The sequence below is a fragment of the Eutrigla gurnardus genome (assembly GCF_963514095.1).
Source record: "Eutrigla gurnardus genome assembly, chromosome: 23".
NCBI classification, from domain to species: Eukaryota; Metazoa; Chordata; class Actinopteri; order Perciformes; family Triglidae; genus Eutrigla; species Eutrigla gurnardus.
The window spans coordinates 13,646,582-13,718,670 of NC_139934.1; the positions used below are offsets into that span (position 1 = coordinate 13,646,582).

The 72,089-nt window shown below is 40.9% G+C and overlaps 1 protein-coding gene across 1 annotated transcript; it reads right to left on the reverse strand.

Annotated features, from left to right (window-relative positions):
- Window positions 1-31,851: 31,851 nt before the first annotated feature.
- Window positions 31,852-58,707, reverse strand: ache (acetylcholinesterase (Yt blood group)). The gene is made up of 9 exons (XM_084003820.1): window positions 58,537-58,707; window positions 41,563-42,088; window positions 40,445-40,668; window positions 40,090-40,350; window positions 39,763-39,985; window positions 39,213-39,446; window positions 38,350-38,542; window positions 37,399-37,577; window positions 31,852-36,596 (listed from the first exon to the last, which is right to left on the reverse strand). The coding sequence occupies exons 2-9, from the start codon at window positions 41,993-41,995 to the stop codon at window positions 36,475-36,477; spliced, it is 1,869 nt and encodes a 622-aa protein (XP_083859946.1). The 5' UTR covers window positions 41,996-42,088; window positions 58,537-58,707; the 3' UTR covers window positions 31,852-36,474.
- Window positions 58,708-72,089: the final 13,382 nt, after the last annotated feature.

Below are 72,089 nucleotides of genomic sequence, written 5' to 3' on the forward strand. Positions count from 1 at the left end.
TCACGAGTTGGGAGTGAGAATATATTGCAAAGTGACACCACAGGGGTGCTGTCCGATCATCTATAGCCTAAGTGACAAGTTGCAAGTAAGAAAGTGGTGCAGTAATACAATAACACCACATCTCCCCTTTCTAGAATCAGTGGGTAGACTACTATTGATTCCCCAGACCTAAGAGGATTATTCTGCCTCTATAGCTGGAAGAACTGTTTTTATCAATGTGTATCTAATAAAAAGAGCAATAGGGGACAGCTGTAAGTTAATAATGGATGCTAAGGCGGTGCTGCCCAATCCTCTATATGTCGTGAGCTAGGAGTGAGAATATGTTGTAAAGTGACACCAAAGGAAGACTGACCAAACATCTATAGCATAAGTGACAAGTTGGGAGTAAGAATGTGGTGCAGTAATACAATTACACCCCATGTACCCTTTCTAGAATCAATGGGTAGACTGCCATTGATTCCCCAGACCTTAGAGGATTATTCTGCCTTTATAGCTGGAAGGTCTGTTCCTATCAGTGTGACTCTAATAAACAGTGAAATAGGGGTAGCAGTGCGTTGCAAAATCACACCAAGGGGGTGCAGGCCGGAAGCCCATATGTGACGAGTTGGGACTGAGAAGGGGTTGGAAAAATACAACAACATCACATCTCCCCTTTCTAGAATCAATGGGTAGACTGCCATTGATTCCCCAGACCTAAGAGGATTTTTCTGCCTCTATAGCTGGAAGAACAGTTTTTATCAATGTGTATCTAATAAAAAGAGCAATAGGGGACAGCTGTAAGTTAATAATGGATGCTAAGGCGGTGCTGCCCAATCCTCTATATGTCATGAGCTAGGAGTGAGAATATGTTGTAAAGTGACACCAAAGGAAGACTGACCAAACATCTATAGCATAAGTGACAAGTTGGGAGTAAGAATGTGGTGCAGTAATACAATTACACCCCATGTACCCTTTCTAGAATCAATGGGTAGACTGCCATTGATTCCCCAGACCTTAGAGGATTATTCTGCCTTTATAGCTGGAAGGTCTGTTCCTATCAGTGTGACTCTAATAAACAGTGAAATAGGGGTAGCAGTGCGTTGCAAAATCACACCAAGGGGGTGCAGGCCGGAAGCCCATATGTGACGAGTTGGGACTGAGAAGGGGTTGGAAAAATACAACAACATCACATCTCCCCTTTCTAGAATCAATGGGTAGACTGCCATTGATTCCCCAGACCTAAGAGGATTTTTCTGCCTCTATAGCTGGAAGAACAGTTTTTATCAATGTGTATCTAATAAAAAGAGCAATAGGGGACAGCTGTAAGTTAATAATGGATGCTAAGGCGGTGCTGCCCAATCCTCTATATGTCATGAGCTAGGAGTGAGAATATGTTGTAAAGTGACACCAAAGGAAGACTGACCAAACATCTATAGCATAAGTGACAAGTTGGGAGTAAGAATGTGGTGCAGTAATACAATTACACCCCATGTACCCTTTCTAGAATCAATGGGTAGACTGCCATTGATTCCCCAGACCTAAGAGGATTATTCTGCCTCTATATCTGGAAGGTCTGTTCCTATCAGTGTGACTCTAATAAAAGGAGCAATAGGTTGAAGCAGTGCATTGCAAAATCACACCGAGGGGGTGCAGGCCGGAAGCCCATATGTGACGAGTTTGGACTGAGAATGGGTTGGAAAAATACAAAAACATCACATCTCCCCTTTCTAGAATCAATGGGTAGACTGCCATTGATTCCCCAGACCTTAGAGGATTATTCAGCCTCTATAGCTGGAAGGTCTGTTCCTATCAGTGTGACTCTAATAAACAGTGAAATAGGGGTAGCAGTGCGTTGCAAAATCACACCAAGGGGGTGCAGGCCGAAAGCCCATATGTGACGAGTTGGGACTGAGAAGGGGTTGGAAAAATACAACAACATCACATCTCCCCTTTCTAGAACCAATGGGTAGACTGCCATTGATTCCCCAGACCTAAGAGGATTATTCTGCCTCTATAGCTGGAAGGTCTGTTCCTATCAGTGTGACTCTAATAAAAGGAGCAATAGGTTGAAGCAGTGCATTGCAAAATCACACCAAGGGGGTGCAGGCCGGAAGCCCATATGTGACGAGTTGGGACTTAGAAGGGGTTGGAAAAATACAACAACATCACATCTCCCCTTTCTAGAATCAATGGGTAGACTGCCATTGATTCCCCAGACCTTAGAGGATTATTCTGCCTCTATAGCTGGAAGGTCTGTTCCTATCAGTGTGGCTCAATAATAAGTTCAACAGGGCATAGAAGTTAAATAAAACGTGGCACCAAGGAGTTGCTGGCCGGACATCCAAATGTGACGGCATGGGAGTGATAACGTATTATTATAATCCAATAAAATCTGGTTCCAGACGGGGCTCCGATCTTCCTCCGGGGCGGGTCACTCCTCTTCTTCCTCGATTTTCAATGGGGTCTTCTGAACCATTCTTAGTCTGGCCCCTCACCTGAGACCAATTTGCCATGGGAAAACCTAACAGGAGCACTAAGCTCCAGACACCACAGCCCTCAGGGTCATAGGGACACACAAACCTCTCCACCACGGTAAGGTGATGGTTCACGGAGAGGAGCATCCATTCATCCATTCATCCATTGTCTACCGCTTATCCTGTTTTCAGGGTCGCGGGGGGGCTGGAGCCGATCCCAGCTGTCATTGGGCGAAGGCATGGTACACCCAGGACAGGTTGCCAGTCCATCGCAGGGCCAACATGTAGAAACAAACAACAATTCACTCTCACATTCACACCTACGGGCAATTTAGAGTCATCAATTAACCTATCTCCATCTTGCATATCTTTGGACTGTGGGAGGAAGCCGGAGAACCCGGAGAGAACCCACGCTCACACGGGGAGAACATGCAAACTCCACACAGAAGGAACCCGGGCCCGATCCAGGAATCGAACCCGGGACCCTAATGCTGTGAGGCGACAGTGCTACCCACTACACCACCGTGCAGCCCCAGAGAGGAGGATGTAACGTCTATATGTCACGAGTTGGGAGTGAGAATATATTGCAAAGTGACACCACAGGGGTGCTGTCCGATCATCTATAGCCTAAGTGACAAGTTGCAAGTTAGAAAGTGGTGCAGTAATACAATAACACCACATCTCCCCTTTCTACAATCAGTGGGTAGACTACTATTGATTCCCCAGACCTAAGAGGATTATTCTGCCTCTATAGCTGGAAGAACAGTTTTTATCAATGTGTATCTAATAAAAAGAGCAATAGGGGACAGCTGTAAGTTAATAATGGATGCTAAGGCGGTGCTGCCCAATCCTCTATATGTCATGAGCTAGGAGTGAGAATATGTTGTAAAGTGACACCAAAGGAAGACTGACCAAACATCTATAGCATAAGTGACAAGTTGGGAGTAAGAATGTGGTGCAGTAATACAACTACACCCCATGTACCCTTTCTAGAATCAATGGGTAGACTGCCATTGATTCCCCAGACCTTAGAGGATTATTCTGCCTTTATAGCTGGAAGGTCTGTTCCTATCAGTGTGACTCTAATAAACAGTGAAATAGGGGTAGCAGTGCGTTGCAAAATCACACCAAGGGGGTGCAGGCCGGAAGCCCATATGTGACGAGTTGGGACTGAGAAGGGGTTGGAAAAATACAACAACATCACATCTCCCCTTTCTAGAATCAGTGGGTAGACTACTATTGATTCCCCAGACCTAAGAGGATTATTCTGCCTCTATAGCTGGAAGAACTGTTTTTATCAATGTGTATCTAATAAAAAGAGCAATAGGGGACAGCTGTAAGTTAATAATGGATGCTAAGGCGGTGCTGCCCAATCCTCTATATGTCATGAGCTAGGAGTGAGAATATGTTGTAAAGTGACACCAAAGGAAGACTGACCAAACATCTATAGCATAAGTGACAAGATGGGTGTAAGAATGTGGTGCAGTAATACAATTACACCCCATGTACCCTTTCTAGAATCAATGGGTAGACTGCCATTGATTCCCCAGACCTTAGAGGATTATTCTGCCTCTATAGCTGGAAGGTCTGTTTCTATCAGTGTGACTCTAATAAACAGTGAAATAGGGGTAGCAGTGCATTGCAAAATCACACCAAGGGGGTGCAGGCCGGAAGCCCATATGTGACGAGTTGGGACTGAGAAGGGGTTGGAAAAATACGACAACATCACATCTCCCCTTTCTAGAATCAATGGGTAGACTGCCATTGATTCCCCAGACCTTAGAGGATTATTCAGCCTCTATAGCTGGAAGGTCTGTTCCTATCAGTGTGGCTCAATAATAAGTACAACAGGGCATAGAAGTTAACTAAAACGTGGCACCAAGGGGTTGCTGGCCAGACATCCAAATGTGACGGCATGGGAGTGATAACGTATTATTATAATACAATAAAACCTGGTTCCAGACGGGGCTCTGATCTTCCTCCGGGGCGGGTCACTCCTCTTTTTCCTCGATTTTCAATGGGGTCTTCTGAACCATTCTTAGTCTGGCCCCTCACCTGAGACCAATTTGCCATGGGAAAACCTAACAGGAGCACTAAGCTCCAGACACCACAGCCCTCAGGGTCATAGGGACACACAAACCTCTCCACCACGGTAAGGTGATGGTTCACGGAGAGGAGCATCCATTCATCCATTGTCTACCGCTTATCCTGTTTTCAGGGTCGCGGGGGGGCTGGAGCCGATCCCAGCTGTCATTGGGCGAAGGCAGGGTACACCCTGGACAGGTCGCCAGTCCATCGCAGGGCCAACATGTAGAGACAAACAACCATTCACTCTCAAATTCACACCTACGGGCAATTTAGAGTCATCAATTAACCTATCTCCATCCTGCATATCTTTGGACTGTGGGAGGAAGCCGGAGAACCCGGAGAGAACCCACGCTCACATGGGGAGAACATGCAAACTCCACACAGAAGGAACCCGGGCCCGATCCAGGAATCGAACCCGAAAATGCTGGCCGTATAGTGGCCGACATGAGCTGCCCTCTCCCATCTCCGCCCAGCACAGTGTAGACTTGCTCCGCAAGATCCGCGGCCACAAAAATCCTCACTGCGTGCTCCCGCAACGTTCTTCTTCGTGTACTACGCGCTTGATGTTGTACTGATGACCGTCCGCCTCGTTGAACCACCACAATGTCTGTGAGCCACTAAGACTGTGTATTCTTAAGTTTTATACCTAATTGAGAGGCTTAACTATAGTTTCTGTTGTTTTTGTGTTAGTCTACATCTAATTTATTCTAATTGTTCTGCAGTCTGTCTTGTCTGACACTAATCTTATTTGTCTCACTCTTTCTGTTAAATTAAATAGTTTCCTGCAACATATACTAGCCTGTCTCTGGTGTCATGCTTTATGGTTTGTGCAGTCTGCATTGCACAGAACAGCTGTTGTAGTATGACAATGCGGAGACCCTTGGTGTATGTAGTGATTATGGAGTCTCTGCACTGTATAACAGTGGAGCTATTGATTAATATAGCAAGGTATTAATGATTAAAGTGATGCTTCGTAGTTAAATGCACACTAGGTAATTTCCACCATGACATCCAGCCAAACACCCCCTCGGAAGCATTTTTAGCGATGGTCAGCATTGGTCAAGATAAGGCGATCAGCCGAATGGCTTAGTAATAGCGCGATTGTGCATAGTATATATCTTGTAAATTTCCCCACTAATAATGCATGGAATGTTACCAAACTTCTGCAGTAGTACACATAGGGTCTGTACTCACAAAACCAGGCATTTTAAAGTTTGTAAGTGCATCAGGAGTTTATTCAAAAGAACACTAGCCTGATAGCTTCTACTGCTAAAGCTACCGCTGTTGCGTAGACGGCACTTCCGTGTTAACCCAGCTTCTTCTTCTTCGTTGGAGTTGACGAGTTTCACACGAGAGCATGAAAAAGTTTTGCTTAATTTTTTTTATAAATGCTTCTATTATCAGTTCGACAAGTGTTGACATGATAATACAAGCATTTATAAAAAATCAGCGAAACTTTTTCATACTCTGGCGTGAAACTCGTGTCACGGAAACAGCTGGGTAAACGCCAACTGCCATTGAACACCAACGAAGAAGAAGAAAAAGCTGGGTAAACACGGAAGTGCCGTCCACGCAACAGCAGAAGCTTTTGCAGTAGAAACTATCAGGCAAATGTTCATTTAAATAAACTCCTGATGTACTTACAAACTTTAAAATGCCTCGTTTTGTGAGTACGAACCCTATGTGTACTACTGCAGAAGTTTGGTAACATTCCATGCATTATTAGTGGGGAAATTTACGAGATATACACTATGCATCACTGCGCTATTACTAAGCCATTCGGCTGATCTCCCTATCTTGACAAATGCTGACTATCGCTAAAAATGCTTCCGAGGTGGTATTTGGCTGGATGTCTTGGTGGAAATTACCTAGGGTGCATTTTACTCCGATCCATCACTTTAATACCATAAAAAAATCACCAAAATTATAAAAAGGCACATTTTATCAAAACAGCTGTTGTAGTATGACAATGAGGAGACCATTGGTGTATGTAGTGATTTTGGAGTCTCGTTACTGTATAACAGTGGAGCTATTGATTAATATAGCAAAGTATTAATGATTAAAACCATTAAAAAATCAATCACCAAAATTATAAAAAGGCAAATTTTTTATCAAAACAGCTGTTGTAATATGACAAGGAGGAGACCCTTGGTGTATGTAGTGATTTTGGAGTCTCTGCACTGTATAACAGTGGAGCTATTGATAAATATAGCAAGATATTAATGATTAAAAATTCACCAAAATGATAAAAAGGTACATTTTATCAAAACAGCTGTTGTAGTATGACAATGAGGAGACCCTTGGTGTGTTTAGTGATTTTGGAGTCTCTGCACTATATAACAGTGGAGCTATTGATTAATATAGCAAGGTATTAATGATTAAAGTGATGCTTCGTAGTTAAATGCACCCTAGGTAATTTCCACCATGACATCCAGCCAAACACCCCCTCGGAAGCATTTTTAGCGATGGTCAGCATTGGTCAAGATAAGGCGATCAGCCGAATGGCTTAGTTATAGCGCGATTGTGCATAGTATATATCTTGTAAATTTCCCCACTAATAATGCATGGAATGTTACCAAACTTCTGCAGTAGTACACATAGGGTCTGTACTCACAAAACCAGGCATTTTAAAGTTTGTAAGTGCATCAGGAGTTTATTCAAAAGAACACTAGCCTGATAGCTTCTACTGCTAAAGCTACCGCTGTTGCGTAGATGGCACTTCCGTGTTTACCCAGCTTCTTCTTCTTCTTCGTTGTTGTTGACGAGTTTCACGCGAGAGCATGAAAAAGTTTTGCTTCATTTTTTTTATAAATGCTTCTATTATCAGCTCGACAAGTGTTGACATGATAATACAAGCATTTATAAAAAATCAGCTAAACTTTTTCATACTCTGGCGTGAAACTCGTGTCATGGAAACAGCTGGGTAAACGCCAACTGCCATTGAACACCAACGAAGAAGAAGAAAAAGCTGGGTAAACACGGAAGTGCCGTTCACGCAACAGCAGAAGCTTTTGCAGTAGAAACTATCAGGCAAATGTTCATTTAAATAAACTCCTGATGTACTTACAAACTTTAAAATGCCTCGTTTTGTGAGTACGAACCCTATGTGTACTACTGCAGAAGTTTGGTAACATTCCATGCATTATTAGTGGGGGAATTTACGAGATATACACTATGCATCATTGCGCTATTACTAAGCCATTCGGCTGATCTCCCTATCTTGACAAATGCAGACTATCGCTAAAAATGCTTCCGAGGGGATATTTGGCTGGATGTCTTGGTGGAAATTACCTAGGGTGCATTTTACTCCGATCCATCACTTTAATACCATAAAAAAATCACCAAAATTATAAAAAGGCACATTTTATCAAAACAGCTGTTGTAGTATGACAATGAGGAGACCATTGGTGTATGTAGTGATTTTGGAGTCTCGTTACTGTATAACAGTGGAGCTATTGATTAATATAGCAAAGTATTAATGATTAAAACCATTAAAAAATCAATCACCAAAATTATAAAAAGGCAAATTTTTTATCAAAACAGCTGTTGTAATATGACAAGGAGGAGACCCTTGGTGTATGTAGTGATTTTGGAGTCTCTGCACTGTATAACAGTGGAGCTATTGATAAATATAGCAAGATATTAATGATTAAAAATTCACCAAAATGATAAAAAGGTACATTTTATCAAAACAGCTGTTGTAGTATGACAATGAGGAGACCCTTGGTGTGTTTAGTGATTTTGGAGTCTCTGCACTATATAACAGTGGAGCTATTGATTAATATAGCAAGGTATTAATGATTAAAGTGATGCTTCGTAGTTAAATGCACCCTAGGTAATTTCCACCATGACATCCAGCCAAACACCCCCTCGGAAGCATTTTTAGCGATGGTCAGCATTGGTCAAGATAAGGCGATCAGCCGAATGGCTTAGTTATAGCGCGATTGTGCATAGTATATATCTTGTAAATTTCCCCACTAATAATGCATGGAATGTTACCAAACTTCTGCAGTAGTACACATAGGGTCTGTACTCACAAAACCAGGCATTTTAAAGTTTGTAAGTGCATCAGGAGTTTATTCAAAAGAACACTAGCCTGATAGCTTCTACTGCTAAAGCTACCGCTGTTGCGTAGATGGCACTTCCGTGTTTACCCAGCTTCTTCTTCTTCTTCGTTGTTGTTGACGAGTTTCACGCGAGAGCATGAAAAAGTTTTGCTTCATTTTTTTTATAAATGCTTCTATTATCAGCTCGACAAGTGTTGACATGATAATACAAGCATTTATAAAAAATCAGCTAAACTTTTTCATACTCTGGCGTGAAACTCGTGTCATGGAAACAGCTGGGTAAACGCCAACTGCCATTGAACACCAACGAAGAAGAAGAAAAAGCTGGGTAAACACGGAAGTGCCGTTCACGCAACAGCAGAAGCTTTTGCAGTAGAAACTATCAGGCAAATGTTCATTTAAATAAACTCCTGATGTACTTACAAACTTTAAAATGCCTCGTTTTGTGAGTACGAACCCTATGTGTACTACTGCAGAAGTTTGGTAACATTCCATGCATTATTAGTGGGGGAATTTACGAGATATACACTATGCATCATTGCGCTATTACTAAGCCATTCGGCTGATCTCCCTATCTTGACAAATGCAGACTATCGCTAAAAATGCTTCCGAGGGGATATTTGGCTGGATGTCTTGGTGGAAATTACCTAGGGTGCATTTTACTCCGATCCATCACTTTAATACCATAAAAAAATCACCAAAATTATAAAAAGGCACATTTTATCAAAACAGCTGTTGTAGTATGACAATGAGGAGACCATTGGTGTATGTAGTGATTTTGGAGTCTCGTTACTGTATAACAGTGGAGCTATTGATTAATATAGCAAAGTATTAATGATTAAAACCATTAAAAAATCAATCACCAAAATTATAAAAAGGCAAATTTTTTATCAAAACAGCTGTTGTAATATGACAAGGAGGAGACCCTTGGTGTATGTAGTGATTTTGGAGTCTCTGCACTGTATAACAGTGGAGCTATTGATAAATATAGCAAGATATTAATGATTAAAAATTCACCAAAATGATAAAAAGGTACATTTTATCAAAACAGCTGTTGTAGTATGACAATGAGGAGACCCTTGGTGTGTTTAGTGATTTTGGAGTCTCTGCACTATATAACAGTGGAGCTATTGATTAATATAGCAAGGTATTAATGATTAAAGTGATGCTTCGTAGTTAAATGCACCCTAGGTAATTTCCACCATGACATCCAGCCAAACACCCCCTCGGAAGCATTTTTAGCGATGGTCAGCATTGGTCAAGATAAGGCGATCAGCCGAATGGCTTAGTTATAGCGCGATTGTGCATAGTATATATCTTGTAAATTTCCCCACTAATAATGCATGGAATGTTACCAAACTTCTGCAGTAGTACACATAGGGTCTGTACTCACAAAACCAGGCATTTTAAAGTTTGTAAGTGCATCAGGAGTTTATTCAAAAGAACACTAGCCTGATAGCTTCTACTGCTAAAGCTACTGCTGTTGCGTAGATGGCACTTCCGTGTTTACCCAGCTTCTTCTTCTTCTTCGTTGTTGTTGACGAGTTTCACGCGAGAGCATGAAAAAGTTTTGCTTAATTTTTTTTATAAATGCTTCTATTATCAGCTCGACAAGTGTTGACATGATAATACAAGCATTTATAAAAAATCAGCTAAACTTTTTCATACTCTGGCGTGAAACTCGTGTCATGGAAACAGCTGGGTAAACGCCAACTGCCATTGAACACCAACGAAGAAGAAGAAAAAGCTGGGTAAACACGGAAGTGCCGTTCACGCAACAGCAGAAGCTTTTGCAGTAGAAACTATCAGGCAAATGTTCATTTAAATAAACTCCTGATGTACTTACAAACTTTAAAATGCCTCGTTTTGTGAGTACGAACCCTATGTGTACTACTGCAGAAGTTTGGTAACATTCCATGCATTATTAGTGGGGGAATTTACGAGATATACACTATGCATCATTGCGCTATTACTAAGCCATTCGGCTGATCTCCCTATCTTGACAAATGCAGACTATCGCTAAAAATGCTTCCGAGGGGATATTTGGCTGGATGTCTTGGTGGAAATTACCTAGGGTGCATTCTACTCCGATCCATCACTTTAATACCATAAAAAAATCACCAAAATTAAAAAAAGGCACATTTGATCAAAACAGCTGTTGTAGTATGACAATGAGGAGACCATTGGTGTATGTAGTGATTTTGGAGTCTCGTTACTGTATAACCGTGGAGCTATTGATTAATATAGCAAAGTATTAATGATTAAAACCATTAAAAAATCCATCCATCCATCCATTGTCTACCGCTTATCCTGTATTCAGGGTCACGGGGGGGCTGGAGCCGATCCCAGCTGTCATTGGGCGAAGGCAGGGTACACCCTGGACAGGACGCCAGTCTATCACAGGGCCGACATGTAGAGACAAACAACCATTCACGCTCACATTCACACCTACGGGCAATTTAGAGTCACCAATTAACCTGTCCCCATCCTGCATGTCTTTTTTTGGACTGTGGGAGGAAGCCGGAGAACCCGGAGAGAACCCACGCTTACACGGGGAGAACATGCAAACTCCACACAGAAGGAACCCGGGGCCGACCCGGGAATCGAACCCGGGACCCTCTTGCTGTGAGGCGAGAGTGCTACCCACTACACCACCGTGCAGCCCACCCATTAAAAAATCAATCACCAAAATTATAAAAAGGCACATTTTTATCAAAACAGCTGTTGTAATATGACAATGAGGAGACCCTTGGTGTATGTAGTGATTTTGGAATCTCTGCACTGTATAACAGTGGAGCTATTGATTAATATAGCAAAGTATTAATGATTAAAACCATTAAAAAATCAATCACCAAAATTATAAAAAGGCACATTTTTTATCAAAACAGCTGTTGTAATATGACAAGGAGGAGACCTTTGGTGTATGTAGTGATTTTGGAGTCTCTGCACTGTATAACAGTGGAGCTATTGATTAATATAGCAAGGTATTAATGATTAAAGTGATGGTTCGGAGTAAAATGCACCCTAGGTAATTTCCACCATGACATCCAGCCAAACACCCCCTCGGAAGCATTTTTAGCGATGGTCAGCATTGGTCAAGATAAGGCGATCAGCCGAATGGCTTAGTAATAGCGCGATTGTGCATAGTATATATCTTGTAAATTTCCCCACTAATAATACATGGAATGTTACCAAACTTCTGCAGTAGTACACATAGGGTCTGTACTCACAAAACCAGGCATTTTAAAGTTTGTAAGTACATCAGGAGTTTATTCAAAAGAACACTAGCCTGATAGCTTCTACTGCTAAAGTTACCGCTGTTGCGTAGACGGCACTTCCGTGTTTACCCAGCTTCTTCTTCTTCTTCGTTGTTGTTGACGAGTTTCACGCGAGAGCATGAAAAAGTTTCGCTTAATTTTTTTTATAAATGCTTCTATTATCAGCTCGACAAGTGTTGAAAAGATAATACAAGCATTTATAAAAAATCAGCGAAACTTTTTCATACTCTGGCGTGAAACTCGTGTCACGGAAACAGCTGGGTAAACGCCAACTGCCATTGAACACCAACGAAGAAGAAGAAAAAGCTGGGTAAACACGGAAGTGCCGTCCACGCAACAGCAGAAGCTTTTGCAGTAGAAACTATCAGGCAAATGTTCATTTAAATAAACTCCTGATGTACTTACAAACTTTAAAATGCCTCGTTTTGTGAGTACGAACCCTATGTGTACTACTGCAGAAGTTTGGTAACATTCCATGCATTATTAGTGGGGAAATGTAAGAGATATACACTATGCATCATTGCGCTATTACTAAGCCATTCGGCTGATCTCCCTATCTTGACAAATGCTGACTATCACTAAAAATGCTTCCGAGGGGGTATTTGGCTGGATGTCTTGGTGGAAATTACCTAGGGTGCATTTTACTCCGATCCATCACTTTAATACCATAAAAAAATCACCAAAATTATAAAAAGGCACATTTTATCAAAACAGCTGTTGTAGTATGACAATGAGGAGACCATTGGTGTATGTAGTGATTTTGGAGTCTCGTTACTGTATAACAGTAGAGCTATTGATTAATATAGCAAAGTATTAATGATTAAAACCATTAAAAAATCAATCACCAAAATTATAAAAAGGCACATTTTTATCAAAACAGCTGTTGTAATATGACAATGAGGAGACCATTGGTGTATGTAGTGATTTTGGAGTCTCGTTACTGTATAACAGTGGAGCTATTGATTAATATAGCAACATATTAATGATAAATACCATTAAAGAATTCACCAAAATTATAATAAAGGCACATTTTCATCAAAACAGCTGTTGTAGTATGACAAGGAGGAGACCCTTGGAGAATGTAGTGATTTTGGAGTCTCGTTACTGTATAACAGTGGAGCTATTGATTCATATAGCAAAGTATTAATGATAAATACCATTAAAGAATTCACCAAAATTATAATAAAGGCACATTTTCATCAAATCAGCTGTTGTAGTATGACAAGGAGGAGACCCTTGGTGTATGTAATGATTTTGGAGTCTCTGCACTGTATAACAGTGGAGCTATTGATAAATATAGCAAGATATTAATGATTAAAAATTCACCAAAATTATAAAAAGGCAAATTTGATCAAAACAGCTGTTGTAGTATGACAATGAGGAGACCCTTGGTGTATGTAGTGATTTTGGAGTCTCTGCACTGTATAACTGTGGAGCTATTGATTAATATAGCAAGGTATTAATGATTAAAGTGATGGATCGGAGTAAAATGCACCCTAGGTAATTTCCACCATGACATCCAGCCAAACACCCCCTCGGAAGCATTTTAAGCGATAGTCAGCATTGGTCGAGATAAGGCGATCAGCCGAATGGCTTAGTTATAGCGCGATTGTGCATAGTATATATCTTGTAAATTTCCCCCTTAATAATGAATGGAATGTTACCAAACTTCTGCAGTAGTACACATAGGGTCTGTAATCACAAAACCAGGCATTTTAAAGTTTGTAAGTGCATCAGGAGTTTATTTAAAAGAACACTAGCCTGATAGCTTCTACTGCTAAAGCTACCGCTGTTGCGTATGCACTTCCGTGTTTACCCAGCTTCTTCTTCTTCTTCGTTGTTGTTGACGAGTTTCATGCGAGAGCATGAAAAAGTTTTGCTTAATTTTTTTTATAAATGCTTCTATTATCAGCTCGAGTGTGATGTGTTGACATGATAATACAGGCATTTATAAAAAATCAGCAAAACTTTTTCATACTCTGGCGTGAAACTCGTGTCACGGAAACAGCTGGGTAAATGCCGACTGCCATTGAACACCAACAAAGAAGAAGAAAAAGCTGGGTAAACACGGAAGTGCCGTCCACGCAACAGCGGTAGCTTTAGCAGTAGAAGCTATCAGGCAAATGTTCATTTAAATAAACTCCTGATGTAGTTACAAACTTTAAAATGCCTCGTTTTGTGAGTATGGACCCTATGTGTAGGCTACTGCAGAAGTTTGGTAACATTCCATGCATTATTAGTGGGGAAATTTACGAGATATACACTATGCATCATCGCGCTATTACTAAGCCATTCGGCTGATCTCCCTATCTTGACAAATGCTGACTATCGCTAAAAATGCTTCCGAGGGGGTATTTGGCTGGATGTCTTGGTGGAAATGACCTAGGGTGCATTTTACTCCGATCCATCACTTTAATACCATAAAAAAATCACCAAAATTATAAAAAGGCACATTTTATCAAAACAGCTGTTGTAGTATGACAATGAGGAGACCATTGGTGTATGTAGTGATTTTGGAGTCTCGTTACTGTATAACAGTGGAGCTATTGATTAATATAGCAAGGTATTAATGATTAATACCATTAAAAATTCACCAAAATTATAAAAAGGCTCATTTTATCAAAACAGCTGTTGTATTATGACAAGTGGGAGACCCTTGGTGTGTGTAGTGATTTTGGAGTCTCTGTAGTCCTGCCTTAGAAGATTATTCTGCCTGCTTGTTAACCGTTAGAAGAAGGAGATTTGAGTTTTCCGTACAAGAAAGAGAGTGAACTTACACTTTATGTCAGTTACAATGGTAACTGAAGAGAATATGTGAACCTGACCTGTCCTTTCCTTGTCAACGTGGTCGATTTTGAAGCCTAACATCTTTTCCTGCATCGCTGGATTGCCCGTGCTCCACTGCTTCCTTCCTCTCTTCTCTATCTTGCTCTAAACTACACTTATGTCAGGATAAGCATCAAAGCATCAAAGCAGTGACGTGACGCGTGACGTCACGATGTCACTGCTTTGATGTCACTTTAGCCCCGCCGAACACAAACAGCAGCGCAGCGTCCCGTCTGTTGCTAGACGCCTTGTATTAGCAGTGGACAGATAGAAAAACAGGAGAGAGAGGGGGTATGATATAGCACAAAACCTCATTTAAAACTAATTGAATAGCCCTGCCTTAGAAGATTATTCTGCCTCTATAGCTGTGAGGTCTGTTCCTATCAGTGTGGCTCAAATAAACAGTACAATAGGGGTAGCAGTGTGTTGCAAAGTGACATCTAGGGGAGAAGATTATTCTGCCTCTATAGTTGGAAGTCTGCAGGTTTCGTTAAAACTCTGTGCTTGTTAACCGTTAGGTTAGAAGAAGGATAATTTGAGTTTTCCGTACAAGGAAGAGAGTAAACTTACACTTTATGTCAGTTACAATGATAACTGAACAGAATATGTGAACCTGACCTATCTTTTCCTTGTCAACGTGGTCGATATTGAAGTCTTGCGTCTTTTCCTGCATCGCTGGATTGCCCGTGCTCCTCTGCTCCCTTCCTCTCTTCTCTTTCTTGCTCTAAACTACAGTTGTGTCAGGATATATATAGGCTAAGCATCAAAGCACGCGTCACGTCACTGCTTTGATGTCACGTGAGCCCCGCCGAACACAAACAGCAGCGCGTTGCTAGGCAACGGCGTCACCGACTCGCCACAGCTGATAAACCATCGAGCGATCGCCGCCCTCGGTTATAGGAAGCTATGCTGCTCCATTCAGACACAATGAGCCACTATCCGGTGTGCTAATTAGCATCCATTCCCAAGACAGGAAACCAGGTTCACAGATCTTGTTTTGTTTAGGTTCACACGGGGCTGGAGATATCTTTATATCACTCCATAAAGCAGAAAATACTGTCAACAATAATAATAAAAAATATCATACACGTTATAAATCCGGCCTAGAGAATCAGAATCAGAAAGGAGTTTATTGCCACACATCCAATGAATGTGTGCACAATATTCACAATGAATAAACAATAAAGGAAAGTACTGCAGTCAAGAATATACTTTTTTTTAATTACCATAAATGAAAAAGCTATATGTAGCCATATAGGCTATACACTGTAACATAATAATATTTACAATTTTATATCAGTAGCAGCAGCATACCAGATGGTGATGGAGGAGGTGAGGATGGACGCATGTCAGAGGGGTAGTCAGAAGTGTACCATCATTGCCTTTGACAGGTTGACCTTCTTCAGCAGCCACAGGATGTACAGCCTCTGCTGTGCCTTCTTGGTGATGCAGTTGATGCTCTGCTTCCACTTGAGGTCCTGGCTGATGACTCTCCCCAGTTATTTCACTTGATTTGACAACCTCATGTAGAAATATCCACTATGCCGTTTGCAATGTGAAAATTAAAACAACTATTTTACGTGAATTTTAAAATGTTATCTTTTTCCTGCTTCGTTTTTGAATCGGTTTTCATCTACACTGCCACCTTGATCAACCAAGTGCTTCATAAAGTAAAACTATTTTTTGAATGATATAACATGATTGGTAATGAATTACCAATTAAATAGCTTTAAACAAAGGGTGAACACTGACAGCAGCTACAGGCTACATTTCCAATAATTGATCTTATAAGCTTATTTTAGAAATATGCACAACGTCAGCAAAATGTACACTAAAATGAGTGTCGCTTCAGTGGTGCACAGAACAAGTCGCGGATAGTGAACCCGGGAACCTGGAGGTCTAGTTGACAATCCGGCCTCAATATAAAGGAAAAAACATGACTACTCAAAGTTCTGCTTGGACGTTTTATTCTTGTATATATTGACTGTGAAGAGTACAGATGTGGTGTTTATGGCTTGGTGGCGCCTTATCCAAGAAACATATAATTTGTTCTCAACAAAGGGAGAGAGAGATGTTGTAGCAGGCCGTGGTATCGGTGAGGAGAGTCAATATGAAGCATTTAAACATCATTCTGCCATTCATCTTCCCCAAACAAAGATCTGACAATCTCTCATATGTATATATTTCATCTTTTAATCTTTACAACAATCAAGTTTCTGTCTCCTCTTTGATTAATAATGCATATATCAAAATATAAATTAGTCCCAAGAGGTTTTTTTTATTATTAAAAAACAGCACAAAAAACGTGGGAAAGAAGAAGATAAAGTATCATAAAAAGGGAGGAAAAACATTTAACAATAATGCATTGATTGGATACAAAGTCAGTTCCAATAAGACTCCATTCAGAAAACAAGCATTTTAAAAGTTGTTTTGCTTGTTGTTTTGCAGACAGACCGAACAAAGCATGACTTCAGATTTTTTACAAATCACCATCATTGTGTTGTTTTTTTCAACATCCTTTTCAATCCGTTTACTGTAATCAAATCACAGCTAATTGGTTTATTTTGGGTTCATCTAGCTGTGGCTAACCATCCGACGTGTGTATTGCTACAGCTTGGTAAAATACACAGAGCCTTGTCGTTGGCGTATATGTGGACATGGATTTTCCATGTAGACCCCAAACCCCCTGGTGCATCTGAAACAAGTAAACCCAAATGATAGCAGGGACAAAATTTGCTTCACGTTTGGTGTGACCATGACAGAAAGGAAAAGTCCTCTGTTTCACTGTATATTGTTCCATTTTGTGCCCACCCACTTTTTAGCAGTCCAATCAAATGCAAAGGATTTGACTTATGATTGAATTTAAATCCCTTTTGTAACTTGAATATTCAGTTGAAACACTCAGAAAACAGAAGATAAAGATGCTCCAACCTTCATTTTACTGGGACTGTCAATCAAGTCTGGGTGAATTATTCTGGAAGTGTACCAACCGTAGTCATCGTCGTCGCCGCTCCGTGGTTCAGTGGTTGTGCTGCAGCCCATTTCAGACGCGTGGAGATGAGAGGGCTGCAGGTCCAGAGCCCAGCCGTTGGTACCTGCTGCTCTGGCATCAATAAACAGGTTTAAAAAGGACAAAATGGCCGAGTATCTCCACGGCCTGTAGTTAAAGAGCCCGATGCCACTCTCACGTCTGTCTTTCTCCCGCTGCCTTTCCCTCCGATGTTGGTCCCTCAGCGTCTTCCACTTCCTTCTGCATTCAGCCTCTAATGAATACATTAGATTCACTTACATCCAAAGCTTGATACATCTTCTTCCTCTCTGTGTAGCTCCATGGAAAGTCACATCTGCATCTTCATCTACACATTTGAAGCAAAGAGGTGAAAGAATATGACCAACATTTAGACTCGAGCTGCAACTAATGATTATTTTCATTGTCCATTAATCTGTCCATTGTTTACAGGATCAATAGATTTCTAGTTTGGTTTAAAAAAATGTCAGAAAATTGTCGACGTCCTCAAATGTCTTTGTCTGCAACTCAAAGATATTCAGCTTAGCCTACTGCCAAGGATGAGGAAAGCAAGCGGGATGTGTTCACATTTAAAAAAGAATCAGAGGATTTTGACTTTTGTTCTGAAGAAAATACTCAAACTCATTGATTATCAAAATAGTTGGCGTATAATTGATTAATAAATATCACCCTCTTATTTCTCACAGACACAGATGAGGCTTTTAAGGTATTTTGGTCATTAATATTTTCAATAGTTCTGCATCTTTAAAATTCCTTTGAGCAAACAAACAAATAAATAATCTGATAGCTTTAGATGATTCAGATTTTATATATAAAACATTATGTAACATGTTTTAAAAGTTCATCATGTGTTTTGTACGTAAAATAGAACTCAACTGTATAAAAATAGTTTTAATCTGCTGAACGTGACCGGCGACAGCAGAAAAATCACTTTAATTACATTAAATCATAGTAAAACACTCACAGGGGTCAATTTACAGCGTTGTAAGCACATTCTGCTGATCAGAAACAGACAGGCTTAATTACTCATTAAAAGGAACATCGACCCGGGAATCGAACCCGGACACAATACTGGACACTCTACCACTCGTCGCTCATGCTTCAGATGTGTTGTCCAACGTCAGGATTCGATCAAAGTGCTGTTTCTGCCTTTTGACATTATCCCCGTCAGGGTCAGCAGTTCTCCTCTATTGCTGAGCACTGTCTGAAGCCACATTTACACTTAGCCGAGTATTTACAGAAGATGATATTTCCCCCCCTCCATTTTCAATAATAATGTTGTACACACCAGATTGTTTTCAAAAAAGTTTTCGTTGACATGAACCCGCATAAATATGCCGTTGAGCGCCATCATAACCATACCAGACCTATAGGTGGCAGTGTAACAAAAGGATAAAGCCGTGCAGGCCAATCAAAACACTCAGAATCAACAACAACAACAACAACAATTGATGTGAGTGACTTGCTGAGGGCTTTTGCACAAAAGCAGAATTTAAATATCCAGGATAAATGATTACAATGGGTTTGACTTTCCCGGTGAGAGTAGCCGGGCTTCATCGGTTGCACAGAGGCAGGATGAACAGCATCATCTAAGTCAAGCCAGGTGCAACTAATCAATCCCAATATCCATAAAGACGACGCCTGCAGCATTCTTCTCACAAACTGAGCACATGTTTTTGATTGAGGCGTATGAGCGACGACATGATTTGAAAGAGGGCAGCAGGGCAACGTCATCCTGTGTCTCTGGTGTCGTTATCTCTCTGGCTCGGTGTGAAACAGTTGAATCGTGGATTAAGCAGATGGTTTTGTGTCATTACGTCAGCAACAGAAAACACCATGGAACGGACTAAAATCAGCAGCAACCAAGAATAATGTTTCCGCCCGGTTTTGAACCGGGTACACGCGCGCAGGTGCTGTGTATACTAGTCCTTAACTCTCTTAACTTTTCCCATTCATTCTCTATGGTAGTTCTTATCACTACCGATGTAATATACTTTTGGCCACAAGCGGGATTGTGGGGTCACTGTTTTGCCCTTTGGATACAAGTACTTTTGACATTTGACAGTAAAGACGCTCTTAATGTCATATCAGCCTGAAATTTGATTACTTTTGTCAAATTTGACCTGTGTCTATTGAATGGACTATTGTGGGTCAAATCAAGGAATGCGGTAGAGGGCGCTATGTTTTTTTGGAAAGACTGACCGACCGACCGAGACTCTTGTGACATATATCGTCGTTAGCCTCGATAGCCTATTTGTTTACCTTCCGGCTTTCTCCTAGTCACAGTGAACGATGGAGACCGATACAGAGAGACTGCTGGCATTGGAAATATCATAGACATAGACATAGAAATTATCGAAGCTGAGGAAGAAATACTTCTATTGCAAATAAGGGCTCGACAAAGACGACAAAGGAGACAACAGCGGAGGTGGTGTGTACGTCCTTTAAACGTACCGAGGCCGAGGACAGGCGAATATGTGTCTCTTGTCCGACCAATGCGAGATCTGGACCCAGAGACACACTTCAAATATTTCCGAATATTGGCGGAAAGGTTTGACGACCTACTTCGGCGTATGCAGCCCTTCATACACCATCAGAGCACACACAACATGCCCGTCGATGCCGCTGAAAGACTGGCCGTGACGCTGAGGATTTTGGCTTCGGGTGGAAGCCAATAGGCTGTAGCGGCAAGCTACAAACTGGCTTCCTGCACAGTGTCCGGCATTCTGTCCGAGGTGTGCAAAGCGTTGTAGGAGGCATTGGTGACGTTGGCGCCTCCGGACTCCGAACTAATTGCCGAACTACTTCGAACTACTTGCCATTAACATAAATGCCTGTCAATAAATGACAATGAAGTGATAATGGCAAATGGCTGCAAAATGTGAATATTTAGGTAGGCTGTGATTGTGCTAAAGCTTCAGTCTTTTTTATGTCTTCTTGTAATAACATGTACAGTTTGTCCATGGACCCAGACCTAAACTGTGGTGCCACCCTCCGCAGCATGTGCACCAAGATCAGACCGAACCGTGAGAGCTCGTCCGAGGATGCTGCCACCCTTTCCTCCAGTTCAGCTCTTCTTGTTTTTAGCTGCTCCAGGTCAGCCAACCGCTGGTTGATGTAGTCATCATTGTGCTCCTTCCTCTTCCTCTTTTGGCCCACCCGGGGCAGTGGAGACTGACCTGGGGAGCCTAGGGAGTTACATGTAACTTTTGCCTTTCTCTCTCATTGTATGTATACAATGTGCTACAAAAACAGAAGATAGGCTAGTGCTAGGTGGTCGTCATCGTTGTCCATTCTGGTCATTACATACGGATTACTAGCGAGTAAAAAAACAGCCATGAAGGCACACGTTACATATATTTTGTTCACACTCATCGTGAACACAATAGGATAGGGTTTGATGAGACTGCTAGTGTGCTAGCAAGCCCAAACAAAGGCACGTATGGTCACATAATAATGCTTTTGATTACATACGGACTACTAGCGAGTAAAAAAAAACAGTTTACAACCATGAAGGCAAAAGTGTGTTGTTGCCAATCAGTCGAAGCATTTATCACACCGTGAATACAATAGGCTATGTTTTGCACTCTGACGAGACTGCTAGTGTGCTAGCTAGCCCAAACAAAGGTTGACCAGACAGATATTTACCTTGGCAGGAAAATTCGATGAGGTGGCTCAACCAGGAGAGCATATGGTAAATGAGAGGGACTTTCTTGCCCCCTGCATCGCCGCTGCATGTGGACATCTGTTTTCGAACCGGTCCCTCACATTCTTCCACTTCAGTTTGCATTCCTCCACCGACCACCCGAGGTTCTGAGAGATCTGCTCCCACGAGCTGTCGGACATTTGGTGGTCCTTGTAATTTCTTGCAGACACTTCGTACAGGTTCGTGTGCTTACGAACCTCCTCTGCCAGACGCTTTTCCAGGTTGTTCATTTTCACTCGACCAACTAAACAAAACTGACTCGCAGACTTTTAAAAATGGCTGTGTTTATGAGTGGAAACCGGAAAAGCGGTCTCCAGGGGATATAGTTAGCAGACCAATCACAGCCAATGCCGCTGCGTTGGTGTTGCGTTGCCTCGACGCACGTCTAGGATTTTTGGGAGGTGCATGTCAGGCCCTTGCGTTGGACGTAAGGGGGGTCCGCAAGGACGTAAGGGGTCCGTAAGCCCCCTTTCGTTGTGTCAACGCGTAAGCATAACTTTGGCTTAAGTCAAGCCAGATGCAACTAATCAACTTACCTAAGATCGATCACAACGTAACATCATCTGGTTCATTAAGCAACAGTACTTCGTTTTAACGGAGGAGCTTGACCTACCCATAAGCCTCCATCAAAAAGCATGTGCTCAGTTTGTGAGAAGAACGCTGCATGCAACGTCTTCATGGAGAATTTGGGATCGCATCAATGAATCAGTGATCGATCTTCGGAAAGATGATTAGTCGCACCTGGCTTAACTTTGTCGCTGCTGTTCATCCTGGTTTTTGTCTTTGTGCAACCGATTAAGCCAGGCTGCTCTCACTGGGATAGGTTGAACACAGCATAAGCGTTTATCATGGATATTTAAATTCTGCTTTTGTAACAGGCCTCTGGAAGTTAATAACGTCGCTGATCTCCTTTAGGCATGCGTGAGTTTGATATTGCAGGGTGAGCGTGAATAAACAACAATGTTTCCGCACGCTCTCGAACCGGGGACCTATTGCGTGTTAGGCGAACATGATAACCACTACACTACGGAAACTGATGATGGACATGTCCACGCATGTTCAATGGATACAAAATAATCCGCTCAATTTCTGATTTATCTTGTTCACACCACGCCAGACAGATAACATACGACAACACCAAAGACACAAGAGGATGAAATCATGAAAAAAGCGACATAGCATAACTAATAATTTAGTTAACATTGGAGATTCATGAAAACGTTGAAAACAGAAAATGCTTAGCATCTATAGCCCCTTTTAGACAGACAATTCCAATGTAATGGCGGAAAGGCGAGTCAAAATGTGTCAAAATGTTTGTTTGCGGCGTAACACTGCAGCTGTGTATGTGTTAGCACCCCGGCAAACGAGTGAGACGTCCCACAGCCAATATGCCCTGGATATTTAAATTCTGCTTTTGTGCAAAAGCCCTCAGGAGGTCGCTCACGTCAATCGTTGTTGTTGATTCTGAGGATTTTGATTGGCCTGCAGGTTTGGTATGGTTATGATGGCGCTCAACGGCATATTTATGCGGCTATGTGTAAATGTGGTTTCGGACTGTGTTCAGCAAGGGAGAACTGCTGACCCTGATGGGGGATAATGTCAAAAGGCAGGATGATCACTTTGAGGGGATCCTGACGTTGGACAACACAGCTGAAGCAAGAGCAAGGAGTGCTAGAGTGTCCAAAGAAAAACAAGTGTTTCCGCCCGGTCTCGAACCGGGGACCTTGCTACCGGGGGCCGTTGGATACTAGTCCTTAACTCTCTCAACGTTTCCCATTCATTCTCTATGGTAGTTCTTAACACCGATGTAATATACTTTTGGTCACAAGCGGGATTGTGGGGGCGCTGTTTTGCCCTTTCGACACAAGTAAGAGACCCCATTTTCCTCTTTGAGTGACAGCCGTCTCGTCATCTTCTTGTCATCGGACATCGGCAGAGTAGCACACAGGAAACAGTTAGCCTAGCGATCTGGACATCTACCGCGTTTTTTCACAGTAAATACTCTAATTCTATCACTCGTTGCACATGTTAACGAAATGTCATTTGAGTTTTAGATGTCTGTTATCTTTGTGACAGTAGAATCTTGCTTCCTTTTAATGCAATCATCAGTTGTCATTGTGAATATTTAGCAACTGTCCCCTATGTCGGACATCAGTGTACATTTTGGATGACAGGACATTGAATTACTATACTGAAAGGTGAAAAACTGAGCACTGTCTGTCTGTCTGTCTGTCTGTCTGTCTGTCTGTCTGTCTATCTATCTATCTATTCATCTGTCTGTCTGTAATATCAAATGCTGTTCACTGTTAACATAAAGATAAATAACTTATTAACATGTATAATTAAATATAAAAAGTCTGTATATAATATGCATTGTGTTTTGCTGTGCAAAGTAGATTATGAAGAAGACCACCAACTTCTTCCCAGGAAAGATGGCAGTGTCGTTCAGGAAGGGTCCATCAGGTCATCTGCGCCAGGACCCTTCTGATGAGGCCATGGTGATTAAAAAAAATCCTTCACTTCCTTGTGAGGACCAATGCTCTCACTGTGGTCCTTCAGCGTGGAGCACACAAAGAATTGTTGGGTTATTTTTTCAACCCAACAGCTGAGTTGAGACTGTTGGTTAGTTTAATTGGGTTGTTTTCATTAAGTTGGGTAATCTAAGAACCCAATTTGCTGGGTTATTGTCGTTGGCAGTTGAGTTATTAGCTGTTGGGTTGTAATTTCCATTATACTATGTTGGGTCATTTCGGACTACCCAACATGTTGGGTTGACGTTCGCGCATGCACGACCAACAGTAACGTTAACCCCATAGTCCCGGCAATTTTTCCATGAACAGACATACTGAGAGACTCAGCTCTATACAAAGCAAGGTTTGTTACGTGTGCACTATTGTTTCACCACATTGTTTAATTTATATGAATAATATGTATATAAAGCTTATTGTAGTAACCGTGTATGTTGGTCATACGAATGGTTCAACGTAATATGAGCATGTGTAGCAGTGATTGTGAGCTCTCGGTCATTTGTAGTTAACATTAGCGATAGCTTGTTGTGGGTAACGTATGTTAACAGTTATGCACACCCACAGTGGGCCAACGTAAACGTATATGGTTTTAATACACGGAAGCCTTTGCGGCCAGGGCTTTAGGGAATATGAGGTTTAGATGTGAGTTAATGACGCAACAATGAGCAACGTTACTATGTATTGGTAAGTCCAGCTGTTAGCTAACGTTATTAGCATGCACAAACTCAATTTCCTTAAACGTAGCACGTTAGCATGTTAGCTGGGTCGCTATGTAGCAGTTTCGAAGTAACTCAAGTATTTTGTTTTAAAGTTAAAGTTAGGAGGACAACGTGAGGTTTTTCATCAATTTGGCTTCCATGTATGGCTTCCAACAACGTAGTAGGAGAGTGTTGTAAACCCGAGTGAAGGAAAAATATATTATGAGTCCAATTGACCGCGGTGGGGGATCGATTTTGGTTTTGGCTACCCCGCTACATGCTAGCAAGCCTCAGCTAGCCAGCCAGTCCGCGCTGTATTAGCCAGCTTGAGTTTGCGGGGGAACCGGTAACTTTCTTATTTGCTCAAGTCCAAGTTTAAAACCATAGAGAAGTTAATTGTTACAACAGTGACAATACCTTTGATTTAACGTTACTGAATGAGTTATTTATGATACGTTTGTTTTATTTTAATTCTTTGTGTTGGTTTTGCAGTTTGATTCTCCCACCTCATGGACGAGTTTGTGAGATCCAAATTGATTTTGAAATTTCTCCTGTAGATATAGTTCCTACAATTGTTTTTAGATATTGTTTTTAGATAGTTTTAATGTTATTTGTTCTGAAAATATTAAGTCACTGTTCCCTTTTTTTTAAATACAATTACAGAAAGTTTGTTAATTAAAATATTTTTGTATTCTGTAAATTTTAAATTTTGATAAATAATTATTCTTAAAAAAATGTTTCAAAATAGTTCATATGTTTAGTTTCTAAAAGTTTGTGTAAATCACTGTTCCCTATTTTTGATAGGAAGTTTGTTAATTAAAATATTTTTGTATTCTGTAAATTTTAAATTTGGATAAATAATTGTTATAAAAAACATGTTTCAAAATAGTTCATGTTTAGTTTCTAAAAGTTTGTGTAAATCACTGTTCCCTATTTTTGATAAAAAGTTTGTTACTTAAAATATTTTGTATTCTGTGAATTTTAAATTTTAATAAATATTTTTTCTTAATTCTTTGTGTCAGAATATATTTAATCAATAAATAATGACCATAACAATATTATATAATTATAATAAAATATTAATAATTAGAAATCAGCAACCCAACTGATTGAGTAGAAAGCAGTATAGTCAAATTGAGCCTATGGTTGGGTCATATGCACAACCCAACTGGATTGTATAAACAACCCAACTGTTGGTTTAAGGAAACCAACCCAACTTGTAGGGTCAAAATAACCCAGCATGTGTTCTGTCCAATATTTAACCAAGTGTTGGGTTAAAAAATAACCCACATTGGGTTGTTTTTAACCCAACATTTTTAAGTGTGAGGGGATGTGTAGGACCGACTGGAGGTGATGGGGGAGTATGTGCTTCAGTTTGGTAAATATAAGGGGAAACTGTTCAGGTGGCTCCTAAATAATTATGTCGGCTACACCATCTACCTGATGACAAAGGTAGAGCAGGAGGAGAGAGACGGGACCTTCAACCCCCAAGGACACAGCAAGGACAGCCTGCTGTCTTTTATGGACTATGCCAGGAGCTTACAGGAAATTGCGGACCTGAAGGAGTACCTGCTATCCAGAAAGCCTGCACCACCAGTGGCATCAGAGGGTGACAATATTGTCGGTTTTGGAGCCAGGGCCAAGGACACCTGGAGGCAGATCAGGGAGAGCAGGTCTGATGGTTATGCGGCCTTCGTCTTAGGAGTGAAGTGCATCAAAAACAGCAAGATGCACAACCTGCAGCAGTACATCCTCAAGCAGCAGAGGGCCAAGTCCTGTCCCCCACCTACAGAAGTGTCCACTACATCAGCTGTCTCTGTGCCAACATCCAGAACTCTAGGTCAGTTCACCAAAATATGCAAATACTGATTTCATGTGAACATTTAATGTCCAGACATCTAATGTTGTTTCATCTCCTAGTGATGGACGAGGACGAGGAGCTAGAGAGAGGGATGTTAAATCTGTCCCCATCTAAATTTGAAACTGAACCAAGTGAGTGGATCTAATTTAACAAGCAGAGTTTCTTTAAACTCCTAGTGTAATGTGTAAAAAGTAGGGCTGTCAAAGTTAACGCGTTAATAACGCGTTAACGCAACATCCTCTTAACGCCGTTAATTTTTTTAACGCGCGATTAACGCTCGGTATTTAAAAAAAAAAAAAGCGCATTGTATGATTTGTGGCCGTCGGTGGCACCTGTAGTCTTGATCCAGAGGGAAGGTGCGTGTCCACAGGCAGCGGCGTTTCCCCGCGTCCCATTCATGGGCTGCGTTTCAATAACAGTTTGAGTCGCCCTCGCTCACTTGCCCTAAGCACTTGCCCTCGGGGGAATCCCCGCCGCCATCTTAAGGGCTGTTCCATTTCCCTGAACAGCTGAAGTGAACTCCGTGAGATCGACCCTTGAGGGCTGAGTGATCGAGTGAACAACGATGGCCACTTCAGAGCTGTATATCACCCACAATGCATTGCAGTGGTGCACGAAAAATATGTCCATGCGGTGGCGATAATGAACCTCAAACACCATTGTCTGCTGTCTATTCACCACCAAGGAAGAAGAAGAAAGTAGAATTCAATTTAATTCATTTTCTTAAATTGTGCAATTAGACTGTCTGTTGCAGAGTTATGGCAGAGCCCAACGTTTACAAGTGTAAGTATATAAGCCGACGTATTGCCATCAAGCGCAGAATACGTCTTCGTCTCAATGAAATGAGTCTCCGCATATTCTGTGTAATTTGGAATAGGCAGTATAGCGCTATTCCAACAACGTGTGGTTGATTCATGATTATCTGGGCTGTTAGTGAACGAGGGCAGGTGTGTTCCATTTACCCCTTTCACTCCCCCTCCGCCCTCTTTCCCTCCGCCCTCCAAGTGGCCTCCGTGTGACGTCATAGCAAGGGCTTAGGGCAAGTGAGCGAGGGCGACTCAAACCGTTATTGAAACGCAGCCATTGTCTATGTGAAAAGCCGTGCAATGCATTCTGGTAGCGTCGCGGCGAATGTCGAGAGACGGCGCGCGAGTTGGCCGCTCCTCATTTGCCTAAAGTATAAGTCGAATCTACTTTATGCTAATCAGAGGCGCTGGGCTCGACTCGCCGCCTCGGGAACGCTCGCGAAAATGTGTTGTTTAAACGAGAGCGCCTGTCAATCATCCTCTAGTGGCAGCCCACCAAGCGTGCAATATTGGGAAGCTGCGCGTCCACACGCGTTTAAAATCGCCCCTGTGGACACGTACCTTGAAGGTGCGTGTCCACAGGGGCGATTTGTGAACGGCAAATTCACCTTCAAAAGACTGCCAGATGGTTCAGTCGATAAGACCAAAGTCATCTGCTCGTACTGTGGGTATGAAATGAGCTACCATAGAAGTACGTCCAGTCTGAGATATCACTTGCAAGCCAATGCACTTATATCCTAACTGTACTTATCTCCTGTTACACTATCTCCTGTGACATGTTCACTTTCATTGTTTGTGATATATTCTTATAACCCTGTTTTGATCCCATGTTTTGGTAAGGGGATATTTGTAGTGTTAAATACACATTTTCATAAATCAAGTATATTTGCCCTTATGTTGTTAAAAGTATAAAGAATATGAAAAAAATACATTAAGGTACATTAAGAAGAAAAAAAGGTGCCAAAAAAATGCGATTGATTTGCGATTAATCGCGAGTTAACTATGGACAAAATGCGATTAATCGCGATTAAAAAAATCAATCTTTTGACAGCCCTAGTAAAAAGCTAATGTCACCTGTTCTTTCAGGGCCACCAGCAGCAGTCCTCAGAGCCCCGGCTGTGTCTTCACTAGGGGTGTCATGATACCAAAAATTCAGTAGTCGGTACCAATACCAGTAAAATTACACGATTCTCGATGCCAATTTCGATACCACGGTAAAAAAATGATTTTCCAAGATTCCATGAACTTGAAACATGAATTTCTTTATTAAAAATATCAAAATGTCATAAGACATACAAAACTCAGTGCAAGAGCACAGAACAACACAATAAAGTGCAATGTAGCGCAACAACTATTGTCCATAGACACATTCCAAACTTCCAGAACTTTCACCATTCAAAGGTGCTGTGCAGAAACAAAACAGTGAATCTAACAGTACAGCCATTCAGTTAACAAGCTGCACATGCAATTGTTCACAGCATTTTACACCTTTTCTGTGCTAGTTCGAGGTTTTTGGAGAGGAAAACTAACATGTCAACATAACAAATGTGCCCACCCTCCCGAACATCATGTAACGTTAACGTGTATTTCAGTATGGCAGATAAAAAATATGAATCAGAACTCACCGTGAATTCTTTGAATAAATCCGGATGACGGTCTTTCAGGTGCTTCGCCAAATTTGACGTATTTCCTCCTTTGGTCTGAAGACCACGGTAGCACCGTTTGCATATCGGCTTCTGCGGGTTCATTATTACGCCACGGTTATCTGCCTCAAATGCGAAATACTTCCATACCCGACTCTTTGTGCCTTTTTTATCCACAAGTCGCGGTGGAGCCGTAGCCGCAGTTGCCATCTTTCACGTGTTTTTGTTTTGCTATGTGTAGTTCCACTTCTTCGTGAACTAATACTTCTGATGTAAGTATCGACTGGAGGCGTATACTGCCCCCAACAGTTCCAGAAGAGTAATGACACCGATGCCAACACTGGAATCGGTGCGATCGGTACTTAAAAAAACGGGCATCGTCGGTGTTTTGACATTTTAGAATCGAAAGGTACCGTAAGTATCGGTTCTCGTGACATCCCTAGTCTTCACCAACAGGTTTTGCTCCATCAGTGTGGAGGAAGAATTGGCTTCTCACCAGAATTCTTCTGACATTACTATTCTCTAGCAATACTCTGTTATTTTGGCCGTGTTCTGGCCTTGTTCTGATGCTTGTGTTCTTTTACCTTTTCTACTTACTCAACAAATTAGCATTGGTGGTAAGTGTTATCCTTTTATTGCATGCTCTTTTTTAGGCTGTCCTTCAATGATGTGTAAAACCTAGTTGAGATACACTGTAGGTTATCATGCCACATCTTTGATTGACAGTTGGTGTGTTTACTATAGAATTATATTTTGTCTGTGCTTTACCAGTTTCCAAACAATAACATAGTATTTTTCCATTTCTAATCAAAACTGATTTACAATATAAAGAAAGGAGGTACTCTCAATCTGTACTAGCAAGTAATTACAGAGACAACAGGTAAAGCCACATCATGAATTAAAAACAGACTTTGTGAAGAAGATTAATACAGAATTGTTTTACAGCATACAGGACAAATCCAACTGCTACTCTTTCCAGACCTGCTGACCCCCAGTCCTTGTTGCTTCTGTGAAAAGTTATTTTACTTTTTGACTTCTCACATTCCACCATACTAAATGTCATTTGAACTATGTGACATTTCTTTATTGTAATCCGACAGAGAAGACTCCGCTGCCGACTCCTCGTCAGCTGCTCGCCATTGCCACGCAGCTCGGGATACAAGAGCCGACACACAGTGTGTTAAGGCAAAGTTTGTAGTCCTCTACTGCCAGTCTAATAATCACACCCTCAACTAAGTTATACAGTTTATAGTACTAACGTTTTAAGCAATGTTATGTGGTGATCTGGTGTCTGTTTTCTTTTTCAAAGCAAACTCCAAGTCTCAGTAAGTCAAATATGGTCAAAGATGCAATCTCTCGGTATAAATATGGGACTTTGTTATTGAATTTCTCCACATTGGTACAGTAAAAATGCTTCATATTAAACATACTTGTAGTCAATTATGTGTAGAAGTCAAATATACCACCCATAGCCAGGAATTATTGAGCAAAGTGTTTTTACAGGAAGTCAAATATGGTCAAAGATGCTATCTCAGGTATAAATATGGGACATTTATACTTGAATTTCTCCACATTGGTGCAGTAAAAATGCTTGATTAAAAGTATAGTTGAAGTCAATTATGTCTAGAAGTCAAATATACCACCCATAGCCAGGAATTATTGAGCAAAGTGTTTTTACAGTAAGTTAAATATGGTCAAAGATGCAATCTGCATGTTTAAATATGGGACTTTTATACTTGAATTTCTCCACATTGGTGCAGTAAAACACATGATAACAAGTGTTTTTTATTCATCATAGGCGCATGAAACACTTTAATGTAACATTTTATTTTCAATGGTTCTTAGGTTCTTACTGTTCTTAATACCTTTATTTTGAAAACCGGAAGTAATACGATGTTTCTCCGCATTTACCGCAATGCTGAGAATACTTGTACACTCGAAATTTAAGTGCGGCTGATTTGACCACGGAGATCGGAGTTGCGGCTGGCTTGACCGCGGTGGAAAAACCGCAACAGTCAGATGACATGGCTGTGTGTGAGTTAAGGAGTAGGAGAACCACAGTCAGGCTCAAGCAGAGGATGCTGGACAGTCAGTAAAGCCAGATATTGTCTTGATAATATAAATATTACGGTAAGGATGGCCTCATGTAAAAGGAGGAGTGAGTGGAGGTGTTTAGTTGGTTGCAATCTCCAACCTCACCACTAGATGTCCCTAAATCCTTCACACGGTCCCTTTATTGTTTTCTTACTTATTCTACCAAATGTATGACTGTTACCACTGTTCTATTTTGTAGTATTACTTATTTTAATCTTTATATTGATTACTCCCTTGTTTGTATAGGTTTATATTGTAATAATCCTCTGTTGTAATTATTGATCAATCAAGAATTTCTTACGGATGAATGACGTTCTATTTTATGTTATCTCTAATCTTTAAAAAAAACACACATTATGATCAATCTGAGGCTCGTTTTGAGTGAGTTAAGATCTGATGTGACGGCAGGTGGCAGGTTGAAAAAATTGGATGCATAGGCCCAAAGCAGAGATGAACTATTTTCTTTTAGATAGAAACGACACTAGGTGGCAGCATGAGACCAAAGACAACATATCTTATAACACCTCTACAAACATGAGGTGTGCAAAACTAGTTCATTATTTATGACAGAAATAAAAATACACTATGTCATAATGTTCACATGTAGTGTCCCTGACTTAGTGTGAGTTTTTTGTTTTTGGTCACTCATCTTCTTCTCATCTTTCCACAGAAAATAGTACCACTTTGTAATAATGTCACGTGAAAAGTGGGACTCATGGTGTTTCGGGTCAAACAGCTGACGGTGCATGCTGAGACTCAATGACAGCTCAGTGTGGACAGAAGCAGCAGGGTGTCTTTATTTCTGTTGCTATAGCTTAACCAAGTCAGCATTCATGGTACACAGAGACACAGTGGGAAGCTACAGAAGCCTTCAACACGTACAGTACTAGTGAGTGGAACAAACAACGATGAGGCAGAGGACCGGAACAAAGTCAAACAAACAGAAAAAGATACAAGAACAAAGATTTATGGCACTCATTTTTAGTTTATACTCAGAATAATATTGCTTTTAAAACACAACCTCTATCCTTCATCATTGTTGTTTTTTATCACGTTATATTTTCACTGCATTTAAATATCAAATATATTCCTTTACTGATGTATTTACGTTATTGCAAACATTAAATGTACCTAACATTAGTTAGTTTATATGTTACTTTGATAATAGTTTTGTTCAAAAGTACAAATTTTTACAGAAAATAACAGTCCAAGTTTGGAAGGATATACTGGGGGACGGGACATGCACAAGGATCTGATAGGAGGGCTTAAGCGGGGTCTCCCATTGGCTGAGAGGAGCTGTCACTCACACAGCCGGTCACACATGCATTCTTCACTGGTATTTTAGACATCAGGTACAATCCTTTATTCATATTTTGTTCTTTTTAAAGCTATACTACTCTACTCCGATCCATAAATAGGAGCTTTACATGCCAACAGAGACTCCTTGCTGGGACAGCCATCAGCCAATCAGAGCGCTGATTCACTTCCCTCCCAGTGTTAAGAAATAAAAATGGCAAAGAGGTCGACAGACAGGTACAGTGAGTACGTCACACACACATACGCACACACACACACACATTAAAGGTGGTTAACGCACACAATGACGCACTCAGGCGGAGTGAGAAGGCAAAAGTCCCAGTCAGCAAATGAAAATGTACGTTTTTCTGTGAGAATCCCCAAAGTCCTGAAAGATTATATATGTATATATATTTTTAATCTTGAATGTGCACATCTTCCTCCCACAAAACAATAACATGCACATGAAATATGGAACTTTTGTGCAGTTATTATCTTGCAGGATGAAGATCATTTACAAGTTATTGTTTTGTGCAGAGATGATGCAGATATGGTTTGGCAAACAAAATAATAACCTATTATGAACAGTATCCTTAACGTGCAACGAGTGGATCAAACTGGGTAATACCTTGTACACACAATATTACAAACATAACATATCATGTTCTGGGGACTCTCATCTGCTCCATCAGCTAAACCAGTTTTTCTAGTTTTCTTTTTCTAGCTTTGAATCCTTTCAAGTGTAAACTGTCACAATAGAAATAAATAATACATACAAAATAAATACAAGTCCAGTCTTCATGTGTTAAATATATTTGGAGGCCATTTGTTGTTGTTGTTTGGGATAAAAAATATAATTTTGTGTATCTGATCATCTGGGAATTTCTGTCACCTTGAGTCCGATGTTTTCAACTTTTAAAATTACATTTTAATAATTCACTCTCAGTGCCACATGTGTAAGCTGAAACTCTCTCTCTCTCACACACACACACACACACACACACACACACACACACACACACACACACATCTTTCCAAGGACAAGAGTTATGTAACGATGTATTTCTCTGACTGTCTTTTCATCTTTCCATCACCTTTCCTTCTCCCCTCTCTCTCCTCCTCCTTTGTCCCTTTCTCCTTGCCTCGTTTCTGCACCTTTCTATCCATCCATCCATCCATGCATCCATCCATCCATCCATCCCTCCCTCCCTCCATCGTGTCCTGTTGGCTGGCGGGCCAGAGGCTGAGCAAGCGCCCTGTCACATTACCCCACTGCTGAGTGAATTACTCTGCCTCCATTAGACTAACGAGAAAGCAGGAGGACGGAGGGATGGAGGTGGTGGTGGGGGGGGGGGGGGGGGACTGAGGGGGGAGCACGAGGCCGGCCGAGCGGGGAGGAAGGAGAAGAGCAATGCGACCGAGAGATGGATGGGGATGGAAGGGGGAGATGATGAAGAGGGGGGAGAAGTTAGATGAGGTGGAAGGAGAGCGATACGAGACGGAGGAGCAAAGGAAAGGATGGAAGAGAGGAGGAAGGGAGCGGAGGATGAAAGGAAGGGAGTAGGGAAGACAGGAGGGTGGGTGGAGGTTGATTAGAGATGAAACAGAGGGAGGGGTGGAAAGCAGGGCAGCAGGGCGGTGATGGAGGGAGAGGAACAGATGCAGGAGATGGAGGAGAGGAGGGTGGTGGGCAGTTGGTGGAAAAATCCAGTGAAGGAAAGGAATAAAAATATAATCGGCAGGACGGAGAGATAAAGGAGGGAGTGTAAGGAACAGACAGGGAGAAATGTTAATAGAATACATCACAGATGCACACGACACTGAGTGGATGACACACACACCTCGAACACCACACGCATTTAGCTTTTTGAAGTGAATCTGAACAGAAGATTTTTAGAATTTAAGGCCTAAACATGAACCAATACGTGTAAGGAAATCTTCCATACGGCTACATCGATATAAAACTATCAATACGACTCAATTTTTGAGGGAAATCAGTCAAAAATTCGTTTGTTGAGCTTAACAAAGATAAACCCCTCCAGTATCCCGCCATCCTTCTTTCCTCCATCTAGAAAGTGATTCATTCTCACAGTAATGTAACAATTTGTCAAAATGTAGGACAAATATATGCTAAACCTTTCTTTCTCTGCAGCCTAGTGTGTTCTCCGCCTCGCTGCGGTTCTGGATGCTGCCACCCAATAGAAGTAGGATGAATAAGCAGTAAAACACACCTCGTCTCAATTCTACACACTCAGCAGTTTGGCTGCCACAGTCTCACTAGGTTGGACATGACCACTAGCTCATGGAAACGTTAGCAGATTTAAGAGTAGAGACAATTAATTTGTAACTGTGTTGATAATTGCTTAAAGCTTCACACGTGGGCAGCGACGCGGCTGGTTTGTGGACGCCCACAGAGCCGACACATAGACCCTGTGGTGACAAAGAGTACGCCAAGCAGACCCTCTTCACGTCCTTACAGGCGCAAAGTAGATCTTCAGCTATAGAATAGTAGTCAGAAATGGGGTTTCTCAAATGGGGGTATTTGTACCTCTTACTCTTACGTGAGATTTAAAATATATATATATCAGTCATTGATAATGATAATTCCTCCAAACAATCAGACTATAATAATAGGTTCAATAAAAAAATTATGCAAGTTTGATAAACCACATTTTATATTCAGCATTCCGATCTTCAATGCAGCTGTAATGTGTCAACTCTCCAGCAAGAATGTTAAAGCGCTGGTTGAGGGGACACCAAGCTGAACTATTTCATAGGGGGGTATAATATCAAAAAAACATGAGACCGCTCTAAGTCACTTCATTTACAGGTTTCCCATATGGCCGCCAGTGACGGGCTTTTATGTTACTTTTAAATGATTTCGTCTTTAAAAAGTACATTTTGATTGGTATTAATTATTCAAGCTTGTCTCTCAGCTCACACATGCACCTGAGGCAGTATTTGCCTGAAAGTTCAACCAAGTTCGACTCTACGGGACGTGAAGATGACCTGACAAGTGTTCACGTCATCGCGCTCTGGCAACTCAGCATTTTGTGGATTAACAACTGTAACCCGTTACTGGAGAAAGAGCTTAATATTCAAGTAGCCACAGTGGGGTGGAGCTGTTGCCTTTGTGATTCATTTGCAGGGATAAATATATGTATATCTATATCTTTTTTTTACATATAAGTCGATATTTTCAGTTTCCTCTATTTCTGTCTATTTATGCAAAGAAGACAGCGACAGTATGGCACTAAAGCTGAGAGGGCCATAAAGATTTAAAGTGACATTTTGAAACGTGAATCAGGCACCAGTCAGAGTGTCAAACACCTTCTAAAGTACGAATGTAAGGATAGAGCTTACAAACCTACGTGTCACATCAAACTAGCATAAAGTGGTTTTGCCAATGCAGAACGTAGGGAGTCTAATGTCCTCATGGAGCCGCTCCACACATAAACACACTTATGGCTTTTACCGTATGAGAAATACACAAGACAAAGTGAAGCAGGACATGACAGGTAACGGGAATAGTGGTCATAATAGTAGTGATGAACATGGACAAGACTTAAAAGGCCTCAGCAGAAATAAACAGCGTGGTTGAGTCCAAAAAAAAACAAAAACAAAACCCTGATATGCTGGAAAGAAAAAAGGAATCGTCCGAAAAGAAAATATGCGTTTATGAGATCAACACAAAGACAAGTGAGTCAACAGTAAACCAGCAGTGGTGCAGCGTTGTGGGCCTGTTGTTGAGATTTGAGTTGAACACACACACATATGCACGCACGCACACACACACCCGAGGTAATGACACATCTTTGACATTTCTAATATTCCTCCATATCAAGAGCAGCTTCCCTCCACAGCCCTCGATCTCCACGGAGACACGCGCAAATTCAGAAAAACAACACAGAAATAAATAGTATAAATAACACAAATAAAGATCGACAGTGCCCGTGTTTGTGTGTGGAGTGAACAGAAAAGAAGAAAAGAAAAAGTTTGACTGAAGTTAGACTTCACTGAGGGGCTATGGAGGAAAATGGCCGTAGCTGGTTCTCTCTGCCTCCGTCCTCCCCGTTGTCGTGGCGACGCTGCGTCGAGGCTCTTAGAGGTCAGTGCAGCGCTCCTGCTTGCTGTAGTGGTCGAACTGGCTCTTCCAGTGCATCATGTAGGAGGACCAGCGGTGGAACTCTACCTTCCACTGACGCTCCGCCTCGTCTATGTTATCTGAGGGAGGAAACGCCATGTTATTGAGAACCAGGATGCAAGGCAGCAAATATTCAGACAGCACTACGACTCACTACATGGTGAGTTCAGACACAGATGGGTTTCTTGTGCTATTAACTATTTTTTCACACAGAACGTGAATATAATGTGGCTTAAAAGCAACGCATGCTATGTTTTTTTGGAACCAGGTTGATTTTTCCAACTTTATCACTCCTGGCAACATTGACCAAGGCAGCACAGACCAGAATCAACCTTTCCCTTTTTAGTTTTTCACAATAAAAGTTCTTGACATATTCGCACTGCCGCATACAGGGGTGGATAGATTTAGTAATCATATTTATGTTATGAAATTATTACTTTTTGACTTCAGACATGTGTGTCCATTAAATTCCTCACCAAGTGAGCCAAATATGTAAAGCCTTTACAGACAGCTTGTGGAGATATTGAATGAATGACCCTATGGTGTTCTCTTACTTGTAGTTTTATTCCATAGTGTGAATCTTGTGAGTATGATTTGGCTTCCCCAAAAGTTAAATTACTGTCCTAAAATGAAGAAATAATTGTTTTTTTATTATATATTATTGATTTTATTTTCCTAAATTTATTCAAGCACTCAAATATCAAGCTACACATGATTGTAAAACGACTTTGACCCTCTCATTTTCAGAATTTATCCTCAGGTCCTTACAGTTTTTAACTTTTACTTTTAGACACCTTCAGGCCTATAATTTTGTTATTTACTCAAGTTTAATGACTCGTGACGACCTGTATTCACTACATGGTAGTGTTAAGAAGTGTTTACCAGTGATGTTGAGGAGGCGTGGCAGGAAGCGGTTCCAGAAAGCACACATCTGGTTCCTCAGACCTTTGTGGACCTTCATTGGTTCAGTATTGAGTCCGACGTGTTTCTGCTCTGTGACGGTGAACAGAGGCCAACGCTTCTTGCTGTCCACCAGCCCTTCATGGTTCACATTGGGATTTCTGAGGACGAAGGGGGAGGTACAGAGACACAAGGACATAGAACAAGGACGGATTAAAAAGTGTAGAAATAAAAAGATACCAGTAATGCTGCTCCTCTGGATGCAGCTGGTAGAGAGTAAACCACAGTAAACCAGTAAGACGCCACTATGCACAAAAGCCAAATGCAGCTGAGGGCTTGACCATAAAATATAATAAAATGTTGGACAAATTACAATTTACACCTTGTGACGATGGCGCAAGATGAATAATCTTGTCCACAGTCAGTGGCATCATCTTCTGGGGACCATGAATGTACTACATTTTGTGCCAATCCATCCAGGAGATATTTCACTGATTGAAAACTTTCACCTGCTGGTTGCGCTAGAGGAAAAGTAAAGGGACTAAAGTCATTAGAATTCACTGGCTGGGCACGATGGACATCTGATGATAGATATGATACTATCTGAGCCAAATTTCATGGAAATCCATCCAGTATTTTTTTATATTAATCCTGATCAAAGTGGTGGAGCGACTGAGCAGCCAATTCCATGACGTCCCATCACAGTGATTTATTAGTATCAGAGTGATCTAACTGGGAAATGAATCATGTGGGTGACTTATCTTTGCTTCCACTTGTCTGTGTTTTCATGGGCGGAGGTTTGCTTTGCATTAACCAGACCGTTACTACTCGCTACTCCGTAGCTTAGCAACCTAATCAAGGTCTGTCCTCTCCGGTGTACTCCTCTGCTGCTCATCATAGTTTACAAGTACATAGCAGCCTACGATGCCTCACCCAGTTCGTGCAAAGTTGGCCCAGTACTTCATCATGCGTTGGCTCAGTTTCTCCTCCTCCAGGGTGTAGTTGAGTCTCTTCTCCAGCGGCAGGCCGAAGACAAACTCGATCTCGTAGCCGTGGATCACACCCATCCACTCCGGCCAGACCAGGTTTGATGCTCGGTGGTCAAACAGGTAGAGGTAGACCCCTCCTTTGGTGAGCAGGGGGAGAAAAAGATGGTTATTTTGTGTCTACAGCGATGGTCTGACATCCCCAGGAAAACGTTCGCTGTCTTCACTGACAGGTGTTGTTTTTGTACCCACCAGCAGGGGCAGCATTTATAGCAGCTGAAGCGGTTTACTGCCATCAGACTGCTGTCGTGTGACCGTTTTACAATGTTTGCACTTTGCCACGAGACGTTTTCATTGACCCTGTAAGAGTGCTTCACACAGCATATTTTTATATTGCATTCTAATTTAGAATTTTTTATTATGATATCATGAAACGCCACAGCTTTTTTCATGCCTAATATATTAGAGATTGTTGTTCAAATAGCGAGAATGAATTAATATACCTCTATTCTGGTGAGAAATTAAAACAATACAGGTGCAAAGTGAATACAGATGAAAATAACCAACATTTTATTGGGCTGCAACGCAGGGTTTTATCCCACCCACAGTCCTTCCGCTGGCTTCAGGCCTATCTGGTGGCTTGTGTGGTGTTAGAGTCTCAGATATGGGGACAGAATGAGGATATTGTAAAACATGTCCTTAAAACTCCCGTCTGCTAGATGTAGTCTGGCTTGGTGAGGAAAAGAGTCCAACTGATACCCAGTTGATGCATCACATCCGTGTGAAATTGAACACACTCACATATCTTACCTTGTGAGCTCCCTCCGCTGTTCATCCCTCCCCCCGTGTTAGCCTTGAGGCCGTTGTGCTGGGCGTAGGAGCGAGCAAAGTGGGCCAGCGGGCAGATGACGTTATGGTCCCCCACGATGTCGTCCATGGCGTCGCGGTTCTTCTCCCCGTTGTTCTCATCCATCCAGTCCGTGTACTGCAGCACCACCGCCTCCAGGCCAATGTCGTTAGCATGCGGTACGCCCAGCTTGACACCTGTGAAGTTTTTAAATGTTTTTAGCTGCATTTGTAATCGTTTTAGAGGCGACAGTGGTAAAGTAGAACTGTATATATTCATATATATATATATATATATATATATATATATATATATAAAATATATATAAATATATATATTTATATATTTTCTAATCTAATAATGTTGTTTTTACTTTTTGTCTATAGATACATACAATTTAAATGGAGGGGGATCAACAAGGAAGAAAGAAAAACGTGATTGAATGATGAGTCCACTACACTTGACCAATCAGATTGGACTAAATTCCCATAGCCTCCGTCCATTCTTAGTCACCTTCCAGGAAGTCCTCTCTGGAGATCAGGCTGTCGTTGTCCTTGCTGAAGCCCGGGGCTCCGTACAGCAGGAAGTAGGAGCCCTCGTCCTGGTTGACTCCCAGCAGGATCTGTGTGTCTTTAAAGTTGCCCGAGCTGAGCATGGCCTCGGGAGTGTCGGGCAGAACATCGCCATCCACAACAGGGACGAATGAAAACCGGAAGAGGGCGGACCACGGCAGGACCTGATCAGGACAGGACGACAAATGTACCACAGAGTTGGTCCAACAAAACACACATTCCACGAACGCAAAGCAAATCTTTTGCATGGCATGGTTACACACATTACCTGCCACTCCTGGTCGATGAGCTCCTGTGGATTTTTACTGCGCAGACAGTCTACCAGCTCAGTGTCATTGCCTCCGTTGCAGCCGACCAGTTTGCCCAGCAGTGTGGCCCGTCTGCGGGCTTCAGCGGGGGAGACCGAGGCCCAGGGACAGTTGGGGACCCCGCTCTGCAGGATGGCCCTGGTGAAGGTAGGCCGGCTGTCTGGAGACATGAGGTGGAATCCTACTGAAGCACCGCCAGCGCTCTCACCAAAGATAGTCACCTGTTTGGTAAAAAGAAAGATCGTGATCAAAATAAAGTCCGCACTTGATTCTGTATGTCGAACGAATAGACAAATAAAAGAGTGAGAAACTAACCTGTTTGGGGTTTCCACCGAAGAAATGGATGTTGTCTTGTACCCACTGCAGCGCCATCCTCTGGTCCAGCAGACCCACGTTGCCGGGGGCCTCAGAGGTGCCGTGCAGAGCCAGGAAGCCGAAGGCACCGATCCGGTAGTTCATGGAAACCACAATAACCGTCTCACTGTGAGCGAGGTATCGGCCGTCATACACATCCAGGGAAGAAGAACCGCTGTAGAACCCTGGAAATGTCACAAATCACAGTAGTATAACTCATTGTCAATCATAATCATAATCCCCAATCAACAGTTTACTGTCTAAATTGAAATGTCCACATTATTACATTCACACAGTTTTTGAAGGATACAGTACCTCATACTGTATCCTGTTTAATGTCTAGAAGAGTCCAATATCTTTTACATCTACAAGGAAACAGTTGATCTTATTTCCTGTATGTTTACTTTATAAACTGAAATTTAGTTAAATCTCTCCAGTAGTTGCAAAATGATTGGCCAATGATGATGTCTGCTCTGATATAGAGTTTAAGAATGGAAATTTTATATGCTTAAAATGGTTCTAAAACACACTGGAATCAGTTTACCTTTACCACATTTTGTGAAGAAACATTTTTTTTATTGAATCAGATCAAATAAAAGATAATGTATAAATAACATTTTTAAAATAGCAACATCATGTGAGTCTGTTATTTCTGACAAACAATAACTATTTTTTAAAACAGGCTCTATTTTGTCTGCCATGATAGCGAGCTAGACAGCTTTTTCAACTCACTCATGTGACAATATTCATAAATGAGTGTTTTTTAAATCATGATCTGAGATAGAATCCTATGTTGTCCCATCCCTTGTGTGCACTAGCATTATTCTGGTAGCTCCGTTAGACGTTAGATGACATGACAAGGCAATTAAAGTGGTGGAGATGATGAGATGGCTGAGAGCAGCCCATCCTAGTTCCACATTGTTACTGAGACAGTCGTGATATGATCTGTGGTGAACGTGGAAACAATTTAAATAGATGTCTAATATTGTAAAATAACCGTTTGTTCTCCATGCTGAATGTCTACACTCAAAGAGTCTAACCAATTCATATTACGTCTCATTCTGCATGTGACTAAGTACCTCCGCCGTAGATCCACACCATGACGGTGAGATTGTGAGGTCGTGGTGAGGAGGGCACCCAGACATTGAGGTACAGGCAGTCCTCGCTCATCTCTCTGTTGGGATTCCACATCTCGCTGCCCTGGAAGCCCGGGTACGTTGTGTCCACAAACTGGTAGCAGGCGTTGGGATAGCTGTTGGCCTCGTACACCCCTGTCCACGGGCGTTTAGGCTCAGCGCGACGGAAACGCCGCTTCCCTACCGGCGGCTCACCGAAGGGGATGCCCAGGAAAGCGGTGACGTAGCTTCGGTCCGGCACCGCCTTGCGGACACCTCGGACTCGACCAGTGCGCGTCTGAACGACGAGGTCTGCCTCGCTCTGGGAGGAGCAGGTAGGGATGAGGAGAGACAGGAGGAGGACTGGGGAGAGGAGGAGAAGTATGGAGGTCTGCATGATGGTGGCGAAGACGGTCTGTTGCGGCCGGAGCTGTGTTCGCGATTCCCTCTCCAATCAGGGAGGGCTGGGTCTGTCTGCTTCCCCTCAGCTCTACAGACAAACACAAAGAGAGAGAGAGGGAGGGAGAGAGAGAGTAAATAATGTGATTACAGTAGAGGAGCATGATGGAGAACAGAGGGAGGGAGAAAGCAGATGAGGAAAGAGATGATGGGCCAGAGGAAGTAGGAAGTGTCATCAAGGTAGATTCAGAGATTTGTTCAGACAGGCAGACAACTCAAATACAAATGGTTATTTATCACATGTGTAATATTGGTCACACATCTCTGCAACAACACATGGAATCACATATTCTTCATTCATATTCAAATCACATCTCGAAACGAGGTCACGAAAAATGTCATGATTATCCTGTCAAAGTAAATGTGATTCCCGATAATATCCAATATCATAATATGTTTAAAACTAAAAAAGATAGTAAAACAAAATGGAATCATTTTACATTTTTTAAGAAAAAAATATTTATATTATTTTCTAAAAGATAAGACATCTTTTTTTCACTAAACATAATTTTTAGAGAAAAAAGAAAATGATAAGCTCTCTGCTTAAATAAAGGACAAATACGTTTTATGAATAGATTTTTGTATCTACCCGTATGTTAGAAAACTCAACAAGTCACTCATGACGATATTTACAATCATCCCAATAATGGAAATTCATCATAAAATATCGTCACACCCCTTCTCTTTTTTTCTGACCTTGCAAAAACATTTGTTTTTCAGGTGATTATTACAACACTGTAGAAAGTGTTTGCGCTATGAATGAGGTGTTTCAGCTGAGTAAATCAGTTTGTCTTCTTTATCTGAAGACCATAAGGTGTGGTTGGAAGCTCCTTAGTCAACAGGCCTGGAGTTAACTATTTCATCACACAACCTTTCCAAGTTCACACTAAAATGTCTAACAGCTTTTCTGTCATACTGCAGTATCAGTATCTCAGACGACTATGATCATATTTATTGATAATCACTTCTTAAATTGATTGAACAGCATTGTCCATGTCTTGGATTTTGCCAGCTAGTTAAACACATGTGAGGGCTTCTCATCAGTGAATGTAGCTGTGTAGGTGGGCTGTGGCTTCCCAGAAAAGACTTATTAAATATTCAACACAACACAGAGCCTACAGCAGTCTGCTGCTCTACAGCCCAGACGACCATGTTGGTGCTACAGTACAATCAAACTGCTTCTGCTTTGGTGTTCTCTTGAAAACAAAAGCCATTAACAAAGTTAGCTTCCATAATTCAAGGTCAACTTCACAGCTAAGTGTTGGTAGTGATGGTAGTGAGGCTGCGGTAGTAAATAGATAAAGCATCCCCTGCTCTATTGTCTATTTGACTGTAAATGGACTATAATTTACAAAATGATCATCATGCTGGATTGAAGAAGGCTTGAAACTAGAGATTGAGACCATAAACTCATGTTTACAATGTTTACTGAGATAATAAATCAAGAGAGAAGTAGGATCACTTTCTCAGAGACTTTTATACAATCAGGCTTCTTTTTGTGACCAGAGGAGGCTCCCCCTGATGGCCAGCAGAGAGAATGCAACTTTAAGCCACATCAGTGTGGCTTCACTTCAAAGAACCGGAGGTTGCCAACTGCACTGACCTTTCCAATAGAGATACTGTGATCAGGGTTTTTGATCACTATGATTGATTTGATTAACTGCGATTACAATCTGCTGAATTTATATTCATATATCACCAATTGCTTCCTGTTCCTAAAAATATTTTAAAGCTATGCAGCTCCTGCATAAGAGGCCTTCCACTGCACATGAACCAATCTATAGCTTTCTGTTACTATAAGGGCATCTCATCGTCACAAAACATCAACTGCAAAAAAAACAATCCAACTGTCAAATTGAGGCAAAAGCCCTCGAATGCAGTTTGCTCAGTGGAACGGAGAGCTACCTCGGAGTAATGGAGAACACCAATGTGGAGAGTGAGACGAAATCTCCGTGTTGCTCTGCTCACGTACCGCAACTGATCAGATTACTTGATATCGTGATGCAATTTTCATCCCCATTACACACAGCTTGTATTTCAAAACATTTGCTATGCCATTTTGTTACACCACTCGTATAAATACCTGTTTTCATAATCCATCTTAATGAAGTCTTGCTGCAGACTTGTGATTCATATCTTCCACTGATCTACATCGATTCACAGATTCCAATAAGGGTTACTACTTTGTACAGGTGAGAATCACCAGAGGTGCTACGCTACAATAATATTAGAATCATTATAATATTATTGTGATTTTAAACAATATGCATATTGTGTTAACCTACATTGCAATATATACATATATATATCACAAAATATTGCAATACTATGATGTTTCGATGTTCCCCCCACCCCTACTACTACGTGTCTTGTGGAGAAACCCCCACGTGCCGTAATGAAACCCGACTGCCATCGCGGAAACCTCTATAAGCAAGTTTCCACTGTGAAGGAGGGAAAGTTATTTTCTTTCGGCAGGCTGACATGTTTAAAGCCCCTCAGCAGTCAACAACAAAGGCTGAGACAGGTGTGTGGTCATGAGGGGACTATAAAAAGGCATCAGAGTAAAACCCTAGTAAATGCCACACCGTTATGGATTAATGGGGCACTTACCAGATATGTATCTCCTCATCGAGAGAAACTTAAGACCTCTTAGAGACCGTATGGAAATTATAGTTTGGAGTTTCTGGGGGGGAAGACATGTTTATTTTTGTCACCAAATGTATTTTTATTTCTATTTTTATTTCATTCCATGGCCTGGGGTGAATACTCAAATCTGATTGGCTACAGGGTGTCCATTATTCCTGATAATAACACTGTCAAATTATATTTACTGTTTGTCAACCGTACGCAATGTTATGGACTTTGAATCTTTGAATTTTATGCTAGCTTCATGCTAGTTGAGAATTCATAAATACTGATATCGATTTGGGGACAATGGATAGTTGGCAAATCTTATCGTTTCACATAATGTCACATATTATTTACTTATCTTGCTCGGATGACATTAGCTTTCGGCTAGCGGAGTCAAAGGGTTCTATGAGCTGAGCATTGCCAAGTTGCATCAAAGGTTTGTCCTATTTACTGGAGCGGTGAACAATGTTTCCGTTGCATCGGAATCTTATGGGATGGTAATGAATGTTCCATGAATTAGCAAACCCTCAGGCGTTTCCAGAGAAACCGAGTAACAGTCTGTGAAAAACTTTAGATTTAGATCACAGAATGCATAAATAAATAAATGTATACTCTTAATACTTTTTCTATAACAAGAGAGCATTATCGATTATTAGGAATTAATGGCCGACTGGGAGGCCCCCCCATCCAACTAGAGGACGGTTCATTTTTAATAATAAACACTTTGTTCAGACAAACATTTAAAAATAAGCGATTCACATTGGGTGAGTGTCTCAAAGAGACACACAAAGTTACGCAAGAACATAACCGAAAAGACAATACTGTTGACAATACTTTTGTTTAATGCATAATAATTATTGATATTGTGTGGTTTACAATGGTTGATGCATTCAATGACAGATAGGACAACTCCATCTAGATGTCAGTCTGTTATTGCGCCCAGGAGGAAACTGCAGCACGCTGCCGTCCTTGCACCTAATAAAAAGTAATTAAAGAAACAGCCGTTGGCTCTAGTTTCCTCCTGGGCTCAACTATGGACTGACATCTATGCTGTTGAGTATTATGCTTTCAATTTATCCTGACTGAGCTTTCTATATGCCCTCATTAATTACTCGAGAGGATACAACTCATCTGCTGTGACATTTCTACAAATAGCCACATTGTTGCTAAGTCTGAACCATTATGAAGACTTCACACTGGAATCGGATTCGACTTCAAAGACGTGACTTGGACTTGGCATTTGTGGCTAATGTTTATTCCTGGTGTAGGAAAAACAGTTGGGGATACTGCTGTTGGGGATGCTATTGTTGGCGGTCTGGAATGGCTGCAATTTATAGGGTCTCAATCCCAACGTTTCATCAATGAGGTCAATGTCAACAATCTTTCAGCTTTTAAATAACCATGTGCAGTTTGTTGCACAAAAAACACTGGTCTTCAGTAAACTCAATGCAAGCTACACTATCACATGGACAAGTGAATCAGCTGAGTCAATATGGTGAGATCGGGCTCGCTTGTAAAAGAGATATCTATCTCAATGTGGTTCTTCACTGGTTGAATTAAGGTAAAACATGAATGAATGAAACAATATGATGAAGTAGCCAGGTCAGATTTTTCTTTTAACAAAAGAAAACTTAAGCTTTATTCCCACTGTCCATGTTGGAATTCCATTGACAATATTATGTTTGTTTGGAAGTGTGAGGGACAAGGAAAGGTGACATCACCAAAATAGATTCACTATACAACTGAGAGGGAGTGTGTTCTGAAATAGTATCGATACACACACACACACACACACACACACACACACACACACACACACACACACACACACACACACACACACACACACACACACACACACACACACACACACACACACACACACACACACACACAGCTGCCCCCTATCCCTTACAGCACCTCCAAGCTAATCCTGTCACTATGACAACCATACATTGCAAAACATAAACAGGAGCCTCCAAACCGACAGGTGGGAGACAACTGTCTCCAGGCATTGTTGCACATAAGCAAACACTTAATGTGAGCATTTTTAAAATCGGGATATACAATAAAGTCCAACCTCATTCTATCCCGACACTATAGAGGAACCAGGGTAAAAAAAAGGTTTCATTTCTCTTTTACTTCAGGATTCCAGTCAGATATGAATAATAACGATCTGAGCCTGTCGGTGGCAAAAAAGAAGCACTTTTAGTGGACGTACATTGACATTGAGGGGTTGTCCTGAACAATTACATTACAGCCTGCTGAGCGCCTGCAGCTCTCTCCATCAACATCCTCACTTAGAAGTGAAAACATAAGAGCCGTAGTCTGGATGAAACAGATCTGTAGAACATACACAATGTTGTGGCTGAATGGAGACGAGTGGTAAACACAGACAAAACCCACTAAGTACAACTTTCTAAAAGTACAGTTCTGGTTGAACAGTGCTGTCATACACTAAACAATATAAATATTTAGGCTTCACTTTGTTGAGCATCTGACTTTTAAGAAGGGACCATTAACGTAAACAAAAACTGTATGTTCTCGTCATATCGCCTAATAATTCACATCAGTTGCAATTCTATGTATTTGTTGTAACTACTTTTGCTTTGTATGCATAACCAACAAATAAATAAATAAAATAAAAATGAAAATAAAATTCTTAAACAATTCTAAATCAGTTTAAAAATGCTAATAATTGATTATTGTACATTTCCATCAACGTTCTGTTGTTTCACCTAGCAGACCAGCAGAGTGCGCAAGCTAAATCATATTGCAGTGCTATACAACCAACTTCCAGCTGACTTTGGTTGGTTGGGCCCAGACAATAACTCCACATTAAAGAACTGGTGCCCGTAAGGCTCTGTGGAGAATAACGGCTTTCCTGGGAACTAAGGTTGCAGCAGAGACGCTGCTTTCCGCTGCTGCAGACATCACATTAACAACAACACTGCAGGGTGCTCCACTTCTTTTCCCTTTATCGCCTCTTACCCCTCAGAGTTATGTTTCATATTGCATTTCAGTGATTAGAGCCTGAAAATACTGCCCAACTTTCTATTTATTCAATTGCGAATCAGCTTTGAATCAGTATTGATTCTTGAGATGATCAGGATTAGTGCCCCGGGTCTGTGTGGAGCGACGAAAAGAAATGTTTCCATCATTCCTTCAACCACCATCTCTAAGAGGTTGGCGTTCTGATATGTCTTCATATCCAAAAACCTGTTGATATGTCCTTCACAATGTTCAAAGGTAGGTGTGTTTCTCCTTGTGTTTGGTTTCCTGGTGTATCTGGGACTTCACAGCTGTACAAAGCAGCAATAAAGGTAATTTCAGCCGTGATGGATGAAACATTGTAAACGTCTATACAGAGGGAAGATAACTTCACTAATTAATAGAGCAAACGGTAGGCAGCTTCAGAGCTTCAACATTTAAATTATTATTATTAATAATACAGGAATATTCTGTGTCCATCTATCCCGCTCTCCCGCAAAAACACACAGCGAGTGAAGCAGTGCACCGCAATATCAGTGCAAAAGCATAAATATATTGGAAAAAAAAAAAAATTCCAGACAAGGTATTAGCTCTCTACTCTCCTGCAGCACATAATGAGGCGGTCCACAGATTCCCTTGTACTGCTTTGACACAGTGAACAACTACTACACTATATTATACCCATACAGCTGCAAATCCACCCCGTCATAGAAACACTGGTAGAGGAGACAGGTCTAATGTCGTACTGGGTATGTGGACTCAGACGCCCTTTTTTGCGCTGACTCAGTGTAGCACACTTTAGCCGTGGGCAACATGGAGGGCTGTCATCTCATGCATTTCACTCCAGTGGGGAAGCAGCAGCGTCCCACGTTCCTGTTCTTATGTTCACCTGATAGACAGCAGAGTCGCGTCTTCTATTTCCTCATTCGTCCTCCTTTGCCTTCGAACTGCTGCTGCATCACATTCAAAGCGTCTCACTGGAAAATCACCACGAGGCTTGTAAAGTTGGAGTCCTGTCTTCCAGCAGTTGGCATCATCTACCCTTGGTGGCATATTTCTGGCACTGTATTTATATTCATGCTGCATGTCCCACGTGAAAACATTTCCAACACAGCTCTGCTGTAAAATAGGAGGAGTGAAAGAAGGGGCACGTTCAGCACCCACAAAACGTAGCAAAACGTTCATTCAAAGGGAAACCGTGGTGTTATGGAAGGGCTTTGATTGGATCCAATTAGCACAATGTCGTTTTAATACACATCTGTTGCAATAAAAATGATAAAAGTTGTAAATCCCATTTGTGTTACTTCCTTTTTAGGGAAAACAATACAATCTTAAATAAGAAGATCATAAATCATAAGGTCTCCCTACATAAATAAAGGATTACAAAAAAAAATGTTTCCTGGTTCTAGTTTTCACTTCTCTACCATGAAATCGAACTTGCAGCTTTTTCAATTCAATAACGACGATATTTATGGTTATCCCGATAATGGAAATTTACCATGATCAACTTACTGTGAGTGTTTTTTTTGGGCGATGCACGAAAACAATCTGCATAAAAATCATCCCATCCCTCAACATAACATAGCAACAGTTCAGTCATCACACAGTGTGTACTTGAACTTGGGAGAGCATCTAACATGGAAGGTGTCTCTTTTTTAGACAAACGTTCAACTGATCGACTTCACACTTGCAGGTGTATTGCTGAGGACCCGGTGATTTTACCAAATCCAGCATCGACTTAATTTATAGAATCTGAATTCATTCAAATCCCAAATCAACTCTAAGTGGCCCATCATGGTAAGTAACTAGATTTATAAATACTTAAAAGTCAAAGACTTCAACTCTATTCTGTTTTTACCTGATAACGGTGCTGCAGAAGATATCAAATATTGTGTTGTTGTACTGACACTGAAGCTAAGCTTGAAACAATTCCTTTCATTTTTTTATTAAACTTTCAATTTTCTAGATTTAATAATAATCTTCATTTATAGAGCACTTGTGCTTCACACAAGGCAGCAGATTGAAAATCATAAATATAATAAAAATTGATGATAAAATGAAAACATAAATGAAACCGATAATCTAAGTAATGAAAAAATAATAATAAAAATGACAAAGGAATAAAAACGGAAATAAAAAGATTTAAGAAGTCCGGATTGATTCAGAGATGAATAATTCCTAAATGATCTTTAAAAGTCAATGGGTGACATCACAGACACTGGGTCCACGTTGCTGGAAATCAAGGGAGGACCACATGTAGAGAGGGGGAAGGGGTAGGGAAGAAGGAAAGATGTTTTATGGGGGGGTGTACGCATCGCAATTATTTATAGCAGTGACAGCTGCGTGGCGGGAACAACAAGGGGGAGGTAAGAGAGAGGAGGGAGAGTGAGGCTGCTGGGAAGTAGAGAATGAGGATGCAGGAAAAGGAGAGGATGAAACTGGTGATGATCCAGTGGATTCAGTCAAGTTCATATTTTGGAGGACTTTACTTTCATGCTATACCTCCGTTTGACAAATGCTCAGCTTTGTTTGTTTGGAGTGAGAAGGTAATTTATGCCAAACAGTGAGCCGTTTAAAGGTGGGAGGACACAGATGTTGACATCTCACAGTGAGCAGGTCGGGTTAGGAATGTAAAGTTGGTTGTCTGACGCTCGTATCCAGCTATTTAAGTTTTAACTGGTGTTATCTTAAAGAGTATTCATCAATATGTACATTGTTTTTATTTGAATTTGTCTAGTTTTTCAAATCTTTACTACTAATAAAGGCTTTTATTCTAAGCCTACATCATCGTTGAGGACAGGTGTGTAAACATCACAAACCTCCATCATTATTATGTCTCTCTATGGCTGACAAGTGAATTCTTATTTTGTCCAATATAATCTGTCTGTTGGCATTTTCCATGAGAAACAATGACATATGAAGCTCAGTAATAATGACAATGTTTCAATTTCCCAGGTGTTTTAATACCATTCAATTCTACAGTTTGATGGTTTAACTATTTTAACTATGTTTAAATATTTTTCAACTGACAACGGATCACTTTGTGTGCTGTGAACGGTGTTGCTTGTATGAACCCACAGAGATCCTTCGTGGCCTCTTTAAAGGCACAGTTCACCCAAAATCTAAAATCCATATTGGTCGTCTTACCTGTAGTTCCATTTATCAATCTAGAGAGTTTTAGTGTAAGTTGCCGTGGTTTGTTAGTTATAACTAGCGATGTCAGTCGTCTCTCCAATAGGAATAGATAATAGTTCCCACATAAATCTGCTCAGAATGTTGAACTATTCCTTTATATGCACCAACTTTAACTTCTGAAGGTGATCCTTGAGAAAAGAGGAGGGACTAGATGACGTACAAGAGAGAGAGAGGGAGTGGCAGGAAGAGGAGGATTCAGGTTGGTGAGGAAATTAGAGAGGAGGACTCTGGGAGACACTGAGTGGAGGGGCCTGAGACTGGGTGGGAGAAAGTGTGTCACTTCTCAAATTAGACCGAGGAATTTGTGTATGAAGTTCACAGGAGGATTGGTTTCACTAGGGGGGGTTGCACGTCTGTGAGTGTGTCTCAGGATAAAACCCGGGACAGAGAAGTCATGATCGGTGCACAGCGATAGAGTTATCAGTGATTTGGAAAATAGTGCACTGAAAATGTGTTAATGTATGGTTCTCTGAAAAGACACAGCACGGGTCTTTGATCAGCCAGTCGCTTCATTGTAGGGATCCAGTGAAGACGTGCGTGTGGTCAAATACGTTCTATATATAGAAACAACATTCAAATCACACGGAAAAAATGAAAGACGCTCCAAGGCAAAACTCCAACAACTAAATTTTCAGTGCAGAGATGGAAAAAAGACAGGAGATCAGGGGAATAATTAATCAGCTCTGAGCTCTGAAAATAGTTGGTAGATTAATTGATTCAAATAATGTAACATAACACATTTAACAATTTAAGACTCTCATCGTCAATGTTGAACACAAACATACTTTATTAATCATTGGCGTCGTCAGGCTTTCAGGGCTTTAGTAATGTTTTTGTCTAGCCACAAATGGCATAGAAATAAAATGTAATCATCATTAAATGTAAATAATTTAATTGACGACCACACCAGCCCGTTGCTGCTGCCTGTGTGTGTGGATGTAGAGACACCGAGGGAGCCCGGCTGGCAGGCTCACACAGCACCAGTCCTGCTCCGGCATGGGATGACATCACAATCTCATGTCACCACTATCCTTGCCAGAATAACTGTGATTCACGATGCTATCCCTATTATAAATGTATTTTCTATTCCTTGATATTCTTGTTTTTAATTATTTATTTTAATTTAATTGTATTATTATTAAATTTTAAACTTTATTTTATTATTGGCTGGTTTTAATGAGGGTTTTTCAATGCATTTTAATTTTGCTTTTATTTTCTTTTAATCCTTTTTTTTTCACTTTATTGTATGACATTTTTATAATGTGAAGCACTTTGAGACTGCCTTGTGTGAAATGTGCTATACAAATAAAGTTGCCTTGCCTATTATCGTCTAGATATGATGAAATATGAACAATTAAAGTGTCACTAAAACCCTGAAATCGTTTAACATTTTGTTAAGAAACAAAGATCCTTTTTAGTGAAAGACGATGAGATGATCAGAAATCATGAGGTCTCCTTGCATAAATAAAGTATAAATAAATAAAAATGTATTTTTGCATCCTGTATTTTTTAAATCAGACTCTAAGACTTGTCTACCATGACAACAAGCTAGACAGCTTCTTCAAGTCACTTTTATCTTGCAGTCACGGTGCAGATGTCCGTTTCGTCCAGAGCAACTGTCTCACACTACTATTAAAAATGAAATGGAAAGTTTGCAGTAGTGATACAATGCAGTAGAATTAACTGTGGGCAGTAGTGCTGCAGGCGGCTGCTGTTCTGCCTGCAGCACTACTGGCCACATTTAATTACACCACAGGCTCCGAGCTCAGCCCCAGATGGTCTGGAATCAACCCCAGACCTCGTCAACTCCAGACAGTCACAATAACATGCAAAAAACAAGTATTCTACGTACAAACGACTGTAAAAGAGTACCATGGAGGAAATAAACAGATGGAAAATAGAATAAGGTAATGACAGCTCACATCTGCAAATGGGTTTTGCAGAAAATAGTTAATAAAATATAAATAATATACACTCTGTGCCCATTGTATTAGGAAAACAAATGCCATTTAATGCAATCCAATACACTACTCTGCTATAATGTCGAACATTATGATCCCTATAACGTCCAGGTTTTTTGACACAGAGACATGTTAAATGTTTGAGCACTGACTAGGCCACAGTTAGTTGTGGTGTTGTTCCTGGCTGCATTATTTAGACCTCAGCAATAAACATTACATTTACACATTTCTGACTATGTCAAAAACAAAAAAACTGAAACTGCAAAGGTAGAATAAATGGCAGAGCTGTTCTTTTGAATTGTTTTAGATTGTACAGGTGGGACCACTAAGTGAAAAATGTTTAGAGAAATTGGCTGGTAGCATAGTGATATTACGGTATCATCTAGAATCTTTTGGACTATTTTGCTGGTCTGTTGAAAAGCACAGCAGGTAGTTCAGATGAAACGCATGTTGCCCATTAAAGCAACCAGCTCTGAGTCCGTGTGATTACAGGAACGGATTGGGTTGCAGGAGTGAATCACTTGATGCCTGTGGGAAAGGTTGGTTCTGGTACTTTGGGGATGCAGGGCAGGATTTGTAAACCTTTCCCATGCAGGATAAGTTAACACATCCTCTCCAGTCGTATTGCCATTGAGAGTTTACTGATGTACAATAGGCCATCTCACACACAACCACACACACTAAAATCAATACAGCATAGAATCACAATATTTGGGTATTATAGATACGCGGACACCATGTATCAATGTTTTATCATAAACCATTAATGCTATGAATAAAAATCAAGTGTTTTGGTAAAAACTGCTTTTCAATGCACTAGATGGTGCCGAGTCTTTTTCTGATTATGGGTAAAGTCGACGTTATTGGCAGGAAGTTGGTCCAAACAAAGATGGAGTATTTGACAGACGTGATCACTATACGTGGTTTCCACTATGAATATACATAAACATATTGAATTGTAACCCCTATCTGATACTGTTATTATAATTATTATAAGTATTGTATTTTAATATCACATTACGAATCCCATGATAAGATTTAAGATATGAATCTTCATGCTGCCTACCCTTATGTGTTATGATTCTTTGCATTCTGCCATAAATACAAAGTAAGGTAATATTATGCTATAAAAAGTAAAATTAAAGCTTGTTAAGCTTCTTAGTGATGTGTGTAAAAAGTCTGAACCTGCTTTAACACAGAGTCCTACATACTGTACCAGTGAAGCGTCTCAGCTCTCTGACGGACAGACAGACTGGCAGCGGGCGACTCACTGGAATTTTCCATATTGAAGTTTGGCCATCTAATGTTTCAAACAATACTGCGACTACAGGAGATAAACACTTACACACATAAAGTGACTACTACGACTCAGATACTGAGAGGGGTTTAGGCTGGGATAGACTGGAACAGACCAGAGAGTAAACAAAACAAAGTCTAAATGTCTAAAAGTCTGAAATGACCCATCATCAATGCTCATACACCCGGCTAATACACAATCAACAGGGCTTCTATTTGGGGTTTTTGAGAGCACTATAATGCATAAATATTATGCTTTGAGCTGAGGGGAACGCTGTCAGAGACCGAAACCTTTAATCGTGAATAAAACCGCAACTTTATGTCCATAAATGGTCCTGGACCCTGTTTTCATGTAGAGAATTAACCCTACCATTCTCTGAATAGTGAGACAGGGGGGAACATTTCAGGGTACTTGGCAAGGCCCTCATGATTCCATCTATTAAATAAGAATTTATCTGCATTTATCTCATCAGACTCAGTTACACAAAAAAACAACAATAGTGGTCCAGAAGGTAACTTAATCCATGTGGTTTCATCCTATGTCCAATGGTATTTTGGAGTAGAAACTGCAATACAAAAGAGTAACGGTTTGCTATAGTTAGTGGTTGTTCAAATCTGTGTTCATGATGAAGTGTGTGACGTTTTTAAGCGTAGCAACCACGCTTAAAAGAGAATCAGTTTGCTGACAGGTCATTAGCAATTAGCAGCTTAATAACTTTTCTTCATGCCAGCGGACAGTCAACAGAACCCTAGAGAGGAGCTGTGGGAGCTATAGTGAGTCCAGCTTTTCGGTGGCTTTTTTCTGAAATACGTCTGGCTTAAATCTTCTTTGATAAATTTAGGAGGCTCATTAGCAAAAGACGATGACAGCAAAGCTAACTGCTTCCATCATTGATAAAGCAATTTGAAGTCATGCCACTTAACAGCAGGCACACACATCAGTCGACACCGGCATTACAAAAACATTTTGCGCTGCGAGGGATCAAGCTGGCTGCACTTGGCGGGCAGACCGCAGGACAGATGGGGGACGACGGGAGCTGGCCACAATGTTTACATTAATGATACTTGATGCTCAAACATACACCGTTACCCTGACAACCCCCCCGATCTTAATCTCTAAATGAGACTATGAAACATGTTATGATGTTGTTTTTGTTAGTGGGAAAAGTGTTGTGTTCTGCAGGTATAATAACATTTTCACTGACAATAACAAGTGTGATATCCAGCACCATGTACGAGTTCGATGTTCCACATCATTACACTCACCGCTGTGTGACGTGGTTTTACATCACGCAGGCAGTGCAGGATGACGGCAGAAATGTAACATCCTTGATTTAAAAGCTGTCTGGCTCCAGATGATGGCAGCCAGTTAATGCAGAGAATCAGCCCGTAGAGCTCCAGAATAAACATCTCTTTTTGCTGCCCACTCCATGAAAGTGTTCTCTGCTTTCTGTCCTGACTCTTAACCCACCCACAGGCTGTGCAGGTTACAAGTCAAGTTGCACATCAAACACAGCCCCTGCAGTAGCAGCGTGTGGAATCTATACAAGCGAATACACCAAGTTTTTACATGGTATCAGCTCAGATCTGAAAGACTGTTGTTATAATGATAAGAATGTTTCAACTCAATAATGTTCAGTTAAGGAGAAAATTACAAATGTTTTTCAGTTAAGGAAGCCGTTTTAGGAATGATCCCACTGGAAATAAGAAGGAAACAAGATAAATATCTGTACACAATAATATACATAGTTGCATTAAAGCAAGTTACACAGAATTGGCTGACATTAAACCATCATCTAACAGCATCTGCTAACTGTGGAAGAGATCAGAGAATGGAATAGAGGGAGTGTAATAGCAAGACAAAGAGACCACTGCAAGACCCCCATTCTTCCTTTTAAAATCTATGAATCTTACTACTATTATCATGATAGTCGTATTAATAAAAATACTAATAATAATAGCAATGATGAAATGAAAGATATCATCCCATCCCTGGCCATTGACCATCAGAACCAATAGAAAAAGTTTGAAAACATTCACACTCCCAACTTTATGTGGAAAGGTTTTTAGATGTGGCATTGTATTATATCCTTTGTTTTTTTTAATGTCTGCCTTATAAAGCATGTTTTGATAACTTACATACATAGTATTAGTAGTATTATACCACACAAGGTATGTTTGTTTACAGATTAAACCTTCATTGCAGAACATGAGACTAACTCGTGAGGTTATCGTTGCCCACGTGTGCGTGAAGTCAGAGCAAGTTGGGATCAGTCGGACACAAATCTAACCAGCATGCATTGTGCGGCAAGCGCCAGTGATGGATTCTGCGCAGGCCTGGCTCATCTCCAACAAGCCTAATGTATCTTGTAGCCCTAGCTTCTACTCATTACATGAGTATTTTCAAAATAAGATTCATTCTTCACTGGAAGAAGGTTTAGGAAGAGTGTGGTTGATGTTGACTTGACTGACTTATTGACTCAGGTGACTACTAACTAACTAACGAGCGACTCACAACTTCTGGGACAAAATGTCATCGTTCACTTTTAGTTTTGCACGGGACATTGAAAGTGGTCTCCCTGATGAAAGTCCTGTGTTTGTTTGACCTGCCTCCCCTCTACGTCGGTGGCTTTGAAGGTCTATTAATGATGCAGGTGAGTTAACATTGAAGTCAGTTGTTATCAGACGGCAAGGGGTTGTCCGCTCCAATATTCAACATCAGATATGAAACATATCGACACAGGGATTCATCCGCTGCTTAAAATAGGAACCAATGAAATGTGTCACAGACCGGGAAGTAAGAAAATATTGAGAGATGGACCAACAAATTGTTGGTTTTAGTGTTTTCATGGAGTTTGTTGACATTAAGGCATAAGAATCAGACCCGCCTTATCCTTTCATCATCTAAGCTTGTCAGACTAGAAAAGCAGCGTTGGAGTTTAACCTCTCCCTACAGAGCAAAACTGCAGAGTCAGAATTCACTTACAGTTATTATCCCTTGGACAGAAATTGCGGCGCAAATACAACTTTCAATAAATAAGTCAAATCTGCAGCATTGATTACACTTTGGCAGTCGCTCCACTGAGAATGCAGATAAAGAACGAGCACCACCGGCTGCCAAGACTGCATTAACTGTTATGACTTACAGAAGCAATAAATCCAGGCTACAGTGAACCGCAGCAGCAGAGAGGGAGGAGAGGAGGACCACTTTGTTTTAACCACACAATCAGAAATCATGTCTCTGATTTAGCTTCTCTTCAGCTGACTTCAGCCAAAACGCAGCATCCCTGAAAGCCCCGACTGTTATACAACATGCATTCAACACAGGTGGAGAGATTAAACAGAATATGTCATTTGAGAGACGCTACGATGTACAGTATCCTTCTGTTGGCGGACCATACACAGTCTACAAATGCCTCTGTCAAGCAATAATACAGTTATGAAGCAACACTATTGCCACTGGTTCAAATATGATTTAATTATAGAAATGTGCATTTAATAATGCTATATACCGGGTGATTATGTTGAGTTAGACAATATGAACCATTTACAAATGCAAATATTGTTAGAGATGTATTAGAAAGGCCTCTGTATTCTAAACAGCTGTGCATTTAACCACAAACAGCACGCCGGTTTTTATGGGAAAGGTTCCTCTGCAAACCAAAACACATGCACATCTGATACTGCGTGTGTGTCGGTGTGTGAGACCCGGAGACGGACCGAGTGAAGGAAAGAAGACACCAACAAACACACAGCAGCCACACGCGTCTCACCACCGAGGAGCGTCACACATCGATTTCCCCGACAAGTCTCCTGCAGCTCGAACACACATCCTGCCTCGTTCACTCAGCCACCTCCGAGAACACGCTGTCTGTCGCACGAGGCAATTGATTATCGCAACAATTTACATACCTGTGTAACTCAATGTAATCTTGCAAAACGTCCACCTGCTACAGGGTTGTGGGCAGTAGCCTGTAGAGAGCATTAAGTTGCAATACAATATCACGAAATAATTGTTTTTTTTTAGAGGATATCTGTATGCCGATAAGAAACACCACTCCTGTCGATTGAGCGTCGCTATCCGGCCATATTACACGAGCAATGTGGATTTGCAGATAAGCAAGGGAACCTTAAATTGCCGCTGTATTAAACGGGATTCGGTGTGGCGCTCTGCCCATGTTGGAGAACCGCACGTACGCACAGTCTGACCTGGTACCGGTCCCGTGGAGCCGGGGGAAAATGACTTGTAACCATGGTTACCGTTGATGTAGCAAAGACTACAGGACATCAGTCATGCACGAGACAAACAATGTTAAAAAACCGCACGAGCTACACGGGCTCGCAAGGATGAAAGCAGACACAGACAGACAGCTGAAATTGAATCAAGGGTCGGTTTCCGTCTTACCTGCCTACCTCCGTGGAGCCAACCCGAGCTGGACGACCTGCTAGCTTATTTCTTCCTTTTTACGACACCGGACTGTGTTCTTTAGCCGTATGTTTCCTGAAGGAGAGGTGTGTCCAGCCGGCTGTCAAAGAGGAAATGTCGGTAATGCCTCCTCCCAGCAGCAGAGCGATGACTGAACATTCGCTCGGCCGGACCGAACGCAGTGACGGTAGGGGGAGACTGCTGCTAATAAATACTGCTAGTAAACATAGTACGGCCCGTTTTTCTCGCGAGAACGCGCGATTCTCCCGTCAAACAGCACGGAAATGGCTATGGAGCCAACTGTCCCTTGAACATGGGTGTGTGACAACCAGCGCGTCTACTGTAACCCACTGATTGATTAAACATCGCATTTTACCCCAGTTGAGTTGTTTTCCAATTATAATGGCGTAATGGAGTACAACACAGTTTAACATTTGAACATTTGAACCCTTTTAGATCACACCCCAGTCAGATTAACATACGTTTAATAATAATTAACATATCATTTCTTCATATTTAAAAAAAAAAAATCAAAATCTAGTGTCGTTTTTTCCTGGAAACACAATATGATTACATCATCTACTACCAACACATTTTAAACAATAATATTGTGCCATCCATCATTCAATTTGTAACTTTTAACAGCACAGAGCAGGAAAAGGTCTGATTTCATTTGAATGAATATCCCACAAAATGTCACACAAAACAGCTTTTTATCAATTAATCCTCTTAATGATTATTTCTTAGTCCATCAAACAACACAACTCAATCATGTTGCCACTATAGAAGAAGTTGCAGCCCACAGACTGTCTGGTACATTAACCAGATCCATTAATAGCAGCACCTTTTTGGTTTTGTTTGACCATTAATGCACACCTTCCTTTGAGGTTTTGCAGGGATGTCAAAAAAGAAATTAGACATATCTTTACTTCCCCTGCTTAGCTGTGTCCTTGCCTAAAAATAACGTATTTGTTTTCCAAACCTTGGATCTACATATAGCTGTGGAAATGAAAAGAAGAAAAGGGTAAGTCATACAGTGGCTACTGATTTTTGGACACCTCTTGTCCGTATCAACAGATTTTCCCCAACAAAAGAATGCCTGTCTGTTGCTGTGGCTTTATTTTATCAAAGTGTGGTTTGAAGTTGAGCTGAAATGTTATTTCAAGAGTATCTAGTATGGTGATGTATTTCCGAGGATTGGCAGGCAGGACATAACGTTGGGAGGAAGACATTTTTTTTGTTGGTATTTTTTTTTTCTCATATATATATATATATTGTTAAATAGGTGCACAATGTGACCGGAGATGTGATCTAAAATGCTCAACTTTAAAGTGTGAACCTTGAAAACTTCCATATCTATGCAATCAAATGTTTTAAAATAGCAATATAATAACATTACAGACATATAGCCCACCTGCTTCAGGAGTGTTGACCCTAACTCCGACCATGGCCCTGACCCCTGGCATCAAACATAAAATTTGCGTTTGGTAGAGTTTACTGGATGCCCTTGGCATGAAAGTTTCCGTCAAAGAACTCTTCAGCACTGAGGATTTAATGAAGTGATGCAGGGAAAATCTGGCAGGGCGAGGGAAGTTATACATGAACGGTTTTTCACTGTAATAAATGTGGATGGCACATATAACACACACACACACACACACACACACACATACACGGTCCCTGCCTGCTCCAGGCTTGTAAAGGGACAACTGTTGGCTTTTATTGGCACTGGAGACGACAACTGTTCTGTGTGTGTGTCGCATGTCTCAGTAGGAGTTCTCAATCAACCACAGCTTGTAATGAAGCCTGACACGGTCAAATAACAAACAGTTGCATCGCATAACGAATCATGATTATTCACTATGAATAATAATAATAGGCTAAGTCAATCTTCTTGTCATCGTTATCTGGGTCAAATAATGAAAAGTTAAAAAGAAACGAGAAAACATGTAGAAAAAAAAGTCCCAGCGGAGAGCTACTTGATTTAATTTAAAAAGACAGCAGTCAACAAGCACACTTGCATCAAATATATAGAGGGTCCATGATTAGATTGAATTGTAGGTTGGTATATTTACAGTATATTCTAATTGTTTATTTTGGATATATATCTAGGGTTGATTATGCAAACTGACCACCTTATACATAAGAGGTCCCTGCTCTCCCACCTGAGTCGGATTTAATAACATTGGCTGCAACTATCAATTTAAAAACACCCATTCCAGTTTCTCAATGCTGTTGTCTTTAAATACTGTGCTTTGTCAGTCCAAATCCCAAAGGTATTTAGTTTTTTAGTATATAAAACCATGTGAAGTGGGAGATTGCTGTGTTTGAGAGGCTGAAATCAGCATTCTCTGGTATTTTTGCATGCAAAATTCATTTTAACGTGTGGTCGTCTTACACAATAGAGCTGCAATGATGAATCAACCAGTTGATTGACAGAAGAGTAACAATTTTGGAAAAGAAACTGAATTTCTGCACCAAAAAAAGATTTAGACATTTGAACTTTTGAGTGCTGAAATCACAGGATGTCAAATATGAAGGTGAACTAAGGAAGAGAGGACAAAGAGGACGGGAGCCGCCATGATGTCTTTGGTGTCGACTCTGGAGATGAAATCAATTTTGAAGGACCCTATAAAAGTGCAGATAGTGGTCCTCCTCTGGAGAGACATTACTCACACAACTACTCTTCATAGGTCCATCGGATAGAGACTCTTGTGGGAAGCTAAAGTAGCTTAACACATACATAATAGAATGTACCAATGCAGCATACTGTCAAACAATTTGCTAGCGTTATTAGGAAATGTAGTGAGTAACATATCCAACACTGACAGACAACAATGAGGAGTAACTTTCATTTCTGTGGACCTTTCATATTACAACCTTTAATAATCTAAAAAAAAGTGATTTATTCAGTTTAAAAGTGTAAACTGGAATCACTTCATTCACTTATTCTCCAGCTAGATTGATCCACATTTGACAAAATTAAAACCAGCAAATAGTTTGTTGCGTTGCTTAATAATGCTTGCTTGATAATAACTGAGAGGGAGCGGCCCACAATTACAACAAAGCTTATATATGAGCTTGAAGGAGTCTGGCTATTCCCCTCTTTCCTTTAAACACGATTGGTGTATTGCAGCATTCTCTGAAAAGGAGAAGGGAGAGGGAAGGAGAAGAGGAAAGGAAAGGGTAGATGAGGAGAAGAAGAGGGGAGATAAGAGGAGAGGAGGTACTGCAGCAGAGAGAGAGAGAGGGAGAGAGAGATTTTAATCAATTGAAGTGCCTTCAATCTGACCTGTCCCACCTCTCTCCTCTCCTCAGGGTACATTAACACACACACACACACACACACACACACACACACACACACACACACACACACACACACACACGCACACTGTCATCATGCATTTGTATGGGATCTGTTACAATTTTAATATTTTGGCCTTCATGAGGCATAACATCGAGTGGGTGTGACACATTTCGCACTATGTTTAACTTTGTATTATCTTTTGCTATAATTCCCTCATAAATAATCCTGCCCGTCACATACTTCAATCAAATGTGACGAAAGTCCCACATGAATTATCTGCAGCACTCTTTTGTTCTTTTTTGTCTGAAGCTGATGACATCATCAGTCACGCGCAGACAGTCATAAATATGAACAGCACCAGCAGACGACTGATCCTCCAGTCTGCTCTGTCAAACATGTCTCACTCGTTTTGTTTCTCTCGCTACCGATGCAATTTGCTACTATGAGTACTTTAACACTTCGCTATATAAACATCCATAAATGTATCCATTAATTGTGCTTTGTAATGATGTTTTTTAATTTTAAGAAATGCAAAGTCTCTTACTCACCATTGGATCCTATGCAATTTGATGGGTTGGACATTGTTGATGTCAGCATTGGTGATACAAGATAAACTTCCAGCTTACCTCTGCCTTTCTTTGTAGCATTAGTTACCAGCTTTGCTCCTCCACGTGTTTGTTGTTTAATATAATTCCAGGTTTGAGATCTGGGGAAACTTACATTACTCTTATATGCATGGGAATGGACAAATCTACATGTTTTATTTTGTATTCTTGTATTTTAATGTGTTGTGATATTGTAGGGCTGCTACCTTGGCGAGATTTCTGATTGCAATGAAAATAAATAAGATGAAGTGATCCATCTTCCCATCCAGTCATTGACCCATCCATCGTTTTAGAGTTATAGTCTGCAATTGTCATAAAACACTAAACACCTTCCATTATTACACAAGGCAACACTTTGTTTGCATTTTGCAGAAAAGGCTTTTTTAGTGTTGCTCAACTGCAGTCCAGTGATTTGTACACGGCATCTGCTAATGAGTTAATACCCTTGACTAAATGCAGTGCTGCCACATCCAGTCAAATCTGGGACGTGGCCAATGAGTGCATCAGTAGGCGCTGAAGTGCATAAAAAAAAGGCCCAAATTGGCTGTTATCCAATGGACATATGATTTCACTGAATAGCTGCTCCTCTCCGATTGAAGCTGTGTTAAAACTGGAGCCAACAGTAGGAAGATTTAATATTGGAAACACACACACACACACACACACACACACACACACACACACATACACACACAAATTTGCAGCCGGTTCCTCCTCCTCCTCTGTTGCATTAATCTCATTCTGTCCTCCTCTTCTTCTTTATCCCCATCCTTCTCTCCCTCTCTCGTTCTCTCCATTACTGTGTCTGTCTCAGCATAATGGCAAACAGCTCTCAGGGAATGAAGAAGGAGCCATTGCAGCGCCACTGGTTGTATATTACATAATCAATATGGTCTGCCCTAAAAGTGCATACACTGTTCACTGTCATCCACACTGCTGCACACAACAATCCATCCATCTGCTAAATGGCCCAAACATACATTTATCCAGCTGTTGATTGTGGAGTAGAAACTAGATCCATCTGTTTGATTCCGTTGCTTTTTATTACTGTAACAAAAACACTGTGGACCCTTAACCTGGCAGTGGTCAAACTACATAAGTTTATGGTGTTCCCCATGGGATGTTATTTAAGGTTAGTCAATGGTGAGAGACAGTGAACTAAATCTCTCATGTTGCGCAGTGAAGGTCATCAACGAGGCCATTACCTTGGCTCGCTAGCTAGCTGCGTGAACTGAACTGAACTATATTCCATGCAAAAATGTGACGTTATCTTACTTGATCTGCTTTATACAGCGACTTTTTTTCTCAGCCGGAAAGAAAAAGAACCAGTAAGACCTGTTGTCACACACACAGACAGCACAAAAGATTTCTTCAATTGTCAACGATGACTTTGTCTTAATCTCAAGGCCAGCCTAGATGTGATTTAAGCATATCTATTGCCTCCGCACGGCTGCCACGATGGCGGCATGCAGCTAAAGGGTGCTATCAGTGCAAACAACGGTGGCAGTGCTGACAGAGGTAACAGTGTTTATCTGAGGGGGAGCCAGAGAGCTTCCACAACCACGCTGTCGGTCGGACGTCGTTATCAGATGTTACCAGTTAATGAGTGGAGTAACGGTGGCTGTAAACTAAGTGGGGAACGCTCAACATATACTACAATGTACACATGGCCCTACCCGGCCAGGTGTACATAAACAAAGCAGAGAGAAGATCGAACTACAACACAAACAGAGGGGGAGCGACTTCATTCTCTGCTCAGCCTTTTGTTACTTCTGTGCTAAGCTGTACAACCTTTGCTAACACGTCTGGACAGCCCTCGTGATTTTGCAACTGTTTCTACAATAGCGGTTTTGAACAAGGTCCATATAGATGGAGTCCCAGTTATACTTATTGTACTTATTGTGGTAATTATTATTTTTATTTATTCATTTTTGATCACTCACAGATTGGAGAACGCCGCAAGCTGGAAAACACACAACCCTGACATCTCAGTCGTTATGGCCAATGTGTTAGTGAATGGTTTTCCATTTACACATCTAATGCACACAGGGCAACATTAACATTCACGCTTCTATTCAAATGAGTCCAATTTTAACATTTCTACCAATTTTTTTCTCTCCGAATTGGGCTCCACCAACTCTATCTAGAAAAATATCAGCATCTTTAGTTTCTAATGCAGTATTGCTTGATACAGAGTTGATTCGAGACGGTTTCAACCATGATAAATGTGCTATAAAACTAAAACAATAAGTCTACATTGTGTTTAAAACCATAGCAACCTTGGTGTCTGGGCTCTCTGGAAACATGCTGTGTATGTATGAACCTTCCTACACAGGAGCATTAGTTATGTCTTGAGAGTGCACTACGGTTGAGAGGCCACTGCTTTTAAAGGCAATGAGATAATTTCATTTTATTGGCCAGCGATGTCAGCCCCCACTATGCCCACTGTTAATGTGTCCCCCTAAAGCTACCTTATTACCAGCTATGTTATGTATCTTTGGCCACAAAAGTACCAAGGACAGTGTGCTCCTCAGTGTCCCATAACTTTATGTCCCTTTGGCAACATAAGAATGGCATTAAAGCAGTTTTGCTTCACTAATTGAGGGTCATTTTTGGCAAGGTATCTACTGCTCTAATGCTCAGATCCCCATCAGATATCACCATGGTGTTTAGTTGAGGCTACTTTGGGCTGTTCTGATACACAGTCCGTAGCTAATCCCATGAAAAGTAATGCAATATAATTTGTATATAACCCACGTAATCAATTTGTATGTAATCCATGTAATCTTGAGCTAGAGCAGGTCACGTTGTATCATTGCTTCATAAAGCAACAAACTCTATTTTACGAGATTTGGCTACCAGCTCATTTCTATCTTTTAGTAGGTAGGGCCACTAATACTACTAATGATTGAGGCATGGACCACCAGGATGGTAATTAGGTAGTGGCAGGGAGCATATGTGTTCATGATTGAGCTTTCTCTGCCCTGGGAAGGTCAGATCCAAGAGCCCGATGAGAGAGGAGAGAGAGTGAAATATCAGATGCTGGAAGAGCCGTTTTGGAGGCAGGGATGAAAAGCTTGCTACATATCTACAGAGATGGGATGTAGAGGCCATGCTTGCTGCTCGCTTTGCAGAGCATTAATGCAGCTGCATATCAAGGAGGTGGTGAAGAGACCGTTAACTGAGACTCCAGATGGCTGTGGAGCAGGAGTGATCCAGCAGGTTGTGCTGCTGTGAATCCAGGATCTAATCAAATATGGGCTCCTTCTCATTGAGTTTATAACATGACATCATTGAACTACAAGTGACCAATGCATGACTACTGCAAGTGACCTGTAAGACTAGTATCTATAAAACATTTTTTTTCTTAAAGACTGCTTTGGTCAACTGGCTGAGGGCGTCTGATTCAACATCACAGGTTATCACTGATGATGTGTCACAATGTTCCACAGGGTGTATTTCAGAGCTGCTAATTTATTTTTATGGTTCAAAGAAATATGAGGCCCATGAGAGAAAATAGCCCCGGGCCAAATATGAGAATCTTGTAGAGCAGTGTCGGAGACAGGAGTGGAGAGCCTGCTGTATAAAGATGGGATGTGGAGGCTCTGCTGGACACTGACTCTGCAGAGCATTCATGCATCACACTAAAGCTTTGTCACAGCTCTTGGTGTCTGATGACGACGCACAAGGCACCCATTACCGTCTGGATGAGACCCATTGGGCTATCAACTAACTCCGATGTTAACCACATTATTAGATACTCAGAGAAAGTGTTCCGGTAGTCAGGTTACGTACTATAAACAGCAACACACTCAGGGAAGAGGTTGGCTGGATGGATGCGGCAAAAGAACAAATGACTATCACTCAGGAGTTTGTGGTTCATGTCCCATGTGAAACCAAAACTCAGTGTTGACTTGCTTACCTTACTTATATCAGGTACATAACAAAGCACTTATTTTAACCCAAACCACGATTTGGGTTAAACCATGTTTGCTGAAGTATTTTTGTTGCTGAAACAAAATCAAGAAGTTTTGTTGCCCAAAACATAATTGAGTTGTGGTGTCAAAAGTTCAGCTGTTCTCTACTCAAGTAGAAGATACTTGTGTTTAAAAATACTTTTAAAAGTTAAAAGTTAAAAGTTAAACTACTGATTCAACTTCTTTTCTCAAGTTTAAGTGAAAAAGTACAGGCTCTGAAATGTACTCAAAGTATAAAGTAAAAACACATTTATACTGGCTGTTTTTGCAAGGCTAACTGACTCTTGCATCATTTTAATATGAAAAAGAATAATCCACTTATATGCATTAAAAATCAAGAGCCTGTTTTGAAAAATGTAAGAGTAGAAAGTACCAGTATTTGATTTAAAAAGTAGGGAGTAAATAAAACATGTATCAGGAAAATAGTAAAGTAAAGTACAGATGCCCGGAAATTTACAGTACAGTAACAAAGTATTTGAACTTTGTTTCTTTGTTGAACTCAAACCAGAGGTGGGAAGTAACAAAGTGTTTGTACTTCCCACCTCTGGTTTGAATTCACAATGTTAACCACATGTATACAACTGTAGTGGAGTGTCATAGTTTGACGCATAGAGCTGCCCAGTGCGGCAAACTGTGATGCCAAGGGGACAGAGCAAACCTGCAGCTACAGTACGTGGGGAGTTGGGAAAGAGAACCGGCTGGTTGTCTGGGCTCCGATGTTGAAACACCTGAAAACACCTGATGACGGCTGGTTACATCACTGATGAGGTGTCCTAAATGTGGAACTCAGAGCCACATATTATTCATCGAAATAGACAATATGGATGGATCGGTGCATCTAGGAAGAAATAAGCAGGTCTACAGAGAGTTTTTTTTATCATCATGCCAGTGAAATGTGTTATTTGTTTGAGGTCTTCAGGTGCTCGGATGAGAATCCATAAAGACAGAACAGCTCTACATCCAGCAGGCAGTGAAACAGCTTTCTCAGGCTAATCTCTAATGGCGTTAAGCAGGCTGTGTGCTGCTGATCCAAACCTATTATCTAATTGCTACTGCAGCAACACTGACTGGGCATAACACATCAATCTCCCCTCCATCTCCCCCCTCTCCCTCCCTCCCTCTCTCCCATATCTGCTGTGTAATTCGTTTTTTTCTCTGTCCATCACTCACTGCTTGCTAAGGCACTCCGGACACACAATATGGGCTTTGTGCACATTGCAAGGGTTTGTCAATTTTCCTCTTATCCCCGTTTTCTCATTTATATTTTGTGTTAATATCATTTGGAGCTATTCGGTATATCTACCTTCCAGGACTTGTACACACTGTCTCCCCATTGGATAGCTCTCTGCAATAACATGCACACAATTTACTTTTACTGCCGAATGCCAACCGCCTCAGCATGTTGTATATAGTGTACATAGACTCTGACTCACACACACAAAGGCCACCTCTGTATGTGTGAGTTGTTATAAATGTACTCATATAAAACTTGCTCCAGCACTAGCAGCACTATTCAACTACTTGTATAGGGCTATACAGTAATAATTTGACCTGTAAGATACTTTGTTATAACACATTTATGTTATATACAGTAACTCTATCAAGGCCGTAATTATAATACATGATATATCCTCCCAAAATTCAAGGTCACATACTTGTAATCAAAGTATAGCAAAGATATTACCAGTATACTTTTACTTTTTGTGCTTATTTGAAATTTTTAACATGTACTTTTGAAAAGTGTACTTTAAAATAGATGTAATTAAGTTAAATTTCAATCCATTAAAACAAGTACACTTCTCTTAAAGTGTACCAGTGTCGAATTAGTAACTAGATGCAAATCTTGATACATTTCTTTCATCAATAGTCGGCCGCTTTAATAATACTAGCAAAGTGTCAAACAGGACCACGGTGTCGCTGCAGGCAGGATCGGGTTCCACCACGATCCGGGGAAACCTGTGAGACGAGAAAGAAAGGACTCCGCGGAACGCATACAGTGTGTCATTATATGTCCGCCGGCAGTCTAGGCCTACAGCAGCATAACTAACAGGCAAACCTGAGCCAGCCCTAACTATAAGCTTTGTCAAAGAGGGCCGTTTTAAGCCTCCTCTTTCATGTGGATACGTGTCTGCCCCCAGAACCCAAACCGGAAGATGGTTCCACAGAAGAGGAGCTTGATGGCTGAAAGCTCTGGCACTCGCTCTACTTTTGGAGACTTTAGGAATGACAAGTAACCCTGCACTGTGAGAGCGTAGTGCTCTAGTCAGATAGGAGGAGGAAGAGCAGGAGGGCTGGCATACAACAAAGGCCCGCAGTGAGAATCCAACTGGGGACGTTAAGCTGTATTCACTGCTCCATTATTGTGGCTCTATGTGTTCCTGTATCTGGTGATAACAAAGCATCATGACATTAAACCGCAAAGAACATTTACTGGGCAGAATGTCTGACTTGATTTTCAGTTAGAAAATGTAGAAGAACAACAAGCAAACTACCCACATAGCACAAGCATGGCTGATATAATGTGCCTATGCACATTACAAATAATCAACTATGATTCAGCATCCATATCCATCTGTTTCATCTATCAAGTAGTTTTTTTTATATCCCCAAAAAACACTATATTAATGGTACAACACCATTAACAGCACTTAAAAACATGTAAATAACGACCTGATAACGAACATGATGAGGGGAATTCAGCATGAAGCCTTAATCTCTCTCTGAAATAAACGTCACTTTAAAGACATAAGAACTACTTAAAAGAGTCAACAAAAAGCAGCAAAAGATACAGAGACTCAAATAAATGAATGTTCTAAATATATCAGCTTCACATGTCCTTTCAGTCACGTAGACATTTTTAGCACCCATTCAGAGAGAGCTCTTTTTTCTCTTCCTCTCTCCCTGTCCATTCAAAGTGTTTTAGATGAGCTTCATTATTGTTCTTCAGCCATGTGGACAGACAGCATAAGGGTCTGGCTGCAAGGCTCCCTGAGTGCATCTTTGCAACAATGGAAGCATTCTCACTAGTACATAACAAATTACATTACTCTTGTTACTTTTCCACATTTGGTTCCATTGAGGTCAGCTCTGAATTTAACTCAATTATAGTGTATTTCATAATATAGTGAATGGCATTGCATTTGTTTTTTGGCCTGTTTGAGCTCACATAATAAGTTTCAAGTCTCTGCAAGACCATTGAAGATGGTTGAATAAATCAATTTCAAATGTACAATAACAATAACATTACATTTTAAATATTCAGCTGCTAAAGTGTGGTCAAGTATTGTTTGTTTTAATATTTAACCATCCGTGCCCTCTCTGAGGAGCAGTTCTTCACTGCAGTGATGGGAAGCTCCACTGAAACAAGACTACAGCGACCCTTAGTGGCTTCACACTGACAGTACACACTATATACATAAAGTATGTTATCTTTCACTGTTCAGATTCAGACGTCTTGTCAATTTTGGCTTTAAGGGGACATGAAAAACTGTATTTGTGCACAAACATTTGGGTATCTGGAGTGTCTACCAACCCACAACTCTGAACACAGCCCAGTGAGTATTTCTTCTGAAAATGTGATTCAACAAGCCATTCAGACTTGGCTCCCTTTCCAACTTATTCTCACTTCTAATTCATCAATTTAAACATCCATTGCTGAAATGGAGGCCATTGTCCCAGGACCAGGTGAACATACTACAGGTACCAGGAGGCAGATAGTGTAGAGGGTTTTAGCGGGGCAGGGGTTCAAATTCATAAAAAACATTTCTGCTGAAGACTTCTTCTTTTCCACTTACTAGCAAATGCTAGTCTAGCTTCAAGCTGCTACTTGGTTCCAACAGCAGAGACTCTCTAGGCTACTTTCAATTCCTAAGTAGAGCACATATTAATGTAAAACACGAATGACCTGAATTCATATTAGTTCTTTACCATATACCTGATGTCTGATGTTTGCTTACCAAACTGAATGACTGAGTAAGCATTCAATTTATCATTGCCCAGGAGCACCTGATATTTTGATTCAATTGATATTTCTTGGGACAGGACAGGCTGTGAGAAACAGTAATTTATGTGTTTATTAATACATGTATAAATAATCCCATGCAGAAAAAAGGGCATGTCATCTCTACAAGGACAAAGTGCAGGAGCTCAGCCCTGATTTTATCAGCACACGCCTCCCGGGAAGAGTTGCTGCTTTACGAGATGCATGCGAGATGAGTGTGCAGGGACGAGTAGCACTGTTATTACTGCTGTTCGCTGACCGAAGTGTAATATACTGGAGGTCAATCCCACTGTGGCCCCATGTTCACGCCCAACTCCAACTCCCATGTCTGTTTTTTACCCATTATGTCATCAGGTCGTTACTCATTCAATATCTACTGCCAGCTTTTCCTAACCCGAATCAAGTAGCTTTGTTGCCTAAACCTAAGTTCCTGTGAGGACGTTTCTTTTGTGTAATGAGTGTATAAAGAGAGACGAAGTATTCCCCATCGGACTTTATTGTAGACAGAGACAAATAATCGTTTGATTCTGTTTGAATTACAGTGAATTACACGTTTGTCAATTAAAAAATATTATTTTGCACTGTTCACACGTTTGACTTTTTAAATAATAAAAAAAAAAATTCATTCCATGTGTATAAGAGCAAACACCTAGTGTAGCTATGTTTCCAAGAGTCTTGTGACATTTCATTAATTGTTATCTGACCTCTGATGGAAACAGACTCAGGGAGCCTTTTTAATCAACTTTTTTTTTTAATTAACATCATCGAAAACACCATTGTGCAAAATCATAATCATGAATAAAACTAGTTCAAGTTTGTAGCAGGTAGCCTAAGTATTGCACTGCCCAGGCAGTCAGTCATGTTTAAGGTGTCTCAGTGTCAAAGTCATATCAACAATTCGTCAAATGACTGTGTGGAATGTGAAATGTGTCACTCGCAGTGAAAAAACAGTGAATTATCAGCAAATCCACATTTGCAATCAGCTCTATGATGATTTGTATCCTCTTTAACTGATTGTCTTGGTTTACTGTAACTGCACACTTCTGTACCTGCTCAGCACCAAACAGCAGACAAACAGCCAAAATGGAGAGTGAAGAGGTTATACTTTTTCGATGGCTACTTTTACATTATTAATTATTAATTGAGGAAATTTGAAATTTCTGTCCTCACAGTTATTTTTTTCACAGGATAGTCACAGAATTATAAAGTTGCATTTTGATTATTACTTACCCTGCTGCCTCTTTACAAAAATAAATAAATAGACCAAACAGTGCTGCTAACAGTGAAGAGCAGCAGGTATAAATACATATATATTATGTACAGGAAGCAGCAACAACAAAAGATACAAGCACAAGTGGCAAAGTCAAGAGTTTGATAGAAGAACTGAAACCTTTCTCCATCATGACGCAGACGTAAAGCTCAGTTTTAACTGCTGCTCAGATGTCACACGATGTCCTTATTTGAGGCCTGCTGATCTGTATCTATGGAAGAAAAAATTGACAAATGACATTTAAGAATCAACAAAAGAAAGAAAACATTGCAGTAAAGTCAATAAATGAGAGGAATGTTTTCAAAAACAGAATAACACTATATTCAGATTTTGGGGATGAGCACTGACCGACTGGTTGGATGAGAAGTCT

Bases quoted from the DNA above. Each gene is read 5' to 3' on its own strand.
- ache (XM_084003820.1), bottom strand. From the start codon at position 41,995: ATGCAGACCTCCATACTTCTCCTCCTCTCCCCAGTCCTCCTCCTGTCT. The intron at 38,543-39,212 runs GTAAGATATGTG...TGCTCACCAAAG, and splicing joins CAGCGGAGGGAGCTCACAAG to GAGGGGTCTACCTCTACCTG. The intron at 37,578-38,349 runs GTGAGGCATCGT...CTTCGTCCTCAG, and splicing joins GCCAACTTTGCACGAACTGG to AAATCCCAATGTGAACCATG.